Raw genomic sequence first — 72089 nt, forward strand, 5'->3', positions numbered from 1 at the left:
CCCAGCTAATTTTTGCATTTTTTTTTTTAGTGTAGACGGGGTTTTGCCATGTTGGCCAAGCTGGTCTCGAACTCCTGACCTCAGGTGATCCACCCGCCCTGGCCTCCCAAAATGCTGGGATTACAGGCGTGAGCCACCATGCCTAGCCTAAAGTATACATTAGAGACCACTAAAAAGATAACTGGAACTGAAGATAATAGAATAAGTGAAAGTTAAACTTTTACGTATTGGAGAAAAAAATTAAAAATTTAAATAATATAAAGAAAAATAATCAATGTGAAGAGCTGTTCCAAAATGGCTTCTAATTTATTTAAAGAAGTAGATTGTATTATAATGAATTAACAGCATTCTCACCACTGGATGTTTAAAAGGATTGAGGGTAGAATATGGGCAGGGAATTTCTTCATCTTAGTTTTTCTAAAATTCCTCTTAATATTTTATTGTTTTTGTAGAAGTCTTAAAAGCTTTTATTAGCTTGCTTTTTTATATTATTGTTTTGTAAATGGGCATCTTATATTATTTACCACTTGAACGTGTGTATATCAGTAGAAATGTTTGTATGTAGATATGTAATTGGTTTTTGATACTGTTCATGATATTCCGACAGACTGACTTATTAATTTGGAATATTACTGTGCTTCCTTTTGGATATTTAGATGTCATATCCTATCATCTAATAAAATAGTTTTTCCATGTCTTCCTTACTTTTTTTTAAATTTATAATTTATGTGTATTTTATTACTGCACTGGCTAGGACTTAAGCTACGTTCTTAAATAGTGAGAAAGATGGTAATAAGTGTCTTGTCCTGATTTCCAAGGGGAAGTTTTGAACAGTTTACCATTAAATATAATGTGTGCTACACATTTTTATGGATGTCATGTATTGAATTTCAAAATTTCTTTTGTGTTTGTATTTTCTAAGAGATATTATAATGAATGATTATTTAATTTGAGCAACACTATTTTAGTGTATCTTTTGATTACCATTTTAATTATTTCCTTATATTTTATTAGAATTTACTTCATTTTTATTTTTAATCTCTTAATACACACACACACACACACACACACACACAAATACAGATAGATATATTGCAGACTGTTTTTAAGTATGGCTTTCCCTGTCTCCCATAAGATTGATAGGTAGTATTTTAAATATTATTAACTTCAACATAGTTATTAATAGACATTGTGATCCATTTTATCCCCTGAGTTATATAAATGTGTGTAGCTTAATTTTCAAATATTTTATTTTTTCTAGTTAAATTTTCAGTATTTTTTTAACCTCAATTGCATGGTAATCAGAGAACACACTCTCAGTTCAATTCTGAAACTTCGTATGTCAATATGCTGTAGTTCTTGCATGCAATGACATAGCACTTAGTATACACACTATAATATCTTCATTAAGTTATATTTCTTATTAATGTTGCTTAGCTCTTCTAGTCAATTATTATTAACTTGTACCCTTTGTTCTATCAAAGAGAGAATTTCACTAACATTTAAAAATATAATTACAGAATCAGTTTTTTTCTATTTTTGGTTCTATAATCTTTTGTTTCATATATAGTGAGCTAATATTAATTTGTTGAAAACAAAATTAGAATTATATATTTCTGTTACAGTGAATCTTTTATCACTATGAAATTTTCCTCTCTTTCTTTAGGAATGCTCTTTATCTAAATGTTTCCTTTTTCCGTGTTAATACTGTTACATCAGTTTTATTTTAATTTGTCTTTATGTAGCATAACTTTTTTGCATTATTTTATTATGTTTTCTGTATTTTAATTTTCTGTAAATAGCAAATAGAACTGTGATTTTAGAAAATCAAGTATAGCAACTTTTTCTTTGATTAGATTTTTATCCATTTATATTTAATGTAATTACTAATATAATTGGATTTAAATTTATTTTACTGAGATCTTTCTATTTTTCACTCTTGTTGTAGGTTTCTTTGTTTGCTCATTTCCTGCTTTTAAAATATGTTGTGGGTTTAACCTAAAAATTATCACATTAATCTTGACTTACCAAAGTCTAATGTTAGTTGGGGCCTTACCTTTTGTTAAGGACCTTTGAATTTTATTACTGCATCATTAGTTATGTGCTACCATTGTGTTCCTTAATATATGTGAATGTCAGCAGGTGATGGAACATTTTTCTTTTCTTGCTTTTTATTTTATTTTATTTTTTTGCTTTTACAAAATGCAATTTTTGTACATTTTTCTTCCTTCCTATAGACTTCCCTTTAGTTTTTCCTTTGCTGTAGATTTTTCAGAGATGTATTTTCTGTTTTGCTTGTCCATAAATGTATTTATCTTAATACTTAGTGAATATTTGTAATGGCCATAGAATTCTAATTTAACAGCTATATTTTAGCATCTTAAAATGTCATTTCAAAAGGGTTTATCTTCTAGTCTCTATCGAATTGGCTAATAGCTTCTTAGTATTATTGACTTTTCTTTGAAGACAATCTTTCTGTTGTTGCCTTTAAAATATTCTGCTTTTGTCCTCTGGTTTTCAGAAATATTACTAGAACACAATTTAAATTACATTTCTCTTTTCTTTTAAAAATGGGGAATTTTTAGGGATGCCTGAATTTGTGGCTTGTTCAGTCACTACTTTCGAAAAGTTATCAGTCACCATGTCTTCAGATATTAAGATAAGGAGTTTGTCCCATCCTCTCTTTCTTTTCCTTTGGGGAATCTAAATAATTGTGTGTTAGAAATTTTCACCTTATCCTTTATGTAATATACCTTTTTAAATATTTTTCTTTCTTTTATCTTTCCACAATTCAGTTTGAATATTTTCTTCTTTTGAGCTGTGAAGACTATCCATTGAGTTTTTAATTTTTGTTATTGTCACTCTTAATTCTAGACTTTCTACTATTTCTGTCAAAATTTCTGAAGAATATTTTTGCACCCTGAATACTTTTAAGTGTAGTTAGCCCATGTCCATTAGCTCATGTCTAATGACTCTAAAATATGGAGAACCTATGAATCTATTTTTTGTTGTTTTTATTTCTCTGATCATGTAATTCTATCACTGTTCATTTTTAATTTTGTGATACACATTATATTTTCTAAGTTGTGAAATAATTGATGGCTTAAGATGTCATCTTCATACACAAAAGTTTTATGTTTACTTCTCTCATGTGTCTGGGGCATTGACAATCTAGAACCATCTTAATAGAATTTCAGGTATTAAAATAATTTGGAGTTGGGATAAAGTCTTGGGGAGGAGCAGTTAACTTCTAGTTTAGCCTTATTTTAAGGCTATAGCCCTCTTGGGTCTCATACAAATTCACATAATTTAATAAGGCCTCCCACATTTAGGTGGACATGTTCTTCCACCTTTGTTCCTTTAGCAGAGGAGGCTATAAATTAATGTGCTATGAATCTCTTAGAATAAGCAAACACCCCAAGGTTGAGTAAGTTCCAGATATCAAGCCCTTATCTCTGGATCTCTGTCTTCTCCTTGATCTGGGCCTAGCAATTATTTATTTTTACTCTTTTTTCTTAATAAAGAAAAGAAATTTGTTTAGTTCACATTGCTGCAGGTTGAGAAGTTCAAGAGCATGGCCCTGGCTTCTGGTGAGGGCTTTCCTGTTGCATCACAACATGGTGCAAAAAGTCAAAAGAGAGTAGACATGTGCAAAGAGGGGAAAGCCTGAGGGACCATCCTGGCTTTATAAAAATCCACTCTCATGGGAATTAATACATTTCTGCCAGAACTACTTCAGTCCTGGAGAGAGAGAACTCACTAACTACTGGGATAACAGCACCAAGCTGTCTTTTGCCTTCAAGAAGAATTTTTTCCTACAGTTTTCTAATTTTCTTAAGAAGGAGTGTTGTTCTGAAATTTTGTAATCTGCAATTGTTGAAGGCACATACATTTGTCAATTACTAATTTAAAAAGAAATATTTATATAAAAAGAAATAATGTGGTTTCTCAAAGTCTTCATATTTTGATTTTATCTTAAAGAACCAGCCAGTCTGTGGTCCAGGCTTATTAAGCCATGGCTGCTCTAGCAATGCCACTACTTTTATTTTATTCTACTGTATAAATGTTCAGCATGGGATATCTGGCACTCTATATATGCACAGATTGTCAGTTCTTTCCTGCATCCCTTTCTTGATCATCAGCTAGATTAGTGAATTAATGTATTCTTTCAAATGTTCATGTCAGTTATGACTCATGTTTCAGTTTGTAATTTCATTAGCAAGCTCTTAATAGAAAGCCTCCTTTATGTGGTAAATTTAAAAAAATAACTTATAGAATGTACTATAAAATAGAGAAGTGAAGTAATGATAAAATTCCATTAAGAAGCAAGATTTAAATAGGCTAGATATAGATCTTTTCTTTATTTATATCCTGCTATTTCAGTTCAATTTATTAGCAACTGATAGTAGCTGTCATTTATCACAATATAATATATAGTAGATATTTTCTGCACATTTTTCTCGTTTTTTTTCACTTAAAGTTAAGCCTTATTATTAGTTTGACTATAATAACACTTCAAAATCTAGAGAGGTATACACGTTTTAAATCTTTTACATTCTATCCATATTAGAAATCTACTTCCCAGGTAAGTGTGAACACCATTTTCTATCATTTACAGATAGAAAATGCCCTGTGATGTCATCACTCATCCAATTATAATAATCTTCTCCAATCTTATTGATCTTTCAGGAAGGCAGATGTCAGTATCATTGGTTAACTATCAGATATGATTTGTATTTGGACCATCTTCAAGTTGCATAAATTGTTCTTCAGAGAGAATACCTGTTATTTTAAATTTCATCCATTTAAAATTATCAGTGCCAAAAAAAGAATACATTTCACAAGATGACATCACAAGACAGGGTAAAATGATTGACATTTTTCCCAGAGATATTCAAATTGTAACTGAAAGAGAAATATTTGAGCTAAATTTTGGAGATAATAATGGCAATAATACTAGTAGCTAATATTTATTGAATGGACTTTTTGTTCCAGATATTATAAAACACATTTTACATATATATGTATATAGGCATGTTTGTTTTAATGCTTGCAGGAGTAGGCATCATAATTATTGTACTTTTTGTTAATTCTGCAATGCGTCAGAGAAATTAGGTAATTTGGCAATGATGACACCACTAGTCACATCTTAATTTGAACCATGCACAGTCTAAGTCTAGAACTTGTATATTTAATAGCTGTGCTACACTGTCTCCCATTATGAAAAATAAATAATTGGAGGAGGCTTAAGCTAAATAGTAGATTTTTTAGCACTGACAATTCTATTGAATTGGAGAAGATGAACAGATATGAGAGATATTTTTGGTAAATATTGCTATTTTATGGTGACTACGTAGATAATGGGAGTGAAAAAAGAAAAGTATACATTTGGTTTGGAGACTGTGTAAGCACTGAATAATTTAACAGCTAGTGAACAATACACCACTAACCTGCAGGGAACCATGGCCTATTGCCCCAGAGATATTCATATAAAGTTTTAGGGGTGTGTCTATAGGTTTATTTCTGAAATTTTTAATGCTTTGTGATACTATTTGAATAAAATACTAAAGGTAATAATAAACTTGTGTAAACATTATAGCCTGATCTTAGGTATGTTTTACTATTGTAAGAGATGAGTCTGGATCTTTAATTGAGTACGTTGGTACTGGAAGTACAAAGGGAGTTAGCAGAAATGATTAGGGGTTGGCAAGAATTTACCCGCCAAAAAGCAGGTTCAGCACAAGATGGCTGTCTAGGGTGACCTTCATGTCCTCAGCCCTTATGTCCTCAGTTCTTACCAGTCCGAGGAAGAATCAAATCAGGCTGATAAGCCTAATTTCATATTGAACATACCTGCCTATGCTTCAACTCAGACTTGCTCAAATATCTAGACCAATTGTATACCAGTTCTTAGGAAATATCCTAGAGATACACCAAAATCAGTCTTTTTATATCTTCCTCTTTGGTCTTCTTTTTGAAAGACAACTTCTTAGGTGGTGAAACTACTATCGTTTAAAACATTCAAACTGCTGTGAAACCATCTGAAAAATATAATAAATAGTTAGTGTCAAAAATGTATAAGGAACATACAACTCAGTAAGAAAAAAAGCCAAATAACCCAATTTAAAATGAGAAAATGAATTAAATAGATATTTATCAAAAGAAGACATACAAATGGCCAAAAGGTATATAAAAATGTGATCGACATCATTAATCATCAGGTAAATGCAAATTAAAACCACAATGAAATGTTACCTCACGCTTGTTAGGATGGCTATTACCAAAAAGAGAAGCAATAGCAAGTGTTGGGGTGGGTTTGAGGAAAAGGGAACCCTGTACATGATTGGGAATGTAAATTGATATAGCTATGATTGAGAACAGTTTGGAGGTTCCTAAAAAAATTAAAAATAAAATTACCATGTGATTCAACAGTTCCATTTCTGGGTATACACCTAAAGGAAATAAAATCAGTACCTCAAAGAGATAGCTGCACTCCCATCTGTATTGGAGCATTATTCACAATAGCTAAGATATAGAAGCAATATAAAATGTTACTCAGTTCTAAGAAAGGAGAGCCTACCATTTGCAATGATATGGATTAACCTGGAAGACATTATACAAAATAAGCAAGACACAGAAAATAAATACTGCGTAATCTCACTTATATGCAGAATTTTAAAAAGTCAAATACAAAGAAGCATCAAATAGTAGTACAGTGATTACCAGGTGCAGGGAGGTGACGGAAATATAAAGATGTTGTTAAAGGATACAAAGTTACAGTTAGGTAGGACAAATAAATCTAGAGATCTAATGTACAGCGCAGTTACTATTAATAAGACTGAATTATGTACTGGAAATTTGCTAACAGAGTAGATTTCAGGTGGCCTCACCACACACACACACACACACACACACACACACACACAAATGCAATAGGCTGTGGTATTTGAAATTCACCAATGTTACAGTCTTTGAAGAGCTCTTTTGCATAAACTTCTTTCACTTTAAACCATTCTAAGCAACAATTTATCTTCAAGACGCTCTGTCAGGCAAGCTACAGTTATACTTTGTATGTAATGTTATAGAAAAATTTCTATAAAAAGCACTTCATAGTTTAAAAGTTTTAATGTTGTGACACAATCTGATAATAGCCATTGGCTCTGGATCTGAGGTAAGCACCATTCTCAACTTATGACATATATGATGATGGGGATTAAAAAAAGGGTTTACAAGTGAGACAAGCTGTGTCAGATCTAATGTGAGGTTCGAGGGTTTGATCAGTTTTTGTCACCTGTACAGAAAGGAATGTTTCAAAATGTTTTATAATTTATATTAGCATTATTTCATCATGATTTCCTATAAAGGACAGCAAATACATTTACAAATTCAGTTCCTCAGTTTAAATTAAAATGTTTTTAACATTTTAAATATTACCTAAAACTTAACTTTTAAATATACTAAGTTTAGTAGAGAATTAAATTAAATTATATTAATCTTAATAGAATTTTGAATAACAGCACCACTGGAGACAATAAAAGTCCTCTTCCCTAACTACTCCTGATGCCCTGCCCCCAGCATCACTGCCCCCTGTGGACTAGCGAAAGATAACCCTACATGATGTTCTTGTCTCTGCAGTCTAGGACACTTCATTTGATGATTTAGATCCGGATGTTGTTGTATAAAAACTTCACAATTAGAACCTATTCTAATAGTATTTTAAAGTGGAAGATAACATTAGAATTTTCAAAAAACGAGGCTAAATGTTTTTCTTAGCAACAAAACCCATATTTGGATGCAATAGATAATTCATCTTCAAAACCAGATTTGTTCTCCTGTTGACATACAAGAAACTAATTACTCAGAATAAATATAAAAAAATTATGTAAGTGAAATAAAAACATCCATGTGTACTAAGGTAAAATAAATTTCTTTTTTTTTTTTTTTTGAGATGGAGTCTTGCTCTGTCCCCCAGGCTGGAGTGCCGTGGCGCGATCTCGGCTCACTGCAAGCTCCGCCTCCCGGGTTCATGCCATTCCCCTGCCTCAGCCTCCCGAGTAGCTGGGACTACAGGCGCCCGCCAATACGCCCGGCTAATTGTTTTTGTATTTTTAGTAGAGATGGGGTTTCACCGTGTTAGCCAGGATGGTCTCGATCTCCTGACCTCGTGATCCGTCCGCCTCGGCCTCCCAAAGTGCTGGGATTACAGGCTTGAGCCACCGTGCCCGGCCTTAAATTTCTTATACATGTGATTGTATTCATATGTCAAGTTATATATGGTTTCTCAGAAACTGAAATGATGGGATAAAATGAGCGATTATTATAAAGTAATGACATGTATGTTCCTTGTTGACCAATAAGTTACTTGTTAATCTATACATCATAAGTTTATTGGTTCTCCATTCAACTTGAAAACATACTATGTGCAAAAGTAGATCTACATCACTGGGAATAAAACTGAGAAAGTTGTGATTAGTGTCTCTCTTGACTTGCAGTCTTATTTTAAACACATTTCAAAAAACACACAGTGGTATTTACCTAATTGCAATTTATGTAAATTCCATGAACTAAAAATATAAGATGGTATGTAATCTATAATGTGGGCTCTAACCTATTATTTTTAAATATTAACACAAAATATTGTATATATTATAACAATTTTCCATTTGCATATTGCCTATAAGTGCTATATATTTCCAAACATTTCTGAGTTATTTAATTTTGTTTTTATTGTCCATCCACTTTTGCAAGGGCCTTACTATTGCACATATTAATTAACGTGCTTTCCATTTGATACATGGACAACTCTGGCAAGCATTAAAAAATATTATTCAATTACTGTATATTAAACAAGTGAGTTTTTAAAGAATAATTTTGGTGGGTTTACAGCTTTGCTATAATCTCTGACAAAAGAGATTTTATAATTAAAGTGCTGACACAATGAGTACTATAAAAGCATGAACAGCCTTGCTATAAAAATGCTTATGATTGCTTTGGCTTCCTTTGCAGAGCTTGTGCTACAGAACTGCTACAGTAGGAGCACTTGTGGTTGCTGATAATAGCGTGCCTTACACAGGATTCTTATCTGCTCATCAGATGCTATTTTTACATTATGGTTGAAACTTTTTCCTCCTGCACTTAAAGTGGCATTCACTCTATATTTCCATTCTGGGACGATAGCTTTTCATGAGCAATCTCAATTAAGCTGAACCTCAAGATGTCCAACTTTCCAATAAAGTAATAAATTAGACTTGATGGCAATTGACTTTGACATGTACCATCACACCATATCAAACCAAAGGCATTTACAACACTTGTAATCCACTTGGAGTTTGGATTAAAAACTTACCAATAGATTTTTCAGGAAATTCAAGAACTGTTGGAATTAAAGCAGTTAGGTGAAGTTTCTTCTACTGAAACTTGTTCCATTCTCCCTGTAACCTAATGAGAAAATAACAAGCATAGGCTTAAGTCTTTAGGGAGTAATGTGGCTTGAATATGAGAAGAGCAGAAAGAGCATAACCTCATAGCTGAGACTGAATTGAGAAAATGTAGCCTTGATTTCTAAAAGTCAAATAATTTTCACCTCAAAAACATTAGCAATACACAATTTGTTAACTTGATCACTCAGTTGTAAATTTAATAAACTAGAGATGGCAGTGCTTATTGACTGGTTAATTTTAAGGGACTCTTTCTTTGATACAAACATTCACATTCGTCAGTACTTTTCAGTTCTAGGACCCTTCTCCTTTTATTTTTCTTCCAGATTGTATTTTTGTAATTGTCTTGAGTTCTCTGCAAACTGAATATGAGGATGTTGTGCATGTGTGGAAATAACATGATGTTATATATCAGCTTGAAAGTAGTCAAAGACAGAAAGTACACTGGGGACTGGAGAGAGAAGTGAGTCTGTAAACAAGGCCGTTCATTGGAATTCTAGGCAAGGAAATTGTATCTGCCACCAGGCATTTACACCAGGCAAAATACCAGAAGATTATCTTCCTAAAAAAACTTGATATGATAAGGGATTTAGAAGAATTAGGACAGTTAGTGTTAGCATTGCACCTCACAGTAAAGCCTTCTAATTTAGTATTTAGATAATTCCAGTGTAACAGGTGGCTACCTAACTCCTCAGCCTAATGTAAACCCATCCACTCACATATCTACAAGGCTCTATAAATATTCCTGTCCTCTCATTTTATGCTATTAATAAAAAATCAAATCACCAGATACTTGAGAAATGTATAAAAGAAAAGAAAAATTAGCCTACCACCCAGGAAAACAGGCCCAAAGAAAATTGAGCTGGTTTGGGAAATTATTAATAGAGTTTTAAGCATGTATGCATGCATGCACATGAACATACACAGATATCCTCTCAGATTATCTGTGATATTTGATAAGATTATGCATTATATTATTTTTACATATGACTATTATATATGTATAATGTATATTTATGTACATACATGTATATATTATGCATGTATATAATACACATATATATTACTATATATGATAGATATACACACACACCCACATATATATGATGTAAAACTCAGTAAAATGTTTGGAAGGTATATCCAAAGAAATGTTTTAGAATATATGATTAAAGTAGAGTCAGAAAATTTGGGGAAAAGTTATAATTTATAGAACTTTTTTTGTAGTACCAGATCTCAAGCTATTTGGTATCTAAAACGAAAATAATTAAAGCTATTTCTTAGCAGCTAGCAGAACAGGAACAAAAGAACAAAAGAAATAATTGCTTTTTTATTTATTTGCATGCACATTTCATCAGTTAGCTCAGACATCTTTTCTATGGTTGTTAATTTCTCAGTATTAGCAGGGAAGTCTGACATAGATCTATTTAATTTATTGGTGATAAATTATTTATTAAAAACTCACTTTTTGGAATTGTTTTTATCATTATATGCTCAGAAAGTTATGTACAGACTTTATTCACCATCATGTTGATAGATTCTTTAATTACTTGTCTGGAATAAGAGAGGCAGTCTCCGGCTGGGTGCGGTGGCTCGCGCCTGTAATCCCAGTACTTCGGAAGGCTGAGGCAGGCGGATCACGAGGTTAGAAGTTTGAGACCAGCCTGGCCAACATGGTGAAACCCTGTCTCTACTAATGATACAAAAATTAGCCCGCATGATGGTGCATGCCTGTAATCCCAGCTACGCGGGAGGCTGAGGTAGGAGAATCGTTTGAATGGGGAGGTGAAGGTTGCAGTGAGCCAAGATCGGGCCATTGCACTCCAGCCTGGCCAACAGGTTGAGACCCGATCTCAAAAAAAAAAAAAAAAAAAAAAAAAAAAAAAAAAAAAAGGAGAGTCAGTCTTCTAGATCATGGGTCAGCAAATTACAAACTACATCCATAAACTAAATCCAGCCCACTGCCTGTTTTTGTGAACGAAACTTTACAACACAGCATATCCACTCATTTATGATGTATGGCCTATTGCTGCTTTTGTGCCACAGTGGCAGAGTTTAGTAGTTACAACAGATACCTCAGAGTCTGGAAAGCTGGAAATATTTATTATCTGGCTCTTTTCAGAAGAAGTTTGCCAATCTCTGATCTAGATTGTGGTTCTCAAAGTGTGGTTCCCTAACCAGCAACGTTAGTATCAGCTGGGAACTTCTTAAAAATAAAACTCTTGTGCCCTATGCAGAATTACTGTGTCAGAAATTTTGGAGGTAAAGTTCAACAATCTGTTTACAGTAGTCTTCTAGGTGATTCCAATGCACACTCAAACTTGATAATCACTGCTTAGGGTTAGTGTTGGTAAAATATGGCCTGTGGACTAAATCTGGCACATTTCATGTTCTTTGTAAGCTTTCATGCTAAAAATAGTTCTTACATGATTTTACTGGTTGAAAAAATTCAAGAAGAGAATAATATGTTATGACTCTTCCAAATTGTATAACATTTAAATTTCAGTTGTGCATAAAGTTTTATCAGAACACAGCCACATTCATTTGCTTACGTATTGTCTCTGACTCCCTTCACACTATGAGAACAGAATTGAGTAGTTATAACAGATACCAAATGGCTCATGGAACTTTATATATTTGCTTATCTGGCACTCCACAACAAAAATTGCCACCTCCTGGCTTAAATCATAATCAAGGTGTATTTTATAGTACTGCTGAATTAGAAAAAAATACAGGACTTTAGAAATTAGAAATTAACACATTGAGGTGAAGTGCCTCCGCCAAGATCCTATCAAGCATCAGTGTGGACTCTAATCTGCAGGCACATCTGGGCAATGTCAAGCTGTCAGAAGCCAAGGCTCTGTATTCATTAGGGCTCCTAGGCTCCTGAGAAGAACAGGGAAAGAACAAATTAGGTGGGGAAAAATAATAAGTAAACAAATGACAAGTAAATTTTAAACAGAGAATAACGGCAATATCGGCAGAAATTAAAACTTGTCACTTCTAACATGAGGTTCTAAAAAGTGAAAAGTGGTAACAGGTGTAAAATCTTGATCTTTACTCCACTTTCTTTTTGAAGCTTTCTTGCTTCTGTCAGGAGGCCACTGAAACACACTCCAAACCTATCTGAAATGTGTTTTTTACTGTTAGTAGGGTTATGCATAAAGAATTAATATTTTTAAAGGACACAGATTTTAAAAAGTCAAAAAGAAAAGAAGGTAGAAACTAATAAATAAATGATGTAAAAGTTCCCCTACCTTGCTAAATCCAAACTAACAAAACCTTCTTGTTAATAATTCAGAGCTCTTGAACTTAAATTCTTGAGAATTTCACATGCACCCATTGCTCATTTTGCACTTGCATGTAATGGTTGCTATGGGTGATCCAGAAATGAAACCATTCATGGCACTTAATTTAAAACAGCTAGCAAGAATCTTTCCTCTCAGAGCATGTTGTCATAGAAGTAAATGAAAAGGTTGGGAGACTTTTCATTTGCTTCTGTGATAACATGAACTACTTGAACTAAGGAACATATTAATGTTTCCTCTGAAGCTTTCTATTATGTGTCAGGAGCCCCATTCCAGGATATCACACTGGAGGTGATGGAAAAAGACAGATGATAGAATGAAACGGTTGGTCCTAACACAAAATAATCAGGCATCTTTATATTTCCACTTTACATTATAACAGGAAGCCTGATTAGATTCTGTGGTTTTACCTAAAAATAAACCTGGCTCAGGAGGAAGTTTTTTTTTCTATATGCAGTGGTTCTTATTATAAAAGAATTCCTTTTAAAGGCACAGGCAGATCTTCACAGGATATATATTATACTTCTCATGTTAAAATCCAATAAACTCCAGAAGAGAGTTCTCACATATCATCTCATAAGTTTCAAATATTATAGTAATAAAGTTTTTCTTAGAAATCTCCATTTGAGATTCTTGAATATGACCTATCACAAAAAAACTGTAAAAAATACAATTTTACTATTAAAAAATGCAAAACTTTATATTTAAAATTAGAATACAGATTCTACTAACCACATCCTTTACACAGAGTCTGAAATAGAATCTAAAAATTAAAGACTAGAAAGTAATTTTAGACTGCACTTGCAAGTAGCCTCTAAATCAATGGTCTTTTGATTAATTGTGTTTTGGCTAGCTAAAAGGAAATAATCCATAAAAGAATATTATAATTTAAAGATTATAAAAAAGAATTCTGCAGAAAGAAGATTAATACCCTGAATACTGGATAAATTTCACATTTGATGGCAGATTTATATAAGAAACAAAGCTATAAAAGTACTAGACAAAAATATGTGTAAACACCTTAAAAATCATGGACCAAGGAAGCCTTTCCAATTATGACTCAAAATTCAGAAGTCATAAAATTACAGATTGATAAATGCAACCAAATAAAAGATTTTTTAAAATATGCATAATCATAGCAGCATAATGAAAACCAGAAAACAAATGCCTAACTCGAAAAAGCATTCTTAATTTATATTCCAAAGAAGTTACCACTGTAAGATACAAAAGTCTTAGAAATTTATAAAAAATATATTCAATTGAAAGTACAAATAGACTAACAATAAACAGTGTAAAGAACAGATATAGAAAGGTCAAAAAATGACAGAATGCTCATTCTCTTATAATAAGAGAAATTAAAATGGAAATGTTGCAGATATTCTATTCCCTTTCTGATAAAATTGTCAAAAACTTCTAAGTTTGATTATATACCTTGTTGGTAAGAAAAATAGATTATCTTACCCAGCAAGCAGTGCTATAAATTGGTAAAACAACCTAGAACAGAGGTTTTGAATTAGAATGATTCTGTCCTCCCAGAGAAAATTTGGCAATATCTGTACATGTTTTTGATTGTCATAACTGTAGAGAGGGTTGCGACTGGCATCTAGTGGGTAAAGGCCAAGGATACTACTCAATGCCCTACAATACATAGGATGGCTGCCATAAAAAATAATTATCTGGCCAATAATTAAAAAGTCAATAGTGCTGCTGTTAAGAAACTTTGCCCTAGATTTTAATTTTGTAATATTGTTCAAACATTACATCACATATGTAGTACGTCTGTCACATCTAGAAATTTAACCTCCAGTGGCCAATAAATGCTATATATATGTATGTATGTGTGTATATATATATAACCACATATATATATATATATGTGGTTATTCAACAAAGCATGGTATAATGCAACAAAAAAAAAACTTGGTCAATAAGTATTAAAATATGATGCACCTATAAGTACGAGTAAAATGAATTGAGATGCTCAACATGTTTTATTAAAGAACTATGTCTAAGTGAAAAATTGCTGGTAGTGATATACAATATGCTAACATTAATATTGGAAAAGAGGAAAATAACCATTTATGTTCATATTCTTTATGCCTTTATGTAATAAGAAAGCTCTGGGCTGGGCGTGGTGGCTCACGCCTGTAATCCCAGCACTGTGAAAGGCCAAGGTGAGCAGATCGCTTGAAGTCAAGAATTTGAGACCAGCCTGGCCAACATGGTGAAACCCTGTCTCCACTAAAAATACAAATTTAGCTGGGCATGATGGCATGTTCCTGTAATCCCAGCTACTCAGGGGCTGAGGCAGGAGAATCGCTTGAACCTAGGAGCCAAGTTTGCGCCACTGCACTCCAACCTGGGCAACAAGAGCCAGACCCTGTCTCAAAAAAAAAAAAAAAAAAAAAAAAAAGAAAAGAAAAAAGAAAAAGAAAGCTCTGGAAAGATTCAGACCGCTGAAAGGAGGATGCTTGATTTCAGTTATACCAAGCTTTCAGAACAGAAAACATTGTCACCTCTTTATGGTATGAGAGCAATGATCAATCATTTGCTGAAAAGAATAATTTAAGGGCAGAATATTGAAGGCAAATATCTCTAAAGAACCCTCGATAAGTGGAAAAAAACTGATAAGAATAAATAACAAATGAAGAAACATATCAGATTTTTTACTGTGTTGTCAATCTAAACAGATCAAACTTATTTTTTGTGTTTTTTTTTTTGTTTTTTTTTTTAAACATACTGTGGCAATGCCCAGTGGCTGTTCCATGCATCTTCATTAGGGAACTGATTTTGCCAGGACAGCTGATAAGGGAAACTCAAAATACTATCTTGGATAATTCTAGGACATCCAAATAATAGGGGAAAAGGACAACTATGAATAATTCTACAAGATAGGAATGAAATTTTAAGTCAATGGATCTGTGAAAATTGGCAATTAAAGTACAGGCAAATCTTGTAATAGTAATTATTTTTAACATTAGCCACAATCGGTGAGAAAATAACAGACAGTGATTTTCTTCACAGTTGCAACTTCCAAGATACACTGCTGTGTGGTGTTTCTTCCAAGCTTTAATAAGAAATATGATGATAAATGGCCCCTGCTAATGTTTTTAAGGTAGCCAAGATTAGAAGATAGAGTTTTTCTTAATAATTGTGTATTAGACGGAAGGAATCTCAGAGCATGCAGAGAATGACAAAGAGCTACTATTGGTTTTAAAAGATACTGTCTAAATGACTTAAAAAAAAAACCTTGTCTTCATTATCATCAGAACTGTAAAAGTTAATTTTCTTTCTATTCTTTTTACTTCCCCCCAAAATAAGCTGCCATGTACCTGTATTTTCAGTTGCCTACTATATCAAAATATTTACTATTTTTTTTTAAATCTACTTATGGAGACAACATGTATTTATTGTAACAATTAAAACTTTGAGACAATAAAGTAAAAATGATGAGACATGTTGTCCTGTTATTAAGTGATAATATGATGAAATAGCTCTTTTTATAACAGGTTATATTGATATCTAGCAACCATTGTGATCGAAAGTAATGTCATCTTAACAATTACGCATGTTCTCATGAACAGACCAAATATATATTCAGTTGCAACATCTCTTAAAGGAGAGATGTTTTTGGTCCCTAAAAGAGCATGTATATTATAATATTATTGATTATTTTAAAATACTGCCAGCATCCTCTTAAATGCAGTAACATGCAACTATAATCTGCTGTCGGTTTGATAGCTGAAACTAGCTTAAGTTTGAAAACCAACATTTCATTTCTTTAGATTTACTTATAATCACTCCTGCCTAAATATTGTTCTTCCTGATTCTGTTGACAAAGTACAGGCGAATCTTGTAGTTATTATTAACATCAGCCACAATCAGTGAGAAAATAACAGATAGTGATCACCATAGAGGCTGTCTTTGAAACCAGGGAGAATAAGATGGTACCTCAAAGTAGACAGCCTGCAGCACATGCAGAGAGCTACTTTAAGCAACAAATCTCCATTATGTCTTTTACAAATGACAGTAGTAGCTACTCCTGAATCACCATATTACTAGAAATTGGAAAGAATGTTAAAATATTTACAAAAACCAGGAAGATTTTCTTCTCAGCAGGAATTATGCCGCAATTCACTGAGGGTGTTAAATGTGTTATTTATTTCCTCTTGGTATATTTATTGCTAGCAAAACTGTCCTACGGCCAGGATATTCCACAGTTCCTCTGTTGCTCCGGCATGCTGCAAGAGCTAGAAGTGTCTTTTTAAATATTGTTAGACAGCCCTGGTTCCCTCCGTGAAGTCTATAGACTAACACCAAGAAGCTGACATTTAACTAACAAATTTTCACTGAGGTGAATGATTTGAGTCAAGTGGCATAAAATGACTTCAAAGTGCTCAGAAATTGAATCCAAGAATCAAACTATGCTTAACAGTAGCCTTCTGGGTCTGCTTTATATCCATGTCAAAAGTTCAACTTCTCTTGTACTGGGGGACTTGAGACCAATGCTATGCGTGATAATTTCTGTAGTCTTAATTATTCTATAAAATCTTAATGCAAATTAGAATTTTCAAGGACTAGAAAGCTCTAACATTATTAGGAGAACAAATAAATATACACACTGCATACATTCTAGACACAATGCTGTACAGAATCTTGAGTCAGGTGCTTATTTATAATACTTAGTTACCCTGGTGATAGTATAATAACAAAGTTAAGGAATCAGTTTATATTCTCCTAGTTTAGTCCCATTGACTTTTTAATTAAACTTCTGTTTTGAGATAATTGTAGATTCAATGCATGTAAGAAATAATAGAGAGAGATCCCATATACCCTGCACCCAGTCCTCCACAATGGTAAAATCTTGCATAACTATAGTATAGGATGTTGGCATTGATTCAATCCACCTATCAAACTCGAATTTCACTAGTTTTACATGCACTCTCTTCTGTACTGCCTACTATAATCAATATAAAGAACTATTCTGTCCCCACAAGAATCTATTGTGCTGCCCCTTTATAACCACATCTATCTCCTTCCATCCGTGCAAGTCTCTAATACCTGGTGACCGCTAATATTTTTCATCTATATAATTATTCACTCCAGGAATGTGCATAAATGGAATTGTAGAGTATATATAACCTTTTGTAATTGGCTTTTGGCTTTTGTTTTTTCTCAGCACAACTCTGAATATCTATCCAAGTTGTTGCAAGTACTAGTAATTCCTTCTTTTCATTGTTAAGTAGTATTTCATGCTATAGATGTACTACAAATTGTTTAACAATTTACCAGTTGGACAACATTTTGATTTTTTTATTCTGTGCTATTAAAAATAGAATTGGTATGAACACTTATGTACAGTTTGTTATGTAGACAAAATTTTTCACTTGTCTGGGATAAGTGCTCAAGAATGCAATTGCTAGGCCATATGATAATTATGTGTTTAGGTTTATCAGAATTTGTCAAACTGATTTCCAGAGTGGGTGTATCGTTATACATTCCTATCAGCAATATATAAATGATACGGCTTTTTTACATCTACTTCAGCATTTGGTGGTGTCACTTTTCTAAAAAAAAAATTTAGCCCTTCTGACAGTTGTGCAGTAATCTCATTGTATCTTAAATTTGCATTTTTCTAATAGATTTTGTCAGCTTATTTCCATCTGTATGTCCTCTTGTATGAAATGACTATCCATGTTTTTCCCCCTTATTTTCTAATTGAATTGTCTATAGGATTTTTGTTGTCGAATGTGAGAATTCTAAACACTAGTTCTAGATACTATTCCTTTATTGAATATGTGATATATTAGTCAGTTTTCATATGCTATAAAGAAATACCTGAGACTGGGCAATGTATAAACAAAAGAGTTTATAACTCACAGTTCTGCATGGCTGGGAAGACCTCCAGGAAATTACAATCATGGTGGAAAGTGAATAGGAAGCAAGGCACATTTTATACAGCAGCAGGAGTGAGAGAGCAAGAGAAAGAGAGCAAGCCAGCAGGGAACTGCCAAACACTTTTAAACCATCAAATCTCTGGAGAACTCACTCACTATCATGAGAACAGCATGAGAGAAATTGCCCCCATGATCCAATCACCTCCCACCTGGTCCCTCCATTGACATATGGGGATTATAATTTGAGATGTGATTTGGGTAGAGACACAGAGCCAAACTATATCATTCCACCCCTGGACCCTCCCAAATCTCATGCCTTTTTCACATTTCAAAAACAATCATGCCTTCCAAACAGTTCCCCAAAGTCTTAACTCATTCCAGCATGAACTCAAAAGTCCACATCCAAATTCTCATCTGAGACAAGGGAAGTCCCTTCCACCTATAAGCCTGTAAAACCAAAAGCAAGTTAGTTACTTCCAAGTTACAATGGGGGTACAGGCATTGGGTAGGTACTCCTATTTCAAATGGGAAAAATTGGCCAAAACAAAGGAGCCACAGGGCCCATGCAAGTCTGAAACCCAGCAGGGCAGTCATTAAATCTTAAAGCTTCAAAATGATCTGCTTTGACTCTATGTCTTACATCCAGGGCGCACTGATGAAAGGGGTGGGATCTCAAGGCCTTGGGCAGTTCTACACCTGTGGATCTGCAGAGTGCAGCCCCCAAGGTTGCTTTCACAGACTGGCATTGAGTACCTGTGGCTTTTCCAAGTATATGGTGCAAGCTGTCAGTGGATCTACCATTCTGGGGACTGGAGAATTGCAGCCTTATTCTCACAGCTCCATTAGGCAGTGCCCCAGTGAAGACTCTGTGGTGGGGCTCCAACCTCACATTTCCCTTCTGCACTGCCCTAGTAGAGGTTCTCCATGAGGGCTACACCCCTGAAGCAGACTTCTTCCTGGACATCCAGACATTTCCTTACATCCTCTGAAATATAGGCATAGGCTCCAAAAGCTCAACTCTTGTCTTCTGTGCACAGGCCCAACACCACGTGCAAGCCACTAAGGTTTAGGGCTTGCACCCTCAGACCAGTGTTTCAAGCTTTACCTTGGCCCCCATTAGCTGTGGCTTGAGCTAGAGTGGCTGGGAAGCAGGGCACCAAATCTCAAGGCTGCACAGAAGAGCATGGGCCCTGGGCCTGGCCAACAAAACCATTTTTCCCTCTTAGCCTCTAGGCCTGTGATGGAAGGGGCTGTTGTGAAGATCTCTGATATGCCCTAGAGACATTTCCCCCATTGTCTTGGCTGTTAACATTTGCCTCCTCATTACTTATGCAAATTTCTGCAGCTGGCTTTGAATTTATCCCCAGAAAATAGGATTTTCATTTCTACCTGATGGTCAGGTTGCAAATTTTTCATACTTTTATTCTCTGCCTCCCTTTTAAATGTAAGTTCCAGTTTCAGGTAATCTGTGAACACATGCCTGAACACTTTTAGAATCAGCCAGGTTACATCTCGTATGCTTTGCTGCTTAAAAATTTCTTCTGCCGGATACCTTATATCATCTTTCTCAAGTTTAGACTTCCACAGATCTCTAGGGCAGGGGCAAAATGCCCCCAGTCTCTTTGCTAAAGCATAGCAAGAGTGATCTTTTTTTTTTTTTTTGAGACGGAGTCTCGCTCTGTCGCCCAGGCTGGAGTGCAGTGGCGCAATCTCGGCTCACTGCAAGCTCCGCCTAAGAGTGATCTTTACTCCAGTTCCCAATAAGTTCCTCATTTCCATCTGAGACCACTTCAGCATGGACTTCATTGTTCATATAACTATTAGCATTCAGTGAGTCTCTAGGAAGTTTCAAACATTCCCCCATCTACCTGTCTTCATCTGAGTCCTCCAAACTCTTCCAACCTCTGCCTGTTATCCAGTTCAAAAGTCACTTTCATACTTTTAGGTTTCTTTATAGCTACACTCTTGGTACTGCTATAAAGTTTCATGTATTAGTTCATTTTTACACTGCTATAAAGAACTCTGAGATGGGATAATTTATAAACAAAAAAAGGCTTAATTGATTCACAGTTCCACATGGCTGGGGAGGCCTCAGAAAACTTACAATTATGGCGGAAGGGGAATGGGAAGCAAAGCAGGTCCTACATGGCAGCGAAAGACAGAGAGAGAGACAGACAGACAGAGAGTGAAAGAGAATGCCAGGAAGAGGTGTCAAACACTTGAAACCATCAGATCTTGGGAGAACTGACTCACTCTCATGAGAACAGCAGGGGGAAAACCACCCCCATGATCCAGTAACCTCCCAGCAGATCCCTTCCTCAGCCCATGAGGACTACAATTCAAGATGAGATTTGGGTGGAGACACAGAGCTAAACCACATCACATGGCTTGCAAATACTTTCTCCTAAGCAGTAGCTTGTCTTTTTATCCTCTGCACAGAGAAAATATTTTCATTACAGAGCGAAAGTTTTAATTTTGATGAGGTCCAGTGTATCAATTTTTTATTGTATAGGCTATTCTTTTGGGTTCAAGTTTGAATGTTGTTAGAGCTAGATATGAAGATTTTCTCTTATATTTTTTCTAAAAGTTTTGTAGTTTTACATTTAAGTTCATGAAATATTTTAAGTTAATGTTTGAATATGATGTGAGGTTTACTTCAATGTCTGCTTTTATGCCTGCTGCTCCAGCACCATTTAATGAAATCAAATTTATGAATTGAATTCATCAAATTGATTTTAACTTTTTTGAAAAATCAGTTGGCAATGTTTATAAAAGTCTATTTCAGGATGCTTTATTTTGTTCCATTATTCTATGTATCTGTCTATCAGCCAATATCACACTATCTTGATTACTTACAAACTTAATAAGAGGTAGACTGCTTCCTCCTACATCATTCAGTGATTACTTACAAACTTAATAAGAGGTAGACTGGTTCCTCCTACATCATTCTCCTTGTGGAAGGTAGTCTTAGTGATTCTGGGGCCTGTACCTTTCCATAAATATTTTAGAATAAGATTTCCTGTGTCTTACAAAAACCTTGTTGAGACTTTGATTGAAATCTTATTAATCTGCAGATCAGTGTTTCCTTTTATTTTGAGTGTACAGGCTTTGCTTACCTTTTTGCCTAATTTTAAGGCTCCTTTTTCTATTGGGTTAATAAGGTTTTTCTTTTGGGTTCTGTTTGGTCTTTTTAAGAATTATCTTAATTAGAAATTTAGGTAAGCACAAAAACTATTCTTACCAGGGAAAAATGAAATTTTAAAAAAATATATGGAAGATAAAACCCTGAAATAAAAATCTCACTGAGTAAAATAAATATTTTTGGCTAATTTTGTAAATTATATTACAAAGTGAAGGTCATATATTCATTAGCTCAGGCTGCCCTAAGAATATACCATAGACTAGTGGCTTAAAAAGTAGAATTTTATTTTTTAACAGTACTGGAGATTGGAAGCCCAAGATTAAGGTGCCAGTATGACTGTTGTCTAGTGAGGGCTCTCCTCTTAAGTTGAAGACAGTTGCCTTTTTGCTGTGTGCTCAGTGGCTTTTCTCAAGACACAATGCTCATGGAGAGAGTGGCTCTTCTTATAAGGACATCAACCCTATCAGATCAAAGCCCCATCTTTAGGACCTCATTTAACCTTGATTACTTTCTTAGAGGCCGCATCTCCAAATACAGCCACATACAAGGGTTAGGGCTTCAGCGTATGAAGTGGGAGAGGGGGCACAAAGATTCAGTCCATAACAGATGAAGTAACCAAAGCCTCCGAAAATGTATAATCATTGTTATCATTTCATGGTGTGTGACAGGAGCTATCCTAAGTATTATAAGTAATGACTCTCCTAATCCCCTAGCTGCCTTTAAGATGTAGGGGCACTATTATTATCTCCCTTTATAAACTTAGGCCTGGTTAGTCCTTTTTTTTTTTTTTTTTTTTTTTTGAGATGGAGTCTCGCTCTGTCTCCCAGGCAGATAGCTCACTGCAATCTCTGCCTGCCAGGTTCAAGTGATTATCATGCCTCAGCTTCAGAGTAGCTGGAATTACAGGCATGAGTCACCATGCCCAGCTACTTTTTTTATTTTTCATAGAGACAGGATTTCAACACGTTGGCCAGGATTGTCTCAAACTCCTGACCTCAGATGATCTGCCTGCCTTGGCCTCCTAAAGTGGTGAGATTACAGGCGTGAGCCACCTTGCCTGGTCGGGATAGCCTTAATTAGGTAACTTGCTCAAGGCCACTCAAATAAAATGGGTTGAGTTTAGATTTGAATTCAGCTAATCTGTCTTCAGAGTCTGAGCTTCTAAATACTATAGCATTCTGCCTCCCTGTAGTGAATTATTGGCAAGAGTGTGAAAGAAATGTTGGTTGTTATATGTATTTCAAATAATTCCTGAAAAAGAGTAAATGCTTTCAATAAAAGTGTGAAATAGGAAGTATGGCAGAAGTATTGTGAGCTTTTCAGCCCACAGCAATTCTACATTTTAGTATCATTAATAAGGATGCAAAATGACAAGGGAAACCTACAGATGACCAGAGAGTCCATTTTTATAGGAGGAGAAGAACCAAACAGACTCATTTTTCTTTTGTGGAGTTCAAAATAAACCAATAAGTGGTAAACACACAATCTGAGTTGAACAAGAAATGAAAGCATGCCAAGGGCAACAAATCGATTTTTAATATTTGTGCGTACAGCTTTCCTCTCCTTGGTGTCTCACTGTGATGAATGAGGTGAACAACAGACCCTCTGCAAATTACAAACCCTAGATAAATTATAAGCAGAGTAACAATGCATTAAAACCACAAGTTTCTTTTCCAGTAACTGCTTTGGCCTTATTATATGGGATTTTCTGCCCAGAGACACAGAATCTGTTCCATTTAGAGGCTCCTATATGCACTTTAAACTTCAGCCTATATATAGGTAAAGAGTTAAGTTTAGAGGCCATTTAAATGTGTTAACATTTTGCTGTCTTTCCTTCTACATTTAGTGCAATAACCTTCTAACCAGCAAGAATTAGGGAGAGACTGAAGTTTCTCGTAAAATTTTTAAATAAAGATTTTCCTTTAAAAAATCAAAAATGTGATTGAATAACATTAAAATTATATTCCTCTCTAACATATATTTTAATTTATTACTTTTTAATTAATTATTTAGATTTTTGAATGACCAGAACACAAAACCTAAATTTATTATAAAATATTTTACAGATAATTATTTTATTATTATAACTATCATATCATATTTTATGGGCATTTTCTTCCTTCCTTAGTTTTCTTTTTTTTTAAAAAAACTGGCTTACAGTACAGTTCCTCTCTCTACTCTTGGTAGAGCAACTGGCAAAATGCAATGGAAATGCATTCAGAGAATAGCAGAAATTTAGAAATGGAAAGAACTGTATAGACCTTAGAGTCTATACAGTATGCATGTATTTTTTTTAAATAAGGGAAAAAGAAAAAGTGGAAATCTTCTCTCAGCTTACCCACTAGAGGCAGACTACATACATAGTATTTTATCCATGCCATGAAAATCTATGCAGGGAAAAAATAAAGCAAAAAAAAAAAAGTAACTGTACTGATTTTGATAGGTGTCCATGATATATTCATAACTGACACTAAAATAAATCAGCATAAAAACAGTAAAATATGCTTTCAAAAAGTATAGAAAAACATAGGATAATGTAATTACTGTAAAAATAATTTAAATTAAAATAACTCTGTGTATATATTGATACTTCAAATGTGTATCAGTGTAGACCACAAACAGCAGCATTTATTCCATGAGAAGGGCAATAGAAGGAAGAAATGAAGACACAATGTTGCTCTTTGTTTAAAATTGTCCTGTGTCTACTACATATTAATCTGTAATTAATTTGAAGAACAAAATCTGGGAAAGCAGGGGGAAAAGGAGAGAAGAAAATCAAGATTAGGGAACATTAAAGCAGCTTTGTGATATGGAAAGAGAAAAGGAAAAGGGGATGTTGAGCTACTTTTTTAAATTTTTTTATTTTTTATTTAATTTTATTATTATACTTTAAGTTTTAGGGTACATGTGCACAACGTGCAGATTTGTTACATATGTATACATGTGCCATATTGGTGTGCTGCACCCATTAACTCGCCATTTAGCATTAGGTACATCTCCTAATGCTGTCCCTCCCCCTTCCCCCCACCCCACACAGTCCCCAGAGTGTGATGTTCCCCTTCCTGTGTCCATGTGTTGTCATTGTTCAATTTCCACCTATGAGTGAGAACATGCGGTGTTCGGTTTTTTGTCCTTGTGATAGTTTGCTGAGAATGATGGTTTCCAGTTTCATCCATGTCACTACAAAGGACATGAACTCATCATTTTTTATGGCTGCATTCCATGGTGTATATGTGCCACATTTTCTTAATCCAGTCTATCATTGTTGGACATTTGGGTTGGTTCCAAGTCTTTGCTATTGTGAATAGTGCTGCAATAAACATACCTGTGCATGTGTCTTTATAGCAGCATGATTTATAATCCTTTGGGTATAATGAGATGGCTGGGTCAAATGGTATTTCTAGTTCTAGATCCCTGAGGAATCAGCACACTGACTTCCACAATGGTTAACTAGTTTACAGTCCCACCAACAGTGTCAAAGTGTTCCTATTTCTCCACATCCTCTCCAGCACCTGTTGTTTCCTGACTTTTGAATGATGGCCATTCTAACTGGTGTGAGATGGTATCTCATTGTGGTTTTGATTTGCATTTCTCTGATGGCCAGTGATGATGAGCATTTCTTCATATGTCTGTTGGCTGCATAAATGTCTTCTTTTGAGAAGTGTCTGTTCATATCCTTTGCCCACTTTTTGATGGGGTTGTTTGTTTTTTTCTTGTAAATTTGTTTGAGTTCATTGTAGATTCTGGATATTAGCCCTTTGTCAGATGAGTAGGTTGCAAAAATTTTCTCCCATTTTGTAGGTTGCCTGTTCACTCTGATGGTAGTTTCTTTTGCTGTACAGAAGCACTTTAGTTTAATTAGATCCCATTTGTCAATTTTGGCTTTTGTTGCCGCTGCTTTTGATGTTTTAGACATGAAGTCCTTGCCCATGCCTATGTCCTGAATGATATTGCCTAGGTTTTCTTCTAGGGTTTTTATGGCTTTAAGTCTAACATTTAAGTCTTTAATCCATCTTGAATTAATTTTTGTATAAGGTGTAAGGAAGGGATCCAGTTTCAGCTTTCTACATGTGGCTAGCCAGTTTTCCCAGCACCATTTATTAAATAGGGAATCCTTTCCCTATTGCTTGTTTTTGTCAGGTTTGTCAAAGATCAGATGGTTGTAGACACGCAGCATTATTTCTGAGGGTTCTGTTCTGTTCCATTGATCTATATCTCTGTTTTGGTACCAGTACCATGCTGTTTTGGTTACTGTAGCCTTGTAGTATAGTTTGAAGTCAGGTAGCGTGATGCCTCTGGCTTTGTTCTTTTGGCTTAGGATTGACTTGGTGATGCAGGCTCTTTTTTGGTTCCATATGAACTTTAAAGTGGTTTTTTCCAATTCTGTGAAGAAAGTCATTGGTAGCTTGATGGGGATGGCATTGAATCTATAAATTACCTTGGGCAGTATAGCCATTTTCATGATAGTGATTCTTCCTACCCATGAGCATGGAATGTTCTCTTATTTCATTGAGCAGTGGTTTACAGTTCTCCTTGAAGAGGTCCTTCACATCCGTTGGAAGTTGGATTCCTAGGTATTTTATTTTCTTTGAAGCAATTGTGAATGGGAGTTCACTCATGATTTGGCTTTCTGTTTGTCTGTTATTGGTGTATAAGAATGCTTGTGATTTTTGTACATTGGTTTTCTATCCTGAGACTTTGCTGAAGCTGCTTATCAGCTTAAGGAGATTTTGGGCTGAGACAATGGGGTTTTCTAGATATACAATCATGTCATCTGCAAACAGGGACAATTTGACTTCCTCTTTTCCTAATTGAATACATTTTATTTCCTTCTCCTGCCTAATTGCCCTGGCCAGAACTTCCAACACTATGTTGAATAGGAGTGGTGAGAGAGGGCATCCCTGTCTTGTGCAGTTTTTAAAGGGAATGCTTCCAGTTTTTGCCCATTCAGTATGATATTAGCTGTGGGTTAGTCATAAATAGCTCTTATTATTTTTAGATACGTCCCATCAATACCTAATTTATTGAGAGTTTTTAGCATGAAGTGTTGTTGAATTCTGTCAAAGGCCTTTTCTGCATCTATCGAGATAATCATGTGTTTTTTGTCTTTGGTTCTGTTTATATGCTGTTTTGCATTTATTGATTTGCCTATGTTGAACCAGCCTTGCATCCCAGGGATGAAGCCCACTTGATCATGGTGGATAAGCTTTTTGATGTGCTGCTGGATTCAGTTTGCCAGTATTATATTGAGGATATTTGCATCAATGTTCATCAAGGATATTGGTCTAAAATTCTCTTTTTCGGTTGTGTCTCTGCCAGGCTCTGGTATCAGAATGATGCTGGCCTCATAAAATGAGTTACAGAGGAATCCCTCTTTTTCTATTGAGTTGAATAGTTTCAGAAGGAATGGTGCCAGCTCCTCCTTGTACCTCTGGTAGAATTCGGTTGTGAATCCATCTGGTCCTGGACTTTTTTTTGTTGGTAAGCTATTGATTATTGCCACAATTTCAGAGCCTGTTATTGGTCTATTCAGAGATTCAACTTCTTCCTGGTTTAGTCTTGGGAGGGTGTATGTGTCGAGGAATTTATCCATTTCTTCTAGATTTTCTAGTTTATTTGTGTAGAGGTGTTTGTAGTATTCTGTGATGGTGGTTTGTATTTCTGCGGGATTGGTGGTGAAAGCCCCTGTATCATTTTTTATTGCATCTATTTGATTCTTCTCTCTTTTCTTCTTTATTAGTCTTGCTAGCGGTCTATCAATTTTGTTGATCTTTTCAAAAAACCAGCTCCTGGATTCATTAATTTTTTGAAGGATTTTTTGTGTCTCTATTTCCTTCAGTTCTGCTCTGATTATAGTTATTTCTTGCCTTCTGCTAGCTTTTGAATGTGTTTGTTCTTGCTTTTCTTGTTCTTTTAATTGTGATGTTAGGGTGTCAATTTTGGATCTTTCCTGCTTTCTCTTGTGGGCATTTAGTGCTATAAATTTCCCTCTACACACTGCTTTGAATGTGTCCCAGAGATTCTGGTATGTTGTGTCTTTGTTCTTGTTGGTTTCAAAGAACATCTTTATTTCTGACTTCATTTCGTTATGTACCCAGTAGTCACTCAGGAGCAGGTTGTTCAGTTTCCATGTAGTTGAGTGGTTTTGAGTGAGTTTCTTAATCCTGAGTTCTAGTTTGACTACACTGTGGTCTGAGAGACAGTTTGTTATAATTTCTGTTCTTTTACATTTGCTGAGGAGTGCTTTATTTCCAACTATGTGGTCAATTTTGGACTAGGTGTGGTGTGGTGCTGAAAAGAATGTATATTCTGTTGATTTGGGGTGGAGAGTTCTGTAGATGTCTATTATGTCCAGTTGGTGCAGAGCTGAGTTCAATTCCTGGGTATCCTTGTTAACTTTCTGTCTCATTGATCTGTCTAATGTTGACAGTAGGGTGTTAAAGTCTCCCATTATTATTGTGTGGGAGTCTAAGTCTCTTTGTAGGTCACTCAAGACTTGCTTTATGAATCTGGGTGCTCCTGTATTGGGTGCATATATATTTCAGATAGTTAGCTCTTCTTGTTGAATTGATCCCTTTACCATTATGTAATGGCCTTGTTTGTCTCTTTTGATCTTTGTTGGTTTAAAGTCTGTTTTATCAGAGACTAGGATTGCAACCCCTGCCTTTTTTTGTTGTCCATTTGCTTGGTAGATCTTCCTCCATCCCTTTATTTTGAGTCTATGTGTGTCTCTGCATGTGAGATGGGTTTCCTGAATACAGCACACTGATGGGTCTTGACTCTTTATCCAATTTGCCAGTCTTAATTGGAGCATTTAGCCCATTTACATTTAAAGTTAATATTGTTATGTGTGAATTTTGTCCTGTCATTATGATGTTAGCTGGTTATTTTGCTCGTTAGTTGATGCAGTTTCTTCCTAGCCTTGATGGTCTTTACATTTTGGCATGTTTTTGCAGTGGCTGGTACCAGTTTTTCTTTCCATGTTTAGTGCTTCTTTCAGGAGCTCTTTTAGGGCAGGCCTGGTGGTGACAAAATCTCTCAGCATTTTCTTGTCTGTAAAGTATTTTATTTCTCCTTCACTTATGAAGCTTAGTTTGGCTGGATATGAAATTCTGGGTTGAAAATTCTTTTCTTTAAGAATGTTGAATATTGGCCCCCACTCTCTTCTGGCTTATAGAGTTTCTGCCAAGAGATCCACTGTTAGTCTGATGGGCTTCCCTTTGTGGGTAACCCGACCTTTCTCTCTGGCTGCCCATAACATTTTTTCCTTCATTTCGTCTTTGGTGAATCTGACAATTATATGTCTTGGAGTTGCTCTTCTCGAGGAGTATCTTTGTTGCATTCTCTGTATTTCCTGAATCTGAATGTTGGCCTGCCTTGCTAGATTGGGGAAATTCTCCTGGATAATATCCTGCGGAGTGTTTTCCAACTTGGTTCCATTCTCCCCGTCACTTTCAGGTACACCAATCAGACGCAGATTTGGTCTTTTCACATAGTCCCATATTTCTTGGAGGCTTTGTTCATTTCTTTTTATTCTTTTTTCTCTAAACTTCCCTTCTCGTTTCATTTCATTCATTTGACCTTCCATCGCTGATACCTTTTCTTCCAGTTGATCGCATCAGCTCCTGAGGCTTCTGCATTCTTCATGTAGTTCTCGATCCTTGGCTTTCAGCTCCATCAGCTCCTTTAAGGACTTCTCTGATTAGTTATTCTAGTTATCCATTCATCTAATTTTTTTTCAAAGTTTTTAACTTCTTTGCCATTGGTTTGAATTTCCTCCTGTAGCTTGGAGTAGTTTGATCGTCTGAAAACTTCTTCTCTCAACTCATCAAAGTCATTCTGTATCCAGCTTTGTTCTGTTTCTGGTGAGGAGCTGTGTTCCTTTGGAGGAGGAGAGGTGCTCTGCTTTTTAGAGTTTCCAGTTTTTCTGCTCTGTTTTTTCCCCATCTTTGTGGTTTTATCTTCTTTTGGTCTTTGATGATGGTGATGTACAGATGGGTTTTTGTGCGGATGTCCTTTCTGTTTGTTGGTTTTCCTTCTACCAGACAGGACCCTCAGCTTTAGGTCTGTTGGAGTTTGCTAGAGGTCCACTCCAGACTCTGTTTGCCTGGGTATCAGCAGCGGTGGCTGCAGAACAGCGGTGGCTGTAGAACAGCAGATATTGGTGACCTGCAAATGCTGCTGCCTGATCGTTCCTCTGGAAGTTTTGTCTCAGAGGAGTACCCGGCCGTGTGAGGTGTCAGTCTGTCCCTACTGGGGGGTGCCTCCCAATTAGGCTGCTCAGGGGTCAGGGATGCACTTGAGGAGGCAGTCTGCCTGTTCTCAGATCTCAAGCTATGTGCTGGGAGAACCACTACTCTCTTCAAAGCTGTCAGACAGGGACATTTAAGTCTGCAGAGGTTACTACTGTCTTTTTGTTTGTCTGTGCCCTGCCCCCAGAGGTGGAGCCTGCAGAGTCAGGCAGGCTTCCTTGAGCTGTGGTGGGCTCCATCCAGTTCGAGCTTCCTGGCTGCTTTGTTTACTGAATCAAGCCTGGGCAATGGCAGGCGCCCCTCCTCCAGCCTCGCTGCCGCCTTGCAGTTTGATCTCAGACTGCTGTGCTAGCAATCAATGAGACTCTGTGGGCATAGGACCCTCCAAGCCAGATGCAGGATATAATCTCCTGGTGTACTGTTTTTTAAGCCCATTGGAAAAGCGCAGGATAAGGGTGGGAGCGACCCAATTTTCCAGGTGCCGTCTGTCACCCCTTTCTTTGACTAGTAAAGGGAACTCCCTGACCCCTTGCACTTCCCGAGTGAGGCAATGCCTCGCCCTGTTTCGGCTCACGCATGGTGTGCTGCACCCACTGTCCTGCACCCACTGTCTGGCAGTCCCTAGTGAGATGAACCCGGTACCTCAGATTGAAATGCAGAAATCACCCATCTTCTGCGTCACTCGCGCTGGGAACTGTAGACCGGAGCTGTTCCTATTCGGCCATCTTGGCTCCATGCCTTCGAAATGAATAACAGTTGCCTACCCTGCCATTACTGTTCAGGTGGTACCCATGGAAAGCTCTGGAATAAATTTAGCTTGAACTAGTTACACCCTGAGAAACTTCCAGTTTTATTTTCCACAGAACCTAGTGAAGCTGTCTGGTGGAAGTTCACTCCTTTGCTCTTTCATGAAATCAGCGAGAAGAGAAATGACATCAGTTTACCTCTGCTTAACATTTTTCTGTATAATTGGGTACCCCTCATAGGAATTCTAAGTCCCTATCCTGTACCCCTAAATTAGACTTGATTTTTAAGGTTCTACAATTTCTTGACCTTTACTGTTTCCATTCTAAATCCATTAGCTTAAGGCCCGTGCAATTATATAATGAAATGTTGGTTTGGCAAGAATAAAAATGGATAATCTGCATCTTCTTTTCTTTTGTAGATTTTAAAAAAATCTCATGGACACTGGCTTTTACAAAACTTTTTTTGACAGTGGTGGAGAAGGAGTTTTGGTTCAGAATTTAAGCTATAGATTATAGAGTAGACAAATGCTAATTACTAAGTTTATTTTCTAGGTTTACTCAGGATAAGATTGAATTCAAATTTCAGTGAACTCTTTGTTTTGGAGGTCTGCAAACAAGGGTCCACAGACCAAATCCAACTCATTGTATCACCTGCAAGCTGAGAATGGCTGAAAAAATTCAAAAGAATAATAATACTTTGTGGCACATAAAAATTATGCAAAGTACAAATATCAGTGCCCATAAATAAAGTTTTATTGGAACAGCAATGCTCATTCATTTACATCTTTGGCTGCTTTTAAGCTACTGATATAACAGAAGAATTAAGTAGTTGGGAAAGAAACAGTATAGACCACAAAGCCTAAAATATTTCCTGACTCTTTACAGAAAAAGTTATATATATAACATAGATATTATATAATATATAGTGTATAGTTATATATATATATATGTTATGTAAATATAACAGAGTTTACAACTGTTATAACACACACGCACACACACACACTTATGTAAATATAACAGAGTTTACAACTGTTATATATAACACACGCACACACACACACACACACACACACATATATATATAAAACAGAGTTTACAACTTTTGAATACATATAACTATGTTATGTATATATAACGGACTGTTTTACCTCAGTGGTACTTGAACGTTTTTCTAACATTATTTCTTCTTTTCCATGCTTCATCCCTACTCCAAATAGAAATGTAATGACTGAGAAGGACTTTTATCTTCAAGGTTCAGAAACTCTGTCAGATGAGCAATTTCTCTGGACTACTAAACAAATGATTGAACGATTATTACAAAATTTCAAGGTAAAAGAACACTGAGAAATGTGTTCCATTTTTCTGTCGCTTGTCAGAGTGTTTTTCCTTCAGCTGGGCATTGTCCAGTACATGCAGTTGTAGACCAAGACTGATCCCTTCCCATCTGGCTGTAGGGCCCTCCCTCACTTTCACTAAGGTTTTTCCACTTGCTATTATTTTTTTCTAAGAAAAAATTCAATTCCAAATTATACTTACCCTTAATGGCAAACACCATTCTCTATCATCATCAAAGACAGTTAATAAAAATGGACATCATAGTGACTCAGGCAGGAATGCTAACTCCCCACTCATCCTGTCCTAAGACATTTTTCTCTATTCCTATTAGAGAAAAGCATTTCCCTCCCCAGACCTTTCTGCACCAGCCAGAAAGCAGTAACTGTTTTTGCTGGTGAGTTTAGAGGAGAACCTATATGTGTGGGCCTCAGCCTTTTGGATTCCCTGTCCACAAAGCCCACCTAGTTTATCTAGTCTGCCATCACGCACTTTACTTGAGTGGTTTCTATTGCTCTTGTAAACAATGCATAAAGTTGTCCAGGGGTGAAATTTTGGGGAGCTTGATTTAACCGTGGCATGTCAGCCACATTTATGCTTAGTAAAAATGATACTCTGATCTCCATTATTCTATCTCAGGTATTATATTTTCAGTTTGGTTTCAACCTTGGGAGGGGTAAAATGGGTATTGGTAATTTTCTTCCCAGTCCCCAGAAACACATACATAAATATTTACTTATCACCTTATACTGTTTTACACTCAGAAATCCACTGTCAAATATCATTTTCTACAGGAATCTTGAATTTCAAATGAATTTAATATCAAGTGTTGAAGATATAAAAGAGCTTCTAATGCATTGAACGTCCCCTCCTCCAATTTCCTCTGTACTAGAAGAGTATTATGTATCAAGAAAAGTCAATTAAGAAAAAGAAACTCATTGAAGATTCACTAGATGCAAGGCATCATGCTAGAAAATGCAGTAAACTAAAAACAAAAAATAAAATGAAACCAAAAACTAAAGCTATGATACAAGACAATATAATAAGTGTCACAGTAAATAATAAGGTAGAATGCTATAGCATTTCAGAGGATAGTGAGGTTAGCCAAATCAGAATAGGTTTTATGTGTTGACTACTCAGATATATTGAACTAAAATATTTTAATGGGAAGAGAATGCAGGGTGGGAAATTCTGAAAATGAAGAGCTGTATTGTAGAAAGAAGAATACACTTGAAAATGTCTTCTCATATCTGTTCTTATTGACAATCACAAATATTTTAGCTATGAAGTCTGGGCTTTTCAACGGAGTACACTCTTCTTTATTTTCTTTCCCCTACTTTTTTAAAGTCAGGGTCTCACTCTGTTTGCCAGGTTGGAATGTAGTAGTGCAATCATGGCTCACTCACTGTGGCCTTAACTTCCTTGGCTCAAGTGATCCTCCCACCTCAGCCTCTTAAGTAGCTGGGATCACAGGCACCCTACACCATGACCAGCTCATTTAAAAAAATTGTAGAGAATGGGTCTGTCTAGTTTGTCCAGCTACTCTTAAAACTCCTGGGCTCAAGTGATTCTCTCACTCGGCCTCTTAATATGATGGGATCACAGTCATGAGCCCCTGTGCCCAGCCTGCTTCCTTATTCTTTATTCCTGTTTCCCTGAACAGTTTTCTATATAGTGGGAAGTCATGTAGGATCATTTCCTTATTCCATCTGTCCTTCAGGATTGCCAAATTTGGCACAGATTAAGAGACTGTGATAGTGCCTGTCCCAGTGATAGGACGTGATGATGGTCATAAACAGGATATTTCACTGAGGGAGAAAAATTGAGCTACCAAACTGGATAATTAAGGGAAACTGCTGAAGCATTATCCTATAAAGTTCAGCAATTTTTTTTTGCAGTTGGCTTGGCCTTATTAAATTGAAAATTGATGGAAACGAATGACTCTTAAAGCCCTCCCTACAATCAGTGTGAGAAGCAATGGAAATCCAGGGTTTGCTGCCCTTTGGACTGGGAAAGATGGAATTCCCTGGTTCCTTGTCTTGTGTTTCGTTTCACTTCCCACATTGCAAGGAGGGTCATCCTGTTTTCTAAAGTAAGAGGCAGGTCAGTTAATCTTCTTTATGGTACACTGCAGGAGAGGCAAACCTCTTTTTTAACACGTAATTTGATACTACATAACTGACAGTCCCTCAGTATTCCTTTGGGGCTCTGACTCTTCAGAGGAACAGCCCACTAAATGCGAGCCAGTGTCAGATATTAACACTGAATTAAAACTGAAGGTAAAAATGGGGACACTGGCATATTCCCGTCCATGAGCTTGACAGGAAATTTATTTTGCTGTAGCTGAAAAGTAATTAACCTCCACTGTGAGAGAATTCTATTGCTAGTAGCTATTCTGCCATGCAAAGTGCACTACATGGAAATGTTACAGGCTGTCAAGCAGAAACAGCAGATTTGTCTGCATTTTAAACTGAATTTCCATTACCCTATTCTCTTCTCTTCTGTATCTCTCCTTCCACACCACCTTCTCTCTTGTTTTCACTGAAGCTGGAAATTGAGACACATATGAAACTTGAAAAAAGGTTTAAATCAAAAGAGTGCTTATAAGGATTTTGTAAGATGTATTCTTTTTTTCTAGTATTTGGAATTTTTAAACAAATAATGTCCTTTGGTGTGCTGGAAAAAATGCAGCATTATGCAAAGATACTCAACCATGAATAATTTTATTATGATCATAGCAAAGAAAATCATAATTCACTGAATTCTATTCATGTTTTCATCTTCAATGTTATATATACAGACATGCACATATACGTATATACATAATCTTTATAAGGAATACGTTTGAGGAAATCTACATATTGTCATTTCTGCTGTAATGCTTGTTTTGAAAACACAAATTTGTTCCAAAGAAATTGATATATTAAGGAAAAATTTGAGCATAATGCAGATTTCATGTGTGATTATGCCTGATTTTGTCAGCAAGAAACACCAAGAGAAGGCAGAAAGCTGCACATGGCTGGGATAAGCCCAGTAGGAATACACAAAATGCACACAGGCACACAGTCAACTATCTCTCAGCTACCTCAGTTCATCACACATGTTATGAGCCACAAACACCCACATCTGGTGTTAGAACTTTCCTTCCAATTTCAGATAATCCCCTTCCATGACTCCACAATAACTCACATGTCACAACCCTTCCAAGAGCAGCCTCACCTCATTTTTAAGGTAAAGCTGCATATTTATTGAAGTATTTATGCATTCCTTAAGCATTTAACTGTGCTACTATCTTCATTATATTACTACCAGTCTTTCATGTGTCACTAATGAAATTTCTGAGTGTTGTACTCTTAACTTCTTTTCTCCCCTAAGCCCTTTGTTTTTTATTGCGTAATTTGGCATAGAGACACATATGCTGTATTATAGCAGAACTGACTACACTTCTCTTTTCCTTTTATTATTATGATTAATGTATGTGACTCTTGTTTCATCAATAATGAATGTTTCTGAGTTTGCTATGCATTTGTCACATAGGTACAACAATAGAGTAACCAATCATACTTTATTACACTAGGAGAAAAAGAAGATCTCTTCTCCTAGAAGGCAATTGCTAAGGAGAGGAAAACATAATTTTCAGTATTATTACTGATTTTCTGAAATAATAACAGTGGTCACCATTCACAGACAGCTTACCTTGAATTGGCACAGTGCCGTGTCCTTCTTTGTGGATTCCCACACCAACATGGGCAATAGGGTAGGATTATCTTCTGTGTCTTACAAATGAGGAAACCAAGGCTAGAGAGCCCAAATAGCTTGTCCAGTGTTTACTGAGCTATTCAGAATAGAACAGAAAATTTAGAAGAAGAATTCCGAAGTGAAAACTCAATTCTGCTATCTCTAACATCTTTCTTATTGGCTTCAAATATATCCAAGGCTATTAGAATTTGTACTTACACATTATTGGTTTTAGTCTCTTTATTTATAAAACGAGAAAATGTAGGCTCAGGGGATCCATGCACCTTATCCTAGCTCCTCTGGTCAGAACTAGAATTTAGAACCCAGATCATCTACTCAAAGTTCGTTTCTCCTAGCCTGTTGCATTGTGTTTTTAAATGTCAGGGTGAAAAGATAATGAACTCCTGAGACGACGTTTGGTCTCATACCTACTATATGAGAATTCAGCTAATGAATTGTTTTCTTCCATTCTTAAGTAAAATAATCTACATATGTGTGAACTCCCTAAAATAAGGAGTGGAATGAGGAGCAACTATGTCACATTTGTGCATTTCCAGAAAAAGAAATAACAAAAGCCAGTTCCATATTTTTTCTTGGAACAACATCTAGATGTGGGGTATTTTATGGTAATTACTATTTATAACCTACTATTCTGGGAATTGAACTTTACAAACGTGAAAGCCAACTTGTAAATTTTTTCTGACAGAGAATGACACTGAGCACCAGAAAGCAGAAAGTGTTGTACATTCTCTCTGGGATCTGTCACTGTTCATGATTATTAAAGAAGGCAGATGGGATAAACAAATTTCTGTTATTTGACCGTCACAGGGAAGTTGAGATGCAAAGCAAAATCACCCTTTTTTTTTTTGATCCTGAAATACCTAACTGGGCTGTCTGTTTTCATTCTAGGAAAATGCCATGAACTGGTTGTGGTAGTGGTGGTTCAGTCTATTTTAGATACTAAAAAAGGAAAGCCTTCACTGAAAATTACAGAGGATGTAAGTTTTGAGAATTACAGACTAATGGCTCCCTTCTTCTCCCCAGTTGCCCACCAGCCATGTGTGTGAATGACAGCTATGGATTAGCAGCATGCTTCCCTCCTTCTCAGGAAGAGATGGCTGATGGCATGTTGCATGTACGAAATGACTTTGGTTTAATGGTGGGCTATGGGGTATTGGGATTTCTTTCTTTCTTCCATTAAAGAAAGCAGCACTTTAAAGTGACAGGAAGCTCTAGGATTCAAGATTACTATTATTAATGATAAATGTCTAAATACTTTAGTAATAGAGGTTTAGAATTTATAATACATTTGGGAAAGATTTCTACTTCTCTTTCTTTAAAGAAGTTTTTGAGAAAGATTAATTAAAGTTTATAATCTACTATTGTGGAACTATTTAGAAGCCTTTTATTCTGCTTTAACAAATTCTTTTGTGTGAGAAAGAGTGAGGTGGAGAGAGAGAGAGAGAGAGATGAATTGAATTGTAATTGATCAATTTAGTTGTCTCATGATTTAACACTCAATCTACTCCCCGCCCGGGTTACAATCTGTAAAGTTTTTGCCAAGAGTTTAGTTCAAGGGCATATGGAATAAATAAAAAGTGGACTAGGATTCAAAAAAACTCTCATCAAAATAAGAATTTTTACCTATAGAATGAACTATTGACAAATATTTGAAATAAGTGGTTACTCTGCAAATGTTTATTTTGTTGTTGTTGTTGTTGTTTGTTTGTTTTAACCTTAATTTGTAAATGATTTTTAGTCCTGAAAACTCCCAATTGACTCCAACTCTAATGTCCTGGGGGATCAATATGTGTATAGTTAATTGTACACTTGGATTTTTGCCGAGATTAGCAACAGAGAGGGAAGGCCAGAGATCTAACTGGTTCTGGATCTAATAGCTTCTGTTTTACTCTTGAAGAACTAAGAGAAGAACTTTTTATTTTCTCCCAAAGGTTGTAGTGTCTCTCCCTGGTGAATAGATTTCAGATTTCAGATTTCAGAAATAGAGAAATTTAAGATCTTTTTTTTTTTTTTTTGAGACGGAGTCTCGCTCTGTTGCCCAGGCTGGAGTGCAGTGGCGCAATCTCGGCTCACTGCAAGCTCCGCCTCCCAGGTTCACGCCATTCTCCTGCCTTAGCCTCCTGAGTAGCTGGGACTACAGGCGCCCGCCACCACGCTCGGCTAATTTTTTTTTTTTGTATTTTTAGTAGAGACGGGGTTTCACCGTGGTCTCGATCTCCTGACATCGTGATCTGCCCGCCTTGGCCTCCCAAAGTGCTGGGATTACAAGCGTGAGCCACCGCACCTGGCCTTAAGATCATTTTTAATTTGTTAAAATTGCAGACAGAATACAAGTCACCGATGACAAGTCACAGAGAGCAAATGTGAGGACATACGACATTTAAACTTTAAAACAGGAGCAACAGAAAGAGTTGGAGGGGAACAAAGAAGCTAATTCTCTTGAAGATTAACTCATGACCTCAGGCTTAGGTCTGGATGAAAATTGGAATAGAAGCAGTATATGCAGATGATGTGGACAGGGTTATGTAATAGCCATCTATATAAATTTTTAAAATAAAAACATAATTTTCGGGCAAAAAAATTATGCATAGGAATAGATAAGAAAACCAGGAAGCGAATTTCTTTTCAACAACGGTATATAGCAGGAGAAATAGATGGGAACTAATTATATAGGGAGATATCTAAGAAACAAATTTTTTAGGATACTTAGGATAGGTCTTTCTTTTCTTTTTTCTTTTTCCTTCTGGACTAAATGAAGAAAAGCAAGGGAGTCTTTTGTGAAAAATATTCAGGAGAAAGAAGAAAGATGGAAACTCGCATATGAACATCTGTTCTGCAAAGCCACTTGAAAAATAACTGAGTATTAACGTGGAAGAAAATGTGCTCAGCGTGAAACTAACCACAAGTAATGTAGTAGCAGGGAGGCAGGAAGAGTGACATAAGGAACTGGCGCCCTATGGAGCATAACTTCTGACTGTCCGAATCCAAGTCACCCCCTCAGCTAATGGGAGGGGAAGTGGGGGCAGGCATTATCCGGGCAAATTGCCCGTGAAGTGGCACAAGTTGCAATTGAATCAAGATCTAGAGATGCAAAAGCCACATTAAAACAAACTAGATTACAAATTAAAGCATAGGGTTTTTTTTTCCCTTTACACAACAGATATGTCTGTAACATTGAGATGGATTTTCTTTTTAAAAATGATTCCCCCTTTTAAATTAAAGGGATATTTTTTTAATTATGAATATGCAATTTTGAAAATACAATGTAAAATTATGTATTATTCTTGGACTTTTATATTCAGTTCACATATTTCTGAGATTATTTTCAACTATTGAAGAGTGTAATCAAATGTTTTAAATTTCCCACAATTCTAAAAATACTTGATTTTTGTATTGGGAATAAGATTATGCCTAAATTTTGCTATTATTCCCAAAAGACACATAATTGGAAAGCACTGATTTCCAAAGAAATTTCACAATCTCTTTTTATTCGAGACCATTTTGAAACATCTTTTGCATAGTTACATCTTTTAAGGAAATAGGAAAGAAATGATAACTTAATTACTTTCACAAACATAGTATGTTTTAAAACAAAAATGGCCGGGCCCTGTGGCTCACGCCTGTAATCCCAGCACTTTGGGAGGCGGAGGCGAGCGGATCATGAGATCAGGGGAGATCGAAACCATCCTGGCCAACATGGCAAAACCCTGTCTCTACTAAAAATAGAAAAAAAATTTAGTTGGGCGTAGTGGCACACGCCTGTAGTCCCAGCTACTCGGGAGGCTGAGGCAGAAGAATCGCTGGAACCCAGGAGGCGGAGGTTGCAGTGAGCCCAGATCATGCCACCCCACTCTAGCCTGGCGACAGAGCGAGGCTCCATCTCAAAAACAAAACAAAACAAAAACAACCTCTTTCAAGTTGACATGTCGTATACTCTAATCTGTGCCACATTTCTCTACAAAATAAAAAGGTCTCAAAGGAAAGAAGTGCTTCTCCTTAAGGTCACCTGTAGTAGTATTGTATTATTAGTATTTTTCATATTCAGGCTACCAGATTCCACAGTGTTTATCTTCCTTGCCTTAAATGTGTTGTCTGCACAAGTATATTCTCAGCAATTTCTGGTGCTTGTTTTATTTTTGAAGCTAAATGTTAAGCTAATAAGTATTTACATTTTTATCATGCTTTAAATCATGCATATACGTTGTATGAAGAGTATTATATATGATTTATCTAAGAGTAAGCATTTCTTTTAAAAGTGATGTCTCTTCCTGTCTCTAACATTGTCTTATAACTGTTGATCTCTTTTCCTCTTTCCTTGTCTATATCCCCTGTCCCCTACATTCTTTAATAAAGACCTTTAAGGAAACATAATTCAAAATGTGAGAACTAGGCCAGTGTACAGCATTCATTCACGCTCTTATATTCCTACTAATCTTTTTTTAATGTACTTGTATTGATAGCATCTAAAGACAACAACAGTAAAATCTGTATTATAGTTTTATTTCGTAAGCAAACTGTCAAAACCCAGTGTAATTGATTTCTTGTAAGTAAGATGAATCCCATACATGACAAAGTAAGTTTATGGATTTCATTGAGATGAAAGGAAAAGAAAATTTAAAAAGCAGCAAGGCTGTGTTAATGGAGCATGCAAAAGCAGAAACACTCTTATTATTACAGAATTCTTATTGGTTATTGGAATTCTGGTTATATTCAACTGCCATTTGAATAGGTTATACTGAACAAGCCACTGCTGTGCTTGCGTTTTTAGAAAGCAGACCTGAAGCAAAGTCATATGTGTGAACCCTTTCCTGAAGAGGGAGGGACAGTGGGAGCAAACTAGGAAGTGTCAAAGCCAAATCAGTGATGAGGGAACCAGTTGGCCATCACTAAAGGCAACTGGCTTCTCTACGCTGTGGAACTTTCTGAGAAGCCTTGTGAAATATATTTCAGGACCATCTCTCTGGGAAAGGAAGGGGAATGCATTTAATCTGCAAGTCGTATGCCCATAAGTCATTTTGACAAAGAGGTTTCTTCAGAGTCCTATATCCATGCCTCAACAAAGAAGTCCAAGGGCAGGAGTTGAAAGCCACATGTGCAGTCTGGATGCCACCAGGCTGTCCAACATGAGGCTGATTGGAACTGTTACAGAAATGATAACTGCTTTACACAATGGTTGCTTTGAAAAAGACAGGAGAGGCCAGGCGTGGTGGCTCACGCCCATAATCCCAGCACTTTGGGATGCCAAGGCGGGCGGATCACGAGGTCAGGAGATCGAGACCATCCTGGCTAACACGGTGAAACCCCGTCTCTACTAAAAGTACAAAAAATTAGCTAGGCATGGTGGCGGGCGCCTGTAGTCCCAGCTATTCGGGAGGCTGAGTCAGGAGAATGGCGTGAACCCAGGAGGCTGAGCTTGCAGTGAGGCAAGATTGCGCCACTGCACTCCAGCCTGGGCGACAGAGCGAGACTCCGTCTCAAAAAGAAAACAAAACAAACAAAAACAAACAAACAAAAAAAGACAGGAGAAGGTTAGGGCATCTAAAGTGATGCATGAGAGATGTTCAAAACAGCCAGCTTTAATGTAAACTTGGAGACAATCTACATAATGCCCCTAAAAGAGAGACAAAAAGACAAACAAATAAAAAACAATTAAAGAATGTTGCACATAAGCAGAGATCATAGACAGGAAATAGACTACTCTTAGAAGATAAATTAGGAATACTTCATAACTATTATAGAAAATCAAAAGTTAAAATTTACTAAATCAATTTGATAGCAGGGGAAATATTTAGATTCTAACAATTGTTTTTCTTTTCTTTTCTTTTCTTTTCTTTTTTATTTTTTTTAAGACGGAGTCTTGTTCTGTCGCCCAGGCTGGAGTGCAGTGGCGCAATCTCGGCTCTATTTTCCTGCCTCAGCCTCCCAAGTAGCTGGGACTACAGAATTGTTTGTTTTTCAACAAATTTTTTTTTAGTTCCTAGTATGTGTCACGTAATATGTTACATATTGGAATAGAATAGTGTTCCACAAGGCAAAATTCATCTGCCTTCCCTTATGAATATTGAATCCACTGGGAAGACACACTAAACAGATTGTGTACCTACAACGATTTATTAAAATATATGGGAAATGCTACAAGGAAAAATGGATGGCACAATGATAATATTTTTAGGGAGCACCTAACTGGTCCTGTAGCCCAGTTATGTTTATGCAGAGACATAAGAGGAGGCAAAAGACAATGTTACTGTATTCCACACAGCTGGACTAGCTACATCATTCTTGCAGTGCTGTGTACTTTAAACCTTTTATTTTAATTAATTATTATTATTATTTTTGGAGACAGGGTCTTGCTCTGTTGCCCAGGCTGGAGTGCAGTGGTATGATCTCAGATCACTGCAGCCTCCACCTCCTGGGCTCAAATGATCCTCCCACATCAGGCCACTAGCAGTTGGGACTACATGCCTGGCTAATTTTTATATTTTTTGTAGAGATGGGGCTTTGCCATGTTGCACAGGCTGGTCTTGAACTTCTGGACTCAAAGAATCCTCCCACCTTGGCTTCCCAAGTGCTGGGATTGTGGGCATTAGCCACCATGCCTGGAAACCTTTCAAATCCATCCACCTTTTTCCTCTCCTATGGGTACTGTCACATTAGTGCTTGACAAATGATTGGATATTGGTAGTGGAGTGGATATGGAGAGATGAGCCAGGGGAAGTTTCAGAAGAAACCCCTCGAAGAACATTGGGGGTAACCCTGTCAGATGGCATAGCCCAAGTTAATCGTATTTGCAAAGGGGGTGCGCCAGAGGCATCTTTTAGAGGCCTCTTTGGGTGATTTTCATGATGGAAATATCAAAATTCAATTATTGTGATGTTCAAAAAAGAAGAGGAAGGTGGGGGGACCTGTAGAGATCTCTCAGCTTATCATAGAGCCCGAAAGAGGCCACATGAGTAGCTCTTTACAACAGACACAAAAGAACAGTGCCACAAAATTTTAGAATATAAAGTAATACATCCAACTTTTTTTAGATTAGAAGACAATCCAACTCTGCTAGATTAGAAACTGTGTTAGATGCAGTATGTTTGAAAAGAAAGAACATCAATGGGTTTTAGAGTCAGGAACCCCTAAAGAGAATTCTCAATTATGTTACTTTCTAAGTATCTAAACTTAAAGTCTAACCTTAACCCAATAATTAAAGTTCTCTGAGCCTCGGTTTCCTTACCTATAAAATGAGGATAGTAATATTTATGTTCCAAGTTAGTTGTGTCAATATGTATCAGAGTTCATGTACTCAATAAATGTTAATTTTCTTTGTCTTCCCCCCTCAAAGCTGTTTATCAAAACTGGGTACATAGAATTTGACTAGTGTGATTAAATATGTTAACATTCTCTTGTGGGTGATATTTGACCAGTGTCCTGCTAAAACAGATGATTCATTAAAATTACTCTCTTCAATATATTCAGATACCCCAAAGCCAAAGCAATTGTGCAGTGGTTCTGAAAAAGCTCTACAATTAAGAACAATATATAAAACAACTTGGAATAATTCTTTAATAAGAAAACATTATGAATCAATATGATAAGCCTGGCATATGAAGAAGAAAAAGCTTTGATACTGAAAAGAATCATTAATGAAGGAGCAATTTCAGCAAGATGGTAGAGTAGGAGGTCCCATCATTGCTTTTTCCCACAAAGAACAAGAATTTGGTAGCTATTTATGAATGAAAATAACTCTGGAGGAGCTCAATGTTCACTTGAGAAAGAACAGCAACCACCCTTCTCCCTTTTCTTTCCCCAGAGCCATCCAACAGGCTGCTGCTATGGGTGCTTTGGCCTAGGGACCCAGCATAGCCACTGTGCATGTGCATGCAAATGACCTGGGATTTCCCAGTGTAAGCTCTTGCCCCATTGCCATGCACCAATAGCTAACCCTTGTATGTAGGCTCATTCATGCCACTAACAGCCTCCATAGCTGCATGTGCACAAGCAGCCAACTCTAACCCTAGTGTTTGCTGAAAGTCATAGCTGGTTCCTATAGTTAAATGTACATATACAACTCCAGTTTGTGCCCTCAGAAACCTACAAACACACAGCTGGTCTGACCCCTGTTGCCAGCCTACAGTTGACTTTGCAATTGTGCACATGCATACTGCCAGCCTCCAACAAAACTCATGCACCACAGTTGACTCCAGCCCCTGCCTCTAACTCTGTACCATAACACCATGCACAAGGCTGCAGCTGGCATTCTGCTGCTACGCATGTGCTGTCAGCCAAAATCTGCAGCAGAATGTGTATATACAAGTTCTGGCTCCCATCACTTCCTGCCCCAGCACCTTGCTGCTGAACCCAAGTTGTTGCTAAGGAGCCTAAGAGCCCTTATGGCTACTGTGGACCTCCTACAGCCCTCAACACCAAGGATCACACAGTTGTTGACATCCCAGAGTTCAGTTGTCTAAATCAGTATGACACCATGTCCAACTGGACCTGGAGTCACCACAGGCCCACAAACTTGGCAACCTACACCACTAGATCTGTGGCCACAGTGTGCCCCAGAGTGACCCATTTCCCCTGATACCAGCTGAAGTATTTTTATTACCAAAGCTAATACTGCCTGGAAAATGTTACTATGTGTTTCAAATGAGCACCTTTTCAGGGTGACAAGTATCACAAAAAATCAGGGAAACATGACATCACTACAGGAAGAAAATAATTTTTCAATAACTGGCCTCAGAGAATTGGAGTTCCATAAATTGCCTGACAATTAGAAATAATTGTTTAAAGAAGCTCAGTGAACTATAAGATTATTCAGAATAAAATTTTTTAATGAAATCTGCGAAAAAATACAAGAAAAAATAAGAATGTCAACAAAGAGATAGAACACAAAAGCACTCCAGAAAATTCAGAGCTACAGAATACAAGGAGTGAAATAAATGCAAACAGAGAGCTTCAACAACAGACTGTACTATGTAGAAGAAAGCATAAGTGAACTTGAAAACAAATCATTTTGTCAGAGGAAAAAAAAGAGGAAAAAAGACAAAGAATGAAAAAAGCCTACAGAATCTGTGGGATACCATTAAGACAGCTAAGTTTTGCACAATAGGAGTTTCTGAAGAAGAGAGAGAAAAACAGAGAAATGTGTAAAATGCTTTTTTAAAAGAAATAATGCCTTAAAAATTCCCAAGTCTGAGAAAAAATATGAATATCCAGACTCATAAAACTAAAAGATCTCCAATCAGATTCAATCCAAAGAAGAGTTCCCCAAGATACATTTTAATCAAACTGTCAAAAATCAAAGACAAAGAAAATATTTTGTAAGCAATAATACTGTAAAAGCATATTATAGACAAGGGAACTTTGATAAGGTTAAAGAAGTTTTCTCAGCAAAACTTTGCAGGACAGGAGAGACTGGAACTCAAAGAGTTGGAAAAAATGACAAAAATTATTAAGAATATTACAACAAACAAATTATTCTTTGAAGATGAAGGAGAGATAAAGACAATAACAGATAAGCAAAAGCTGAGGGAGATCATCACCACTAGACTTGCCTTACAATAAATACTAAAGGGAGTTCTTTAAGCATAAACAAAAGGTGGAGAATTAGTAACATAAAACCATATGAAATTTTAAATTCACTGGTACAAGTAAATATATAATCAACTTGAGTATACTCTACTGCTGTAGTAGTGGTGTGTAGATCAGTGATAACTAGTATAAAGGTTAAAAAGGTACTATAAATAACCACAGCCTACTCATCAGTTGTACTTAACATTATACTGGAAGTACCAGCAGGAGTGATCAGACAAGAAAAGAAGAAAGCCATCAAAATTAGAAAAAAGGAAGTAAAATTATCCGTTTGTAGATCACATGATCTTTCATGTAGAAATTCTAAAGATCACACAAAAAATGTTAGAACTAATAAATGAACTCAGAAACATTGCAGGATGAAAACTTAAAATACAAAAATTATTTGCACTTCTTCACCTAATAATGACCTATCCAAAAAAAAAATTAAGAAAGCAATCTCTTTTATAATAGCACCAAAAAGAGTAAAATACTTAACAGTAGACTTAAATAAGGGGATAAAAAATTTTTATCTGTAAAATTTTTATAGATATCTATAAAATATTGATAAAATGAAGAAGAAACAAAAAAATGATATTCAGTGCTCATGGACTGAACAAATTAATACTGTTGAAATGTTCATACTACCCAATGTAACTTATATATTTAGTTTAATACCTATCAAAATCGAAAGGACAATTTTCACAGAAATAGAAAAAAAATCTTAAAATTTGTGTAATACCACAAAAGATCCTGAATTGTCAGAGCAATCTTAGGAAAAAGAATAAAACCAGAGGCATCACACTTCCTGATTTCAAAAGATACTGCAAAGCCATAGGAACCCAAATAGTATGTCTCTGACATGAAAATACCGACCAATGGAACAGAATAAAGTCCAGAAATAATCCCAAGCATGTATGATCAACTAATTTTCAACAAGGGCACTATAAAAAAAAAAAAAAAAAACAGTGAGGAAAGAAGAATCTCTTAAATAACTGGTGAAGGGAAAACTGGATATCCACATGCAAAAGAATGAAATTGGACCCTGTACGTAAAAATAAATTTGAAATACATGACAGACCTAAACATGAGACACCTAGATGAAAATATAAGGCAAATGCTTGACAACATTGGTCTCAGCAATGATTTTTTATATGATCACCAAAGTACAAGCAACAAAAGCAAAACTGAACAAGTAGACTACATTAAATTTAAAGGCTTTTGTACAGCAAAATTAACAATCAGCAAAACAAAAAAGCATCCCAGAGATTGAGTGAAAATATTTGTGAACCATATATCTAATAGAGTTACCTTCCAAAATATATAGCAAACTCTCACAATTCAATTACAAAAAGACAAATTATTTAATTTTAAAACGGACAAAGGAACTGACATTTTGTATGTTTTCATTTGAGAAATATCTATTCCTCAAGATTTACAAATGACAAACAGGTATTTAAAAAGGTGCTTAATCTCTATTATCACAACAGAAATACAAATGAAAACAACAATGAAATATAAGCTCAAATCTATTAGGATGACTATTATAAAAAAGAGAAGAGACAATAAGTGGTGGTACGGGGGTGGAAAAATGGGGATGTTTGTACACTGTTGTTGGGTATGTAAGTTGATACAGTCATTACAGAAAATTGGGGGCTTCTTCAAAAATTAAATCTAGAATTACCATGTGACCCAAGAATTTCTCTTCTGTGTAAAAATCCAAAGAAAATGAAATCAGTACCTTGTATTTGTGCATCTCTGTTCATTGAGCCATTAATCCCCATAGCCACGCTATGGAAACAACCTCAGTTTCTGCCACTAGATGAATGAATAAAAAAAAGTAATATATTAAAAAATAAGGCCAGGCGCGGTGGCTCACGCTTGTAATCCCAGCACTTTGGGAGGCCGAGGCAGGCAGATCACGAGGTTAGGAGATCGAGACCACGGTGAAACCCCGTCTCTACTAAAAATACAAAAAATTAGCCGGGCGTCGTGGCGGGCACCTGTAGTCCCAGCTACTCGGAGAGGCTGAGGCAGGAGAATGGCGTGAACCCGGGAGGCGGAGCTTGCAGTGAGCCGAGATTGCGCCACTGCACTCCAGCCTGGGCGACAGAGCGAAACTCTGTCTCAAAAATAAATAAATAAATAAATAAAAATAAATAAAATTTAGCCTTAAAAAAGGTGATTTGCAATTTTCAACAGATGGATAAATCTGGAAAACATTGTGCTAAGTAAAATAAGCAAGACACAGAAAGAAAACTAAAGCATGATCTCAATTATATGTAGAGCTTAAAATTAGTTAAATGTGTATTATAGAAACAGATCGTAAAATACTGATTTCTGGTGGTGGGAACATGGGGAAATTAGATTTAAGTCAGAGTACCACGTTACAGTTATATAAAATGAATAAGTCTTATGTATTGGATGAGGACTACAGTTAATAATATTGTTTTGTATACCAGAAATTTGCTAGAAAAGTAGATTTTAGATGCTTCTACCATGGAAAAAAATTATGTGAGCTGATGGATATGTTTCTTGGCTTGACTCTATTAATCATTGCACTATGTATATGTATATTAAAACATCATGTTGTACACCTCAGATATGTACAATTAAAATACATGTTTAAAAGAAATAAGAAAAAGCTATGAAATTTATTTTCAAACAAATGTTTAGAAAAAAACAGAAATTTTAAATTTTATATAACTTTTACTAATTTTTTAATATTCTACAATTAATTATACTATTTATCATTTCATTTTCTAGGCATATAGCCACAGATAATATTTTAACTTAACCTAAATAAAAATATTAACTGGTAAAAATTACCTTTACTAAAGTAATCGAAAGATTTAAAAGTCTCTGTTGTTTGCCTGTTTTTTATGACTTCAGTTGATTCTCATGACCCTAGCATGATACAAAGTTATCTGAAATTTTCACCATATAGATTTTTAAGAATTTTTCTGAAGGGATCAAAATATAACATATATAGCATTCTATAAAAGGTGTAAAGTGAACTTTGTTATCTATGTTAAAATAATCTTATATTGAGTAATGGCTTTTATCTGAAATCCAATGCTCAATAAAAATTTAGATTTCTGATAATAAAGTTATTGTTTTAAACAATAAGGATAACTACAGGCATGTCCTTTGTAGGGACATGGATGAAACTGGAAACCATCATTTTCAGCAAACTATCGCAAGGACAAAAAACCAAACACCGCATGTTCTCACTCATAGGTGGGAATTGAACAATGAGAACATATGGATACAGGAAGGGGAACATCACACTCTGGGGACTGTTGTGGGATGGGGGGAGGGGGGAGGGACAGCATTAGGAGATATACCTAATGCTAAATGACGAGTTAATGGGTGCAGCAAACCAACATGGCACATGGATACATATGTAACAAACCTGCACATTGTGCACATGTACCCTAAAACTTAAAGTATAATAATAATAAAATTTTTAAAAAAAGAATAATTACAGGCACAATACTGCCACACTAAAATTCTCATAGGATATAATATTTTATGACTATAAATCAGGTAATTTTATTTGTAGAATTATATAGGAAAAAAAGGCGATTGAACAAAATTAGTAAAGTTAGAAGTTCTTGTTTATCTAACTTAATCCTTAGATTTTCTGATCTACAAGAACATGTTGTATTACCAGATCCTTGAAATTCACTTCAGAATCTTTGCCATAGAGATATCCTTTATTTAAGTTAAGCCAAGTTTCTTTATTTAAATTAAGCTGAGTGTCTTAAATTAATCCACAATCTACATTTTTAAACTTTTGATATTTTTATTTCATGAGCTGAGCCTTATATGTGTTGCTTTATCTTAGTGATTTTATATGTGTCCGTGCACTTTTTTTTTTTTTAACAGAAACACAAAATATGTCCTTAATAATTTCCAAGTTTCTCAGTACAGAGAAGTTACTTGTTAGTTTCCTTTTTAAGGTTATATTTTCTGCTCTGAAGAAAAAAGAGAAACCAAAACTCTGTAAAAACACTTGGAAAACATTTTGGAAGTTTCACAATGAGACCAAATTAGACATTTCTGAATGAGTATGAGAAACATTTACCCCACATCTTTTTCCTTCTGTTTTAATTTTTTGTTTCTCTCTTCAGCTGCCATCCTTTTTACTGGAAAGTGCCTGTGGGTTTGTTTGTTTGTTTTGGTCATTTTGTCTCAGAGTACATTTGGTCATTGTGTATTCAGTCTCTTAGGTGAGTTTTCTCTTCTTACTCCTTCTCCTTCCATTCCTCCTCCTCCTCCTCCTCCTCCTCTTCTCCCCTCCTCCTCTTCCTACCCTCCTCCTCCCCCACCCCTCCTCCTCCTCCTTCTGCTTCTGCTTATTCTGCTGCTTCTGCTTCTTCTCCTTCTTCTCCTTCTATCTCCTTCTCTTTCTTTCTCCTTCTCCTCCTCCTTGCTTCTTTTCTTCTCCTCCTCCTTCTTCTTTTGTTGTGATACCATATATTATCTAAGCAATCTGTTAAGATAACCCAGAGGAATTTTGTGCTATCATATTTTAGGAACTAGAAATAATTTTAAAGATCATTATGGATGCAGAATAGTTGCCCATATTTATGGGGAACATGTGATATTTATAGATACAAAGCTACAATATGTAATGACCAAATCAGGGTAATTTGGGGTATACATGACCTCAAGCATTTATTATTTCTTTATATTAGAACATTTCACTCCTTTAGTTTTTTGAAATATGAAATGAATTATTGTTAACTATAGTCTTCCTATTGTGTTTCTGAACACTAGCTCTTATTCCTTTTATAACTGTACTTTTGTACATTACACTCCATTAACACTCCCCTCTTTTTTCCTCCCTCCCCACTACCCTTTCCAGCCTCTGGTAGCCATATTCTACTCTCTCCTTTCACATAAGAATGAGAATATGTAGTATTTCTCTTTCTGTGTCTGGTTTATTTCAGTGAACATAATGTCCTCCAGTTCCATCCATGTTGTTGCAAATTAGAGGATTTCATTCTATTTTTGTGACCGAATAATATTCCATTGTATATATATACACCACATTTTCTGTATCCATTCATTTGCTAATAAACACTTGGGTTAACTCCATATCTTGGCTATTGTGAATAATCTTGTAATGAACATGAAAGTGCAGACATCCCTTCTATATACCGATTTTCTTTTTATTATTATTATTATACTTTAGGTTTTAGGGTACATGTGCACAATGTGCAGGTTTGTTACATATGTATCCATGTGCCATGTTGGTTTGCTGCACCCATTAACTCATCATTTAGCATTGGGTATATCTCCTAATGTTGTCCCTCCCCCCTCCCCCCCATCCCACAACAGTCCCTGGAGTGTGATGCTCCCCTTCCTGTGTCCATGAGTTCTCATTGTTCAATTCCCACCTATGAGTGAGAACATGTGGTGTTTGGTTTTTTGTCCTTGCGATAGTTTACTGAGAATGATGTTTTCCAGTTTCATCCATGTCCCTACAAAGGACATGAACTCATCATTTTTTATGGCTGCATAGTATTCCATGGTGTATATGTGCCACATTTTCTTAATCCAGTCTATCGTTGTTGGACATTTGGGTTGGTTCCAACTCTTTGCTATTGTGAATAGTGCCGCAATAAACATACGTGTGCATGTGTCTTTATAGCAGCATGATTTATAGTCCTTTGGGTATATACCCAGTAATGGGATGGCTGGGTCAAATGGTATTTCTAGTTCTAGATCCCTGAGGAATCGCCACACTGACTTCCACAATGGTTGAACTAGTTTACAGTCCCACCAACAGTGTAAAAGTGTTCCTATTTCTCCACATCCTCTCCAGCACCTGTTGTTTCCTGACTTTTGAATGATGGCCATTCTAACTGGTGTGAGATGGTATCTCACTGTGGTTTTGATTTGCATTTCTCTGATGGCCAGTGATGATGAGCATTTTTTCATGTGTTTTTTGGCTGCATAAATGTCTTCTTTTGAGAAGTGTCTGTTCGATTTTCTTTCTTTTGAATATATACCCTATAGGTGGGTTTACTGGATCATATATGGTAGTTCTATTTTTTGTTTTTTTGAGAAACCTCTATACTATTCTCTATAGTAGTTGTAGTAAAATATATTCCTACCAACTGTGTGTGAGGATTTCTTTTCCTCCACATGCTTGCCAGCATTTATTATTGCCTGTCTTTGCATGAAAGCCGTCTTAGCTGAGATGATATTTTTATACAGGCATATCATGAATAATAATCATATCAGGATAAATGAGATATCCATCCCCTCAACTATTTATCATTAATTCATGTTAAAAACATTCAAATTTTACTCTTTTATTTATTTTTAAACTTGCAATAAACTGTTGACTGTGTTAACTCTGTTCTGCTATGAAATATTAGATCTTATACATTGTATATAAGTATACTTTTGTACCCATTAACCATCCCCACTGATTCCGTCCCCTACTACCTTCTGGTAACTATCAGTCTACTCTCTGTCTCCATGACTTCAATTGTTTTATTTTGTAGATCCCACAAATGAATGAGAATATGTTAAGTTGTTCTTTCTATGTCTGCCTTATTTCACTTAACATAATGTCTTCCAATTCCGTTCATGTTGTTTCAAATGACAGGATTTCATTATTTTTATGACTGAATTTATGACTCCATTGTGTATATGTACCACATTCCCTTTATCCAGTCATCTGTTGATGGACACTTAGGCTGCTTCCAAATCTTGGCTATTGTGAATCACGTAGGGAGAAAGTCAAAAAAGACACATCAGACCTAATCTGTACATAGAGGAAATGGACCAAATAGATATTTATAGAACATTTCATCCAACAGCTACAGAGTACGTGTTATTATCTTCAGGTCATGGATGGAGTAGTCTCAAAGGCAGATCACACATTAGGACACAAAAGAAGTCTCCATTTTAAAAAAATTATTTAAATCATATCAATTATTTTTCCCAACAACAAAGCAATAAAACTAGAATTTAATAACAGAGACTTTGAAAACTGTACAAACACATGGATTTTAAACAATATTTTTTTCTGAATGACCACTGGGTCAGTGAATAAATTAAGATGGAGGATGGGTGACAGAGGCACTGCTGTGGTCATTATAGCTGGCACTGCACAAGGTTGCACTTGAGGCCTTGCAGACCAACACAGTACTGGAGCTTGTACAAGACCTGTGTCCACTACTGCCTGGCTACAGCTGATATTTATTCAAAGCCCAAGACCACTTTAATCAGCAGTGATGAATTCTTCCAGAACTATGTTCATCCCGTCAGGGCAGTGGATTCCCTTCTGATCCAAGGTGGACCTAGAAATACCATCCAGGAGCAAAGACCTGAAATTTGGGGCTTCGGGAATCTGCTTGGTGCTTTATTTGACTATGGCTGAGCTGGTACCCAAGTTTTAAGACACAGTTTACTCTTCCCTCTTCTTGCCCCCAGCAGAGGAGTCTCTCCCAGAGTTACACTGTGTGGAATTGGGGGATAGGCGACACAGGTACTCCACTGGCTACCACAACTGGTGTTGCATTGGGTAACAACCAAAGTCCACTGTCTCTGAGATGAGTGCAGCACCAGGGCTTGGCTTAGGATTGCATTCTTTGTGACCTGAATGCCATTCAAATTTATTCCAGTTCCCAGGTCATTTTCATCAGCTGGTGGTAAAGCCAGCTCAGACTTGGGTTCCTCCAGCTAAGGTGGGGAATTTCCCTCTGGCACAGGACTGGTCTAAATACTCCTTCCATGAGCATTGGCAGAATTCTACCCTCTACAGTATTCCACTTTGACAGGGCAGCACTGAATCCCAATGCAAAGTTTCACACTCACTTCTATCTCCCTCTCCGAAGCACATAGATTTTCTCTGTGCTGAGCTGCCTAAAGTTGGAAGAAGAGTGATATAGGCAATACAAGACTATCCTTTCTACCTTCTGCAATTCCACTTTCCTTGATACTATGTTGAAACCAGGTACTGTAATAGCTCGCTTGATTTTGGGAGGCCTGTAAAGGTACTTGCTTTCATGGATTGTTTAATCTGTTGTTCCTGCAGGAAGACAATTGCTAAAGGGCTCTATTCTGCCCTCTTGTTCTGTTCCTCCTACTGCAGAAATTTTGTAAGCGTCTGAGTCGCTGGCCTTAAGTTTTCTTTAAAAAGTAGCATTTACGACTGTGTGCGGTGACTCATGCCTGTAATCCCAGCACTTTGGGAGGCCAAGGCAGGCAGATCACCTGAGGTCAGGAGTTCGAGATCAGACTGGCCAACATAGTGAAACCCTGTCTCTACTAAAAATGCAAAAAATTAGCTGAGTGTGGTGACAGGCACCTGTAATCCCAACTACTGAGGGTGTAATCCCAGCTACTGAGTCTGAGGTGGGAGAATCGCTTGAACCCAGGAGGTGGAGGTTGCAGTGAGTCAAGATCGTGCCAATGCACTCTAGCCTGGGTGACAAGAGCAAAACTCTGTCTCAAAAAATAAAAATAAATTTTAAAGGTAGCATTTACATAATTTAATAAGAGCTTTTTAATAAAAATTCAACATCCCAGCCTAGTAACATTACAGGTAGCATTTTGTTCAGAAAAGAAGTACCTTGCAATGTCTCAACACTTAGATGAAGAAACAAATTTTATTTAGATACTTTCTTCATAGAAGACCAAAGTTATTAATGGCTGAATGTTTTCCTTTTCATTCAGATATTTTGGGGTTTGCACAAATAGTCAAAATCTTTCTTTTACTAGTTGAATTGTCATGTCAATACCAACAGGAGTACACTTTGGTAGATTTAAAATTGCTAAAATAGTTGATGGGCTGTAAGAGGCTCATCATTAAGTCATGGATGAGTCACAAATGTCCTTTGTCCTGTCTGAGTCACCAGTCAATTATCATATTCACTTCTGCCCAATTGGGTGGGAGTCTAGATTTTAGTTGGAACTAAGGATGCAGTGCCTACATCATAAGGCTCATTATTTGAGTGTGAAACACCTGCTGCAAGAGAATAAAAGGCCATCTTGTAACGGACCATTTAATAATTGAGTTAGGAAAAAGCAAATGGTCTTTTGTTGATTCTTGATGTCATCACTCATCTTTTGAAAGTGGCAGTAAGCACAGTAAGAAGATAATTTCTTATTAGATGGAGAAGTATCAAATTCAGTTTTTCAGTAGTTTTTTAGTAATTTTGTATTTTACCTTTAATACTTAAAACACAGGTCCTGTTCAGACTTGGATTTCATGTTTTAATTTCTTGTATGGTTTATGAGTGACAGTGCTGATTTGTAGAGATCCTCAATACTCAATGCAAGTGTTAGACTGAAGTAAAACAGTGAATCCTGATAGTGACCTGTCAACAGCATTCAAAGGCATATAACCCAAATTCACATCTCCCTGGGGAACCCTGAAGCGTCATTAAACACAATTAGTAGGCTTCTTTGTAATTCTCAGATGAAAAGGTAATTAATTACCTCTGTGGTCCAAGTATAATATAGTGGTTACACAGCTCTCCCTTTCTCTGAGCTATAATCTCTATCTAAAATTCTAGCTGACAACAAGCTCTGGCAGTAAGCAGAAGAGGTACTATTGGCAAGCCAAAATTGAGAATCAGGTTTCAAGGTGAATGAGGCTCAGATGGCTTCCAGAGTTAACTTGTTTTGAGCATAGTGCAATTACATCATTGCCCAAATGTGGCTCAGTTCTGAGCTAAAAATTCTGTTATGTTGACATAGAACTGATTTTTACTAAGGAAAACTAGAAATAAGAGGATTTGAATGCTGTGGAAGATTTTAAAAAAGCGCTTATTCTTCTGATCTGCACATTTAAAAAATTATTTCAATTAATGAAAATGAGTGCAACAAAAACAAAATAAAACTTGGTCTGTATTGGGAGAAGCCTCATATTTACACCTTGGAGGGAATAAGCCTACTTGCTGAATTGTCAAGAACTTACAGAAAGTAGCTTATTCAGGTTCAGAAACTATATTTTATTAATGTTAGTCTTTAATTATGTTAGATTTCCTTTGCAAATATTTTCTTTCTAAAAATATAGTTTTTATCTGGCTATAAACATAGTTGATTTATTATTCTTGACAAAAAATTCACATAATACAGTATACAGATTGAGCATCCCTAATTAAAGAAAATCTGAAATCTGAAATGCACCCCTATCTGAAACTTTTTGAGTGCAAACATGATGCCAGAAGTAGAAAATCTCATACCTGATACATTTGTTTTCTGGTGGTTCAATGTACAAAAACTTTGTTTCATGCACAAAATTATTTATTTAAAATATTGTATAAAATTAACTTCAGGCTATGTGTATAAGATGAATATGAAATTATAAATGAATTCTGTTTAGAGTTGGGTCTCATCTTCAAGACATCTCGGTATGTACATGTAAATATTCTAAAATCTGAAAAAGTCAGAAATATGAAACACTTCTTGTCCCAAATAGTTTGGATAAAACATGCTCAACTTGTATTAGTATAACTTATGGGCAGAGCCAGACCTTGTCCAGCAAGATTGAGTTAAGAAATGGGCACAAAAATATAGTTGGAGAGAATGAATAAGATCTAGTATTCAGTAGCACAGCAGGGCAACTATAGTTAACAATGATTCGTTGTGTATTTCAAAAAAACTAAAAGAGTGGAATTGAAATGTTTCTTACCCAAACAAATGATAAATGCTTCAGGTAATGGATATCCCAATTATCCTGATTTGATCATTCCAAGTTTTGTGCCTATATCAAAGCATCACATATACCCCATAAATATGAACAACTATTATGCATCCACAATAATTATAAAAACTCAGCACTTAATGCCTCTAAATTGACCTGTGTGAAAAATTGACTGATGATATTAACATAGCTCAGGAAAGATTTCTAACAAATTTGTCTGTGAGCGTTTGTTGGCAGATGGCTGATTAGTAAAAGAAAAATAAGGATAGAGGAAGCCATATAAACCATTTTGCTGATTCCTATCCCTCTAAGCAATGGCCATAGAAGAAAAAGTTCATTCATAGCCTTGTGACTTAAGGTCTTCCTCCCAGTTGCATTGCTCTGAGTGAGTGAGAAACACTAGGCTCCCAAAGCTAGCTGAGCTTGAGTAATTATATATTGAATCAGAGAGCTACTCTCTTTGGTCTGACAGTAACTTCAGTCTCACCAAGCCACTTCATAATAAATAGGGTTCCTGCTTGTCTTAGAAGGATAATCTGCTAGTTACACTAACACAAATGTTCAATCTATTGACATCTTTATTTCTCTTGTAATACATAAATTAACACTGGCTTTGAGCATTTGTTTCTTAGGACTTTTGTGAATGTGAATCAACCTCTGCCCTGAAACACCAGCAAAATCAAGCATTAGGCTTGCAAGGCTGCCAGCAAGACTTTTGATAATGCTGAATTTTCTGCTGCTGCCTCTTCCTGGATGGCAGTGGTCTATAGTTATATACATTTCTCCCCACTTCCCCCATTAGAAATTGTGCAACAGCAAGAAAAAAATTCAAGAAAAATTTCCTGTAGATTTAGAGGAGGTTTTGAGAGGTATTTTTCATATATTTCATAGTTAAGACATTTCTAAATGTACATTTTTGTCATATTCATACATTAATTAAAAAACTTGAAAGTCCATGACTGGTAAAATCTTTTTTTATAATTTAGCTGATGTGCACATTTAAACGGTGTCCACTTGAAGGCTGGTGTGCAGGATTTGAGAATTACGTTAATGAACTGACTGAATGTTCAAAATTCGAATCTCAGTTTCTGTTTGTTTCCCTCTTCATCTTCCAGGGAATTTTACACATTGTTCATTTGAGAAAGATAACTGGCAACCATAGCAGCAAGGCTGACAGTTAGTGTGGAGGGAGAAATTCAAAACATGTAAAAAAATTACATGATATTTTATTTAAAAATTTTATGTAATAATCATTTTCCCATGTTATTAAAATTATTTTAGACAGATTTATATAAACTGCATTTTTTTAGTATATGGATGTACCATATCTATTTCAATATTTCCCTTAGTTGGGAATGTTTTGCCCATTTCTCACTCTTACTATTTTAATGAAGACTTAGTGGACATATTTAAATGTAAAAAACACACAAGGTACAAAAGACAATTTTCTTAAAATATCTGAAATGTTTTCGTTTGGGAAAGAAAGCTGCTATCAAGTTTCTGGAAATGTTCACCAGATTAGAGGTTGTGTTCTATATTGTAGTCCATGATGTTAAATTTGACTTAGCTTACAGACCTTTCAGAAATAAATTCTGAGACTCCACTGTCCATCATAATCCCTCTTCCCATTTGAAGTGGGAGACTCGCAGTTACTCAAACAAGCAAGACACCTGTCAACATTTTGAGACTCACCTAGAAATCTATTATATCCAGGAGTATTAAAACATTATGAAAATATATGTGGCTTTCTTTTCATGATTTTAGACAAGGACTAACATTCATTTCTCACTACTTGATGAAGAGAGTAGGTGAATTTGTATAGACATTCTTTGATGCTGAGTACGAACAACATTAAGGCTCTATCATTGGAGTCAGATAAGTATAGTTCCAATTCTAATTCCTGAGATACTTGTTCATCTTTCTTTTAAGATGTGAAACATTCCTAGTTAAAGCTTATTTTGCCTTTTTTAGTAATCATAGTGCCTTTAATCTTGACTTTGTATCTTAGGCTCTTTGCCAAGATGAGTTTTCTCTCATTTTAAAAATTAGCATCTGGTGATAGTGATTGTCTATGTCTTTCAGAGATTATAGTGGACCAATATTTTATATGATAGGGTAAGGATTTTAAAAATTGTAAAATACTTAATATATACTTTTTATTTTATTTAGGATATGCTGTATCTTGACATCAGGGAAAGAAAGCATGTACCCTTACACTTTGACTTGTAGTCCTCTTCTTCAAATTAGCATCTTAATAAAATATCTTTCACATAATATATGTTGCTTTTTGACAATGAATCAAAAGCACTTTTCATTTAACTGTTTGGTTATTATATTCCATAAGTCATTTCTCTCTCTATCTCTCTCTCTCTCTATATATATATATAAAATTTTTGAAACCCAGAAAATATATAAAATATACTGAATATATAAAGCATATAAAAACATTTACTAGTTGACTTATAACACACAAGATTGAATATTTTCCATTAAGTGGAGATTTCTTCTGGTCATAATAATTTTCCTCACTTTAGCATTGCATTTAAAAGCACAATTGCTGATACTAGCCAGCCTCAGTTTTATTAAGTAGAAATTGTATGACCCTAAATAAATTATACTTCTTGTACTACAGTTTCCTCATCTATAAAATATGGAGAATTATAATTACTTATGCAGCTATTAACATGATCACAACGATATATAAATTAGCGTGGTCTTAGACAAACAGATTGATGAAGAGAGCAAATATTTGCTATAATTACTGTAATATTTTCCAGGATTAGGCTTTATCAGAAATGAGAAAGGAAATATTTCATTCCCTTTTTAACTCTCAATGTGTATAAATAGTTGTGATTAGGTGATCCGATGTAGCAAATTATAATTATTATTACTGTTATTATTTTAGGCATATACAAATGTTCTATGGTTTTGTGTTATGATGCTGGAATGAAATGTAAACATGTTTCAAATTAAAACATATTGTAGGTTTTCTTATTTTAAACTGGCATTTTAATAATTACTTTAAAGCCTAGCCCCAATTCTCTTCTCTAAATAGAATTGCCACGTAACAGATTCACTTACAGCTTTGGTTACCACTTAGAAACATGATTTGAATTGAGATTCCCCATGTCATTTACTAGCCTAACTCATGCCTCTCATAGAATTATATCAATCAATACTAATTGAGGGCCCAGAGTGTGCATGGCTCTGGATGAGCTATTTTAATTTAAAAGGTAGAAATGCATTAAATACCTGTGGCATTTAGCTTGAAGTAGTTTTTGATAATTAGACCTAATCAGAACAATTTCATTTATCTTTTTATGCATTTGGTCAAACTTGCTTAATGATTTATTCGTTCATTTGCTCCAAAAACTATTATTAGTGCTATTATGAGTCAAGCACTGTGCTAATACCAGAGAATAGGAAGAAAATCTGATCACAGCCTTTCTCTTTGGAGGCTCAAAATCTGCTAGTAAATCAGTCAAGGAAACATATATTGATACCCATATGATAAGTGAACAAAGTGCCTTTGGAACATGGAAGAAAGATCTTTAACTGCCTGAAAGAGCCACTAAAAGCTTGCTAGATGAAGTACTTAAAGAAAAGTTAAATGACTTTATTTTGCTAGCAATAATTAATCCCATTAGAGAAATTTTTGTAAATGTAACTAAGCTAAGCAATTAAATTAAACTTTTAAGACCTTACCACTCAAACGTAATTATTGCCAACATATTAGTGATTACACTTGTCAGTGAAAAAAAAAATCCGTGTGTGTATATGCACACACACACCCACACAGACATGCCCATGCACACACACCACAGAAACATACACCAAACTATATTTAGTATTTAATACTTCATATTCTTGCTTTATAATTTTTCTTGATCATATTTGCATGTAAAAATATCTACTTGATATGATTTTATAATGAGTAGAATTCCATGATACAGATGTACCATAAATTATTTAATCTTATCTTGTGGGACATTTAGTTTTTTTTTCATTCTGTCCTACTGTAATGATCAACCTTGCAGAATACATTTATTACACTGCTTATTATTTTCATAAGATAAGTACTTAAAAATAGCCAAATAAAATAGTATGTGCATTTTAACCACAGTTAAGTATGGCCAGCTAGCCTATTAGAAATGTTAAGCTTGTTTTCAGTTTCACTACTAGCTTACAAGTTTCCAAACACATTCATTTTTCTTTTTAAACTTTTAAAACTTTGTAGAAAAGAGCTAAGGTTGTTTTAATCTTTATTTCTTAATTACTATTGGAGAAAACAATTTACTTTTCTTTCTTTGAAACTTCCTTTTACAAATCTTAGTTTCTTTTTCTAAGGAAGTCTATTTCCCTATTGGTTTGTAAGGTCCTTCTGTGTATTAAAAGTCTAAGACTTTGCATATAACAGAGAAGCACTGTGTATCAAATAAATTAAGGAAATACGGATTTTTTCACTGGTTATCTGTTCTGAAACTTTATGCTCTAAAGATGGACATAATGTTTTTTATATCTGCAAGATAGAAATATTGTTAGGAGCATCTACCAAAACATATTTGATTATGGAAACCTTTATTTTTCCTATTAACAACCTCAACACTGAAGATACTGTATCCAAAGTATTGAGTACAATATATCTTTGTGACACAGGTCAAAAATATCTCATTATGTGTTAATTGTATGCTCATTATATGTTAATTAGCATGCTAAAAGACACTCCCTAGCATGCCATGGCACTGTCATGCCATTACAGTTTACAAATGCTATGGCAACCTCCGGAAGTTACCCTATATGGTCTCAAATGCGGAGGAATCCTCAGTTCTGGGAAATCCCTTTCCTGGAAAACTAATGAATAATACACTCCTTGTTTGGCATATAATCAAGAAATAACTTGAGCAATGAGCAGTCCATGCCACTGCTCTGCCTATGGAGTAGCCATTCTTTATTCCTTTACTTTCTTAACAAACTTGCTTTCACTTAAAGAAAGAAAGAAAGAAACAGCATAAGCAAAGGAGTGAAAACGAAGGAAAATGTGTGAAAACGAAGGAATTTTTTATCAAGACACAAGATGCATGAATGGAGAGCTAATAGAAATAGTGTAGAGCTGGGTTTGGTCAGATGTGTATTTGAATCAAAATCAGTGTTCCCTGGGAAAGCAACAGGGTTCTGCGTAAGGGATATACAATCAGAGAAAACGACAATAATGAAAGAAAACCCATGCTGGTTTATGATGGCATCACAAGAATTTTAAATTATGTGCATATGAATGTGTTACATTGTAGTTTCTTCCCTTAGAGAGTTTGCCTTTTATCAGAATCAACTAAACTTTAAGAACCTATTTGAGAAATCTCACTTTTTAAAAAAATTTTATTATTATTATACTTTAAGTTTTAGGGTACATGTGCACAATGTGCAGGTTTGTTACATATGTATACATGTGCCATGTTGGTGTGCTGCACCGATTGACTCATCATTTGACATTCAGTGTATCTCCTAATGCTATCCCTCCCCCCTCCCCCCAATCCCACAACAGTCCCCGGAATGTGATGTTCCCCTTCCTGTGTCCATGTGTTCTCATTGTTCAGTTCCCACCTGTGAGTGAGAACATGCGGTGTTTGTTTTTTTGTTCTTGTGATAGTTTGCTGAGAATAATGGTTTCCAGCTTCATCCATGTCCCTACAAAGGACATGAACTCATCATTTTTTATGGCTGCATAGTATTCCATGGTGTATATGTGCCACATTTTCTTAATCCAGCCTATCGTTGTTGGACATTTGGGTTGGTTCCCAGTCTTTGCTATTGTGAATAATGCCGCATTAAACAAACGTGTGCATGTGTCTTTATAGCAGCATGATTTATAATCCTTTGGGTATATACCCAGTAATGGGATGGCTGGGTCAAATGGTATTTCTAGTTCTAGATCCCTGAGGAATCGCCACACTGACTTCCACAGTGGTTGAACTAGTTTACAGTCCTACCAACAGTGTAAAAGTGTTCCTATTTCTCTACATCTTCTCCAGCACCTGTTGTTTCCTGACTTTTTAATGATCGCCATTCTAACTGGTGTGAGATGGTATCTCATTGTGGTTTTGATTTGCATTTCTCTGATGGCCAGTGATGATGAGCATTTTTGCATGTGTTTTTTGGCTGCATAAATGTCTTCTTTTGAGAAGTGTCTGTTAATATCCTTTGCCCACTTTTTGATGGGGTTGTTTGTTTTTTTCTTGTAAATTTGTTTGAGTTCATTGTAGATTCTGGATATTAGCCCTTTGTCAGATGAGTAGGTTGCAAAAATTTTCTCCCATTCTGTAGGTTGCCTGTTCACTCTGATGGTAGTTTCTTTTGCTGTGCAGAAGCTCTTTAGTTTAATTAGATCCCATTTGGCAGTTTCGGCTTTTGTTGCCATTGCTTTTGGTGTTTTAGATGTGAAGTCCTTGCCCACGCCTATGTCCTGAATGGTATTGCCTAGGTTTTCTCCTAGGGTTTTTATGGTTTTAGGTCTAACATGTAAGTCTTTAATCCATCTGGAATTAATTTTTGTATAAGGTGTAAGGAAGGGATCCAGTTTCAGCTTTCTACATGTGGCTAGCCAGTTTTCCCAGCACCATTTATTAAATAGGGAATCCTTTCCCCATTGCTTGTTTTTGTTGGGTTTGTCAAAGAAATCTCACTTTTAAATGATCTGGCATTAAATTATATTAATGGTTTGTAAGTACAGTAAGATTACTGATATTATTAGTTAGATCTATCACAGGAACTTTAGATTCCTTTCACTGCATTTCACTGCATCATAAAATTTCCTTAAGCTGAATAAAGAACAAGGCAGAAACCATCTTCAGGGTAAAGAAGCTTACACAGTAGCAGAACTGCCGTTTAAAGCTATTATGACTATATTTCATATAAGCAAACAGTTTTAAAACTGTTCAAATATTTATGATAAGATATTTGTTGCAATTGTCTCAAATATGAGGAAAATGTCTCTTTTTCCAAATAGCTTTGGTTAAGTGGTAGTTAGAATCTCTGAATCTTCATTGAAACTTTTTGCTGACAAGCAAATAATATTGGCATCTTGACTTTCACTTTCCAAAAGCATACTTAATGTTGTCTACAGATAGAAAGCCAGGCATGAATTCTGGAATATTTAATCCTAATCTACATTTATATATAATTCAAGTAATTCTGTGCAAGGGTAATCTTGACTGCTGGGTTTACTGCAGGTGGGTTTGGAAGGGAAATAATTTGGGTCCAGGATTAGCTGGATATGTTAGAGAGAACAATTTGCTAGATTGCTGATTCTGATGTTAATAACCCAGATGTTAGTAAAAGCTACCAGCTGGGAACACAATGACCAAATTCCCTGTGTATGTACTCTAATGATAATGAGTGAGTCATCTGACCACAACTAGCATTCTTGGCTTAACTATTAAGGTTATAATCTCATTGCCTCAGTTTAAGACAGAGTGTAGATATTTAACAATATGAATGCTGTTAAAAAATCCACTGTCTGTTTGCTATTTTTGTGCACTCAAAATATAATCTGCCTTTATGTTTTGATTGTTTCATCCTCATGATGAATTATGCATAAATTATGCATACAAAGTCTAATTTTATTTCACTTCTACTCACTATTGGAAAGTACAGAAATGTATGGTAATCTACAGACATCAGTCCACAACCATACCCCTACCCAGCTCTTAAGAGCAATGCTTCAGGAAATCATTTGAATTAGACATAAAAGAGCCAACATTTGAAATGATAGTAAATATTCTCTCTCACCTTTATTACATGGCTATAAGGAACTAGAAAAGTTAAGGATATGGTGAAACAAAGCTTCATCATAAGTAAAAATGAAGATGAAACAAAGGTGACATTAATTCTTACATTAGCACTGTTTCTGTTTGTGGATGAATGAACCACATCAATGGGAATTTAGCTCAGCATGTTGGTCGTTACGTACAACTGATTCAGTTCTACAGTATATGGTCTAAAAGTGTGTCTCTGTCAGATGTGGGTCTTTTTATTTTTCATGGTTTGAGACAATGAGATCTATGGCTGTGGTGCCCCACATTTTTCTCCTAATATTTTCCATCACGTAGAAAAAGTCATCTGGGAAGATATTTGAAATTAAACTACTAACATCTGTGTAGAATTCAAAATCAGACATATAATAATGGATTTTTTGTTCTTTTCTTTTTGTTGATAATGAAAGGCAAAGGGAATGTATGTAATTATATTATTTTTTTCGAACTTATTTAGAATTATGTGAATACTTTCTTCAATAGCCCACCTATATCCTTGTGAGTAAAATGTGAGCTAAACACTAAGGAGATCACCAACTTCCCAAGTCTACTGATTTACATATGGATGAAAATAGAGAACATTTATAGTTAAGCATATTCTATAAACTCTTGCCTTTGTGCACAGCATGAAAACATTTCAGAGCTCCTCAGATTGATTAAGAGAAATGCCTCATTAAATAGCATAGAGCTCCATGCAGTATTATAAAAACAGCATGGACAGTGTTATAAAAAGTTATTTGTTAGATCAAGAAAAGAGAAATATCTGTGTAGAAACCAGAGAATTTCTGGGACCTAAAGACAGGATAGCAAAACTATTAAACTAAAGTGAATAAAATAATTTCTTTGTGCACACACAGTATTTCAATATATAAACCAGTAATGAGTCGATGGGTGGTATAGAGTACAATATGGGAAATGTATTATTCGTCTTGAATTTAAAGAAAATATTTAAAGCATATTATGTTAAAATATGATGTTTACTTTGGTTTTTTGTTATCAAACTGAAGTTCCTTCCTGTTCTATTTTTTCTGAGATATTTTATTATTAATAATTAGTGACTTCCTGAATTCCTTAAAATAATTAAGTTGGTTTTCCGCTTTAATCTATTAAAACATTAATTACATTATTAAATTTTCTAAGCCTAAATAATATTTTCAGTTCAAAAATTAAATCTTATTTAGTCATATTATCTTTATGTATACATCCTGGATTTAATTTGCTAGTATTTACCTGGGATTTCTGCAACTATGACACAAGTGAATTTGAGCTACATTACATTTTGCACACTAGCATTGTTTTATTTTTGTGTTAAAATGAGCTGAACCTAATACATAGAGCTTAGAAGTCTTCCAATTCTGCTTTGATTCTGGGCCATTTGTTGAACTTTTGGTATTGCTTACCTGTAAGTCTTTAAATTCTTGTGCTTTTTAAAAATGACTTTTAAAAAGAAAACATTGATTAAAATTTTAAAGGAGTTATAGGTAATTGTGTGTTTTATATTTATTCTTCAGCCAATTTGGGAAGGTTATTTTCTGTATAATTTTCCTGGAAGTAATTTATTTACATATTGTTATTCATGATTCCATTAGGAATATCTCAATCAGTATAGTTTCTATATTTAGATGCCATTTAAAATTCTACCAATCTGGGTTTTTTTATACATTTATTTATTGCTTTTCAGAAACCAAGGCAGACAAAAGAAAGCAATACATCTTTAAAGTGTTACAAGAAAATAGGTGTCACCTGAGTTGCTTTTCTAGTTATAATATTCTTTAGAAATGAAAGAGAAGTAAAAATGTTCTCAAATTAAAAACAAGAAAATACTAGCCCTTATACTTGCTCTAAATTGTTAAAAAGTAGCTCTTAAATGAAAGAAAATATTAGAAGGAAACTTAGAACATCAGAAATAAAAGACATTCAAAAAGGCTTGAATATCTGGCTAAATTTAAAAATATATTCTCTTCCAATTGAGTTATTCAAAATATGTCTGTCAATTCAAAGCAAAAATTTATGATTGGCTAAAAGAGTGTCAGTGTATATAGATGTAGTTTAGAAGAAAACTATAGCCTAAAGGAGAAGAGGGTAAAGTAAAATATAAGGTAGTGACATTTCACCATTTAAACTGAAGTAGTAAACTATTGATTATTAGTAAATTGTAAAACGTTGATAACTTTCTGTGTAATTTCTAAAGCAATCACTAAAATAATATATTAAAATGGCATAGTTAAAATCACAATACATATTTTAAAATAAAATATATAAAAAGTCATAATAATCCAAAAGTTTGAAAAGAAAAGGGGAATAAATGGAAGAAAAAATACTAGAAGGAACAAAGAGAAAACAGGAAAACTGGTCGACCTAAATTTATGCATATCAAAAATTGCATTAAACCTAAATGGTCTAAGTGTAGCAATAAAAAGACAGAAATGGGAATGGGGCATGGAGCAAATATGTGCTTTACACAAGAAACTCACTTTAACTATGATGGTATTGATATCCTAAATGTAAATTGATGAGAAAAGTTGTATATTGCAAACACTAATAAAAATAACTGAAATGGCTGTATTGATACCAGACAAATAGGCATCAGAGCAAAGAAATTAACAGAAATAAAGGCAGACATTACATATGACAAAAGTATTAATTCATTGAGATGACACAACTATCCTAAATGTGTATGTACCTAGCAACACAGCTTCAGAATACATGGAGCTAAAACAGATAATACTGAAAGAATAAATAAATAAGTCCAGAATTATAACTGGAGACATTTCTAAGTAATAGAAAGAACTAGTAGAGAAAAAGTCAGCAACTATATAGAGGAATTTAAAATACCACCAAACAACATAGTATAATTGACATTTATAGAGCACTCCATACAGTCAAGGCAATAGCATATGAAAATTAACCTAGGTATCAAACAGTTTAGGTCATAAGGAAACCTTTACTTAAAAAATTAATATAATTTAAAATATTTTTCTGAGCACAATAAAATTAAAGGATAAATTTTAGAAAATAGTCAAGTATTGGTCAGTTAAAAAACACATTTCAGCCTACTGGAGAAAACAAATAGTCTTAAGAAAAGTAGAAATGTTTTTAACAAAATACAAAAAAATGCATTATATCAAAATTTGAGAGAGAGCTGAAGCAAAATGTAAAGTGAAGTTTAGAATATGAAATGTGTATATTGAAAGCAAGAAAAATCTCTAAATGGTAATCTAAACCTCTAAGAAATGTAGAAGTGAAAAGAGAAAGTTAGACCCAAAGGTGGTACAGGAAAAAATAATGAAGATCAGATGAGCAATTATTGAAATAGAAAATAAAGAAAAAATAGAATAAAGGCAAGTTTTACAGGTACCAAAATCAGACAGAAGTATAACAAGAAAGAAAATATAGGCACCAAAAAAATGTGGCCACAAGCATTTTCAACAAAATGTTAAGTTCAACAATGCTTCAAAAAAGATAATGCAGCATGTCTCACCTGAGAATGCAAAGCTGCTAAACTGTTGAAAATCACCTGATATACTTTACCATATATAACAGACTAAAGAAGAAAAAAATTACATGATTATTATAGCAGAAATAGAAAAGGGAAATACAATATCTCTTTATGAGAAAAGGTCTCAAACATTAGAAATAAAATGAAACTTTCTTAAGCCCATAAAGGATCCTTACAAAAATGTCCAAAGATAATATAATATTTAATGATGAAAAACTGAATGACTTCTCCTAAGACTGATAAGAAAAAATGTCCACTTTTGCCTCTCCTATTCGATATTATACTACAACTGTATTTAGTGCAATAGGGAAACAAATGTGTACATGATATATAGATAGATAATGATTGCTATATAGTTAGATGATGAATATATAATCACATTCTGATAGAGATTGATAACTGTATTTCCTCCATATTTGTTAAAAATTAAATTTATTAAAGATAAACTTTCAACAAAGGAAACTACAGGCTTATAAATCTCATTGATGATTTGTAAGTACTTATATAGATAGATGGATGGATGGAGAGATAAACACTTAGAAAGAGAGAAATAAAATAATCTCAATTGCTAGCTATAATGATGGAATAAAAGCAAGAAACACATGATTATCTCAAAAGGTGCAGAAAAGGTATTTGAAAAATATTAGTACCCCTTCCTTATGAAAACACTAATAAAACTGGAAATAGAATTCAACTTATTCACTTGATAAAGCACATCTACAAACATCTAGATACTTTCTCCCCAGGATCAGGAACAAGATAAAAATATCCACTGTCAACATTTCTATTTTCTAGCCAGAAAATTTAGGCAATAAAATAAAATAAAATTGATATATACATTACAATAGAAATAATAAAATTATCCTTGTCTGCCAATGGCATCATCTTGTAAGTAGAAAATCCTAAGGACTTAGAATTTACTAAAATATATTAGAGCTAATAAACTGGTTCAGTAACGTGGCAGGATACAAGATCAATATACAAAAATTAATTGCAATCCATCTATTAACACAAGAATCGGGGGAGAGATAGAGAGGTATTGGCTTATATAATTGTAAGCGTTGGCAAATCCAAAATCTGCAGGGCAGGGTGGTGGACTTTAGATTCGGGAATAAGGTAATGGTGCAATTCCATTCTGAAGGCAGTTGGGGGCAGAATTCTTTCTTCTTTGGGAAACCTCAGGTTTTCCCTTAAGCCTTCAACTAATTGGATGAGGACCACATAAATTATAAATTATGTATGGTAATCTCCTTGTTCTCAAAGATCATCCATGTAAATCTTTTTTTTTTTTTTTTTTTTTTTTTTTTTTGAGACAGGGCCTCACTCTGTCACCCAGGCTGGAGTGCAATGGCATGGTCTTGCCTCACTGCAACCTCTGCCTCCCAGGTTCAAGCGATTCTCCCACCTCAGCCTCCTGAGTAGCTGGGACTACAGGCGCATACCACCACACTCAGCTAATTTTTGTATTTTTAGTAGAGATGGGGTTTCACTATGTTGGCCAGGCTGGTCTTAAACTCCTGACCTTGTGATCCAGACACCTCGGCCTCCCAAAGTGCTGGGATTACAGGTGTGAGCCACTGCGCCCAGCCCATTGATGTAAATCTTAATATCATCTAAAAAATAGCTTCATAGAAATATTTAAATCAGTGTCTGGCCAAAAACTGGGTTCCATGACCCAGCCAATTTAACAGAAAATTAATCATTACAATTAGCAGTGAAAGTCCAAAATGAAATTAAGAAACCTATTTAATTTACAATAGCACCCAAAATAAAATAAAATTTTTAGAAATAAATTTAATAAAAAATTACAACACATACTCTGAAAACGATAAAACTTTACAGAAAAAAATTAAATAAATGGAAAGATATTTCATAGATCAAAAGACTTAATGTTATTAAGATGATAATATTTTCCAAACTGATCTATGAATTCAACCCAGTTCTTTCAGAAATGCAGTAAGCTTCTTGCAGAAATTGACCAGCTGATCCTAAGAATAATTTTGAAATTCAAGGAAACTAAATAGCCAAAATAATCTTGAAAAAGATGTTGGAGGACTGACACCCTGTAATTTTAAACTTACTAGAAAGCAACAGTAATTGAGGCATATCAGTGGAATGTAACTGAAAATCAGAAATACACCTACACATCTATTGTCAGCTGATTTTCAGCAATGGTGCCAAGACCATTTCATGAATAAAAAATAGTTCTTTTAATACATGGTTCTAGGACAACTGGATAAACATATGGAAAACACTGAAATTAAACCTATATGTCACACTACATAAAGTTAATTCAAGATGTATCAAATACCTAAATGTAAAAGCAAACTGTAGAAATCTTATAGAACAGCAGTAAATCTTTATTATTTTAAAGTTGAAAATAGAGTCTTATTTATGATACCACAACCACAAGCAACAAAAGAAAAAAATGATATAATTGGACTTCATATAAAATAAAAACATATTTGATCAAAGGACACTATTAAGAAAGTGAACAAACCACAAAATAGAAGAAAAAATTTAAAAAATTGTATACCTAACAAGGGACTTCCATTCCTAGAACATACAAGGAACTTTCACAACTCAAAAATAGCAGAAAATGACCCAATTAAAAATAGACAAAGAACCGAAATAAAAATATTTTAAAAGAAGTTGTACAGATAACCACTAAGCCCATGAAAAGATTCTCAGCATCGTTAAGTCATCAGGGAAATACAAATGAAAATCATATTGCAATGCTTTGTATCCACTTGAATTAATAGAATCAAAAAGATAATACCTAGTCTTGCTGAGAAAGTGGAGAAATAAGAACCCCTCATACATTGCTTTCATGAATATAAAATGAGGCAGCTGTTTTGGAAAAGTCTGGAAGTTTCTCAAAAAGTTAAATATAGAGCTAATAATTTACCCAGCAATTCCACTCCCAGGTGCAATTATATTCCACTTCAAGAAAAAAAATGATATATTCACACAAAAATTTGTACACAAATGTTTAGTGCAGGAATAATCATATTAGTTAAAAGATGGAATCAATCCATATATTAATGAACTAATAAATAGATAAATAAAATGGGAGATATCCATACAATGGAATATAATTTGACCTTAAAAAAGAATAGAGTACTGATACATGCTACAACTTGAATAAACTTTAAAAACATTATGCTAAGTGGAAGAAGCCTGTCACAAAAGACTGGATCTTATAAGACTCCATTTATATGAGATGTCTGGAATAAGCAAATTTATAGAACTAGAACGTAGATTGCTGGTTGCTTTCGGATGAGAAAATACAGGATTGGGAGTGATGACTAAAGGTTAAGGAGATTATTTGGAGGTCATGAAAATGTTTTAACATTGACTATGACAATGGTTGCTTAACTCTGAAGATTAACTAAAATATATTAAACTACACATCTTGAATGAGTGAATTGTATGCTATGCAAATTATATCTCAATAAAATTGTTACAAAAAACTATTTAAAGAAAACATGATTGTCTTGATAGAAAATCCTGAGCAGTCTACATAAGCTAGATTCTCACTTAAAACTAGTAAGTGAGTTAACGGTGTCTCGGTACACAAGGTTAATTTCATGGGTTGAGTTGTGTCCCCCTTAAAAATATATATGTTGAAGTCTTAACCCCCAGTACCTCAATGTTTGGCCTCGTTTGGAAATAAGGCATAGAAGATATGAATTAACATGAGATCATGCTGGAGTAGGATGGACTTCTCATCCTGTATCACTGATGTTCTTTTTTTAAAAAAGAAATTTTGACACATAAACACGCACACACACACAAAGAATATTATGTGAAGAGATTATGCTGATGCTTTTACAAGACAAGAAACAGCAAAATTACTATAAAATCACCAGAAGCTAGAGAAGAGACACAGAACATATTTTGGTACTGGGAAGTGAGATACTGATAGACAAAAATACCCAAAAATGATGAAGTAACTTTGGAGTTGGGTAATGGGTAGAGACTGAAAGAGTTTTGAGGTACATGATAGAAAAAGCTTAGTTTGGCTTAAAGAGACTGTTGGTAAAGTACTGACATTTGACATTAAAGGAGATTCTGGTGAATGCTCAGAAACAAAAGAGTAGAACTATATGGAAAACCTCTCTCAGAGAATACATATATTATTATAAGCAGAATGGTTCTTGAAATATAAATGGTGCTTCTGGTGAAGTTTCGTATAGAAAGAAGAACATATTGTACACTAATAAAAAACGTAATCATTGTTATAAAGTGGCAGAGAACTCGAAAGAATTGTATTCTTGTTGATGGAAAGTAGAATTTTAACTGATCAACTTCAATATTTAACTGAGGAAATTTCTAAACAGATTATCAAAAGTGCAGTCTGGTCCTTCCTTTGGCCTATGTGAGAAATAGATAAACTGAAGAGATAATTGATAAGCAAAAAGAAAACAGAACTTGAAAATGTGGAAAACTTGTAGCCAATCCATACTGCAAAATGTTAGAAAGCTTGTTCTGGAGAGAACATCATGGGGATGGATGAACAATTAGTTGAAAAATATATTAGTTATGGAATTTGTGGATCCAATCAACCATCTCGGCAGAAATATTGCAATTTTGAACTGAAAAGGACAGAGATGAAATGAAGCAAGATGAAATAAAGGATGAGATGAAGTAAAGTCCCAACTTACGGGATT

General features: G+C 35.2%; 1 long non-coding RNA gene across 1 annotated transcript; it reads right to left on the reverse strand.

Annotated features, from left to right (window-relative positions):
• Positions 1-4486: 4486 nt before the first annotated feature.
• On the reverse strand, positions 4487-36287 carry LOC134736246 (uncharacterized). Its single transcript, XR_010120143.1, has 5 exons — positions 36072-36287; positions 35811-35949; positions 9347-9438; positions 6418-6452; positions 4487-6041 (listed from the first exon to the last, which is right to left on the reverse strand). It is a non-coding gene; the product is annotated as an uncharacterized lncRNA (long non-coding RNA).
• Positions 36288-72089: the final 35802 nt, after the last annotated feature.

Source organism: Symphalangus syndactylus, chromosome 3 (genome assembly GCF_028878055.3).
Source record: "Symphalangus syndactylus isolate Jambi chromosome 3, NHGRI_mSymSyn1-v2.1_pri, whole genome shotgun sequence".
Classification (NCBI taxonomy): Eukaryota; Metazoa; Chordata; class Mammalia; order Primates; family Hylobatidae; genus Symphalangus; species Symphalangus syndactylus.